General features: G+C 38.5%; 2 protein-coding genes across 4 annotated transcripts; both read left to right on the top strand.

Moving 5' to 3' along the window:
• The first annotated feature begins 62355 nt into the window (after nt 1–62355).
• LOC127084595 (zinc finger BED domain-containing protein RICESLEEPER 2) lies at nt 62356–67141 on the top strand. Of its 3 annotated transcripts, none has more exons than XM_051025079.1 (10): nt 62356–62890; nt 63041–63071; nt 63205–63274; nt 63679–65681; nt 65769–65909; nt 66000–66141; nt 66216–66301; nt 66431–66462; nt 66622–66721; nt 66886–67141. In XM_051025079.1, exons 4-5 carry the CDS (start codon nt 64475–64477, stop codon nt 65885–65887), a joined length of 1326 nt encoding a protein of 441 aa, XP_050881036.1. In that variant the 5' UTR covers nt 62356–62890; nt 63041–63071; nt 63205–63274; nt 63679–64474; the 3' UTR covers nt 65888–65909; nt 66000–66141; nt 66216–66301; nt 66431–66462; nt 66622–66721; nt 66886–67141. The 3 variants fall into 3 exon arrangements, with proteins under 3 accessions (XP_050881036.1, XP_050881034.1, XP_050881035.1); XM_051025077.1 differs by having other exon boundaries at nt 66431–66512; XM_051025078.1 differs by having other exon boundaries at nt 63041–63274; nt 66431–66512.
• On the top strand, nt 63205–64100 carry LOC127080619 (uncharacterized). Its single transcript, XM_051020933.1, has 2 exons — nt 63205–63274; nt 63679–64100. The coding sequence occupies exons 1-2, from the start codon at nt 63205–63207 to the stop codon at nt 64098–64100; spliced, it is 492 nt and encodes a 163-aa protein (XP_050876890.1).
• Nucleotides 67142–72089: the final 4948 nt, after the last annotated feature.

Raw genomic sequence — 72089 nt, 5'->3', positions numbered from 1 at the left:
ATCTCAAACAATTAGGAAATGCCACAAATAATTCCAAGAAAATTCACATGTAAACTAGACATACAAGAGTAGGTTCATGCAAAAAATCAGATCAATTGGAGGTCAAGAAGCATGGTAACGAAAATCATGAAGTTGGACATCAATGGTGTGACACAAATTGTCACACCCTAATTCAAAAAATCATAACTCACAAACCACAAATGATAAATTCACAAACTCTACACCAAAATCACCATGAGTGTGTCTAGTTTAAGCACAAAACATTTGGGAGCCATTGGATACATTCTCATCATTTCACAATTGATTTGGCAAGATGTACAAAAATTGGTCACATGTCACAAACCCTAGCAACATTTAAAAACCACTCATCCAAAAATTCTGGAAAAATAATGATAAAATACTAGAGATCATGGGGAAGGTAATGCAAAAAACCCCATTCAAATTGGATTAAAATTGGACAAGTTATGATTTTTGGAAGATTGGATATCAAAGTGAAATTAAAATGGAAAAGAAACAACTTAAATCAAATAGGACACATGCCCCGAGTGGCAAACTTGTAATTATTTGTGCCACTTATTGAAGCACAGTCGTTTTGGGCAAGCAAACGAAATAATTTCATTGGCCAGGCTTATGCAACGTGAAACAGAAGAAAAATCTGGAAAAATGCATTTTGAAAGCTAGGGTTTCACTGTAGCAGCATCTTCCCCAAATCGAATTTCACAAACTTTTCCAGAAATCAAGATTGAGTACACCCAAATGATCAGCAAGCAATGACAAACATGAATCCATCAAGTATTGACATCAAATCAAGCTCACGAAAGAGAAATCAATGAAAACATTTTCAAGCATCAAACTTCATTTCATCACATCTTCATAATAACTCAACCATTTTCAAAACTAAAGCCATCACTAAACTCAGCATTGAAAGATCTTTTGAAAGCATGTAATAGATTCAAGAATAATGGAACTTGAAAATTTACCAAACTGAACAGGGCAATGTTGAATGTGATGCTGGAGATGCTTTCAATGCTTGACAGGTATCCAAATAGCTTCAAAGGGTCCAAGGCAAGCTGTTTGACACCTTACTTGAACTTGAATCAAGCTGGTAATGAAGATGGCCACTGAACTGGTTTTGCTTGATTTTTGAGAATGGTGATGTTTTTGATTTTCAAACAGTGAGCAATGGAGGTTTGAGACGGCTTCAATATACCCTATGGACCATGACAAACTAATTTGCTAAGCTTGGAATGACCTGAGAGTAAAAGCAGCTTTGAAAATGCAAGTTTGACACAATGTGACAAGTTGAAAAGTGATTTTGAGTTCTTGATGTTTTCTGCAGGTTTTGAGGCTTTGGACATTTGCTATGTGATATTTGAGATGTGTTTGCAATGCTCTTTTGATCAACAAATGCTTAGAACAAAAGCTGTCATGTTTTGGCTATTTTGTGGCTTTGTAAAAACCAGTCCTGCTAGATGCTGTTACAGATGGTTTAGAACAATGGAAATGTGCTCATGATGTTGTTTTGGTGATGAATCAACAATGGCAAGGTTAGGTTATTTGGAGGTTTTGGACAAAAAATCATAAATGCACCAAAGAAGAAGTTTGAGGGAATGTGAAGTTCTTTTGGTTTGTGATGGCTTGTGGCTGCTATCTTAGGGTTGGTTTGACAGAAAGTGATGAATGAATGTTGAAATACAAATGCCAGGCTCAGTTCTCTTTTGAGTTCTTGGACAGATTTGGAAAAATGCAAAGTGTGTTTTTGAGAGAATGAAATGATGTGTGCAGTGTGTTTTTTTCTGTATGGTATGGCTGCAATTCTGGTTTACAAAATGAGGAATGGATAGTGAAACATCAATGCAAGGCTTAGGTCATTGAGAGTTCTTGACTGTTTTGGAACATGGCCAAAATGAGTTTTTTGAATGAGCAAGGTTCTGTTGGTTTGATGTGTTTGCAAGTAGTGACTGCTACTGGTTTCTCATCATAACATCTGCTGTTTTATGTTGCTCTTGGCAAGGCCAAGCTTGGTTTTTTTTGACAGAAAATTGGAATGGCCAAAAGTGAGGTTTTTACATGTGGGAGAATGAATCAGTTCTGTTTGTCATCTGATGGCTTGTGGCTTGTGTGGCTGCTCTTACTGGTATGACAGAAAAGGATGTTTGATTATTGTCTCAAGCCAGGCCAGGTTAGGTTGCTTGAGGTTTTTAGACTGGTTTTTGAAAGTGCTAAAAGATGAGGCTTGAGAGAGTGAAAGCACAAAGGTTGGTCTGCTGTCTTGTGGCTGTTAGCAAGGTTTGGCAATGATGAATGGATTGTCAAAATACAATGCAAGGCTTGGTAACTTTTGGAAGTTCTTGGACAGAAAATTAGAAATGCCAGTAAGATCATGTTTTTAGGGAATGAGTGAAGGTGGTTTTTGCTGGTTTGGAGGCTCTCATTCTTGTTCACAAATGATAGAAAATCTTCTGTTTTTGGTAGTACAAGGCATGGCCATGGAAATATGGATAGATATGGTGAAAGTGTCCTCTTGTTCCAATGTTCAAGCCAGTAAGTATGGCCTTTTTTCTGTTGTTTTGAGGCTGCTAAATGGTGTTCATAATGACAGCAAATGGTCTCTTAATTTTCTGTTTTTAGAGTACAAAGCATGGTATGGTGGATAGCATGGATAGACATGGTGAAAATGTCCTTTTGCCACATTTCAAGCAACTTGGCATGGCTTACATAATGGGTGTAAGTACTGCATAATTTGAGCTTGCAAACATACTTTAAATGACATTTCTGAGCTATTTCAATTGGCCCCAAGTGTTAAAAATGCATAATTCAAAAAGTCAACCATTGGTCAAACTTGCATTTAAATGAGATAAGTCAAAAAATGCCATTTTGATTGGTGAAGTTTTGGCTCATGAAATTTATATTTTTGGAAAGAGGGGATCAAATGTGACTTGTAGGAAAAAACCCCACCAAAATTGGCCAAATGGTTTGAGAGATATGGCCTTTTGAAGTTCAAGAATTTCTGAAATCGATTCGATCATAACTTGCCAACCACACATGGGAATTGAGAGTTCTTGGACTTTTTGGAAATGGGAGAACAAGATCTTCAACTTTCATGTTGGGCAAAAATTCATTTGAAGCTTGTATCATGATGTAATTTTGAGGATCAAGACTTTCCATTTTTGGTAAGTTTCAGTTACAGGTCCAGTTTCCATTTTTGGAAATTTCTGATCTGGCTTCAAATTCTTCCATGATGGTGTTTGACATGATATATGAGGACTATTTGGCCATGAATGAGCTCTCACAAACCAATTCCAATCATCAAATCACTGATTAAATGGACAATTGACCAACAGTTGACTTTTAGGGTTTCTGACTGATTGTGCATTGACTGATGAATTCTAAACCCTAATTCCTTGAGACCTTGACTTCAAATGATGTCCCAAGTTGTATGGACTCTTGATTATTGATCATGGTGCCCAAATTCCACAAGAATGGCCACCATCCACTGCTTTGACTGACTGTTGACTGTCTTTGACTTTCTAGGGTTTTTGACTGTCTGTGTATGAACTGATGACCTCTGAGCCTTCAACCCTTGACTTGAACACTTCAAATGGACCTCCAAGTCATGTGAACTTGTTGGACAAACCCTAGGGCCTTGGCTCCTTGAGAAATGCACTTGCTTGCTTGACTGACTGATCTCCTGACCAGTTTGACCTAATTCCTTGATTGGCTTGCACTTGAGGCAAAAGAGGCAATGCAATGCTATGCAATGGACCATGATATGCTATGACCTAATATGAAAATGTATGTACAATGATAGGTGCAAATTTGAGGTGCTACATTATCCTTTGGATGTAAAGGGGCATCGTAGGGTCATCGATTGGTCATCGAAGGCAACATTTGTAAGGATACCTTAGCATTCGAAGGGACGGTCATCATTTTAACCGTAGGCTACCACGAAGGGTCATCGAGGGACAAAGTCATGTGTTCGAAGGCAACATTCGAGGGACTATGATGATTTAACCGAAGGGTCTTTGCTAAGGGTATCCTTACATTCGCGGGACATGACTGTAATACCGTAAGGCAACAAAGAGAGGGTCAAGATCATATATTCAAAGGAAACATTTGTAATCAGTTAGGTAATTAGGATGAATATCCACAAGGGTATCCCACAAATAAAGTGGAATACCTAGCAAGCTACCTTCTTCGGGAGTGTGAGTCCTCACAAAATTCAGCAAACAGGTCAGAATACCAAATGGGGTGCGGTCAATAGTTGCACCGAACAAAGGAATCGCAGCCGTCATAATGTCAGGCAAATAATACACAGATATGATAGAACATGTCAGATAAACACAGAACAGAATAGGAAAAGAAAGGAAAATCAGCGACTGTCATGTTCGCTACTGCCTCGCCCAGCGAAGGCTTGGCGAACACTCGCTACATGTTCGCTTAGCGATGTACTAGCGAACGGCTGCGGGTTTTGAGTTTAATAACAGTACGATTTCAGTAAGCTCCAACCCCTATGGCATCCATTACAGAAATTACATGGTTAAACATTCAAGACATCCTTGCATACTTAAATCCACATGCAAAACCTAAGATATATTTATAAATTCAATCATAATATCACATGTAAATTGGGAGCATAAAGCGGTAGTGGTAGTGCAAACCTGTTTGCAATTGAATTGCAACGTTGAATTGGCAGATCACTCTTAGGGTTGGTGTCGGGTTGAGTTGGGCGGAGGTAACCTTTGTGCAGATGAGTTTCCTTCAGGGTTGCCTTTAGGGTTGCTTTGAATTTTCTTGGTTAGCCTCCAGGGTTTGCTCCGATTGCCTCTGTTAGGGTTTGCTTGCTAGAGTTTTTCCTCTTTTTCTTTTTTCTGAATGAGGTCTTGGTATTTATAATAGTTTTTGTGACCTAATGGGCTCAGAATGAAGCCCAAAATTTCTGGTATTCGCAAGCTTCGCTAGGCAAAGGATTTTGCTCACCTAGCGAGCAAACCATTTTAAGTCATTTTCTGGATTTGGCCACCTGTTTGCCGGGTCTTTGTTCCTTTAATATTAATGTCTTGAAAAATGAGTTGGAGTGCCTTGAAAAATGTCTTGCACGGTTAACGGGCAAATTTTGGGGTATGACAGCTGCCCCTGTTCAATATTCTTGGACCGAGAGAGTTAGAATGGTATGTACGCCATTCGTGGTCTGGAGGTGGAAGATTATTGAACACTTAGAATGCCCCAAAAATTTGCACTTGTTAATTAAAAGTTAGTCTTGATGGAGATGGGCTTAAAGATGCCATCCAGGAAGTTTGATGATGAGAGTTTCAGAGTGCGTCGTACATCAGACCAATTTGAAGACATGGGTGCCACACCGGGTCATACGCTAGACCGTATAGTGAGTCATCCATTAGGCTGTCGACTTCGCTGGGGATAAAGGATCAAAATGGATCATACGCCAGATCATATCTGAGTTGCAGAATGAGCCGTACGTTAGGCTGTATCTGACGAAGTAAGAATCAGAATGGATCGTACGCTAGATCGTATCCGGGTTGCAGAATGGGCCGTACGTTAGGCTGTATCTGACAAAAAGTAGTCGTACGCTAGACTAGACCTCGGAATGTACCGTACGCTAGGTAGTATCTGAGGAATGAAGATCAGAATGGATCGTACGCTAGATCGTATCTGAGTTGCAGAATGAGCCGTACGTTAGGCTGTATCTGACAAAAAAGTAGTCGTACGCTAGACTACACCTCAGAATGTACCGTACGCTAGGTAGTATCTGAGGAAAGAACATCCAAATGGGTCGTACGCTAGACCGTATTGGACTAGTTGAAGGAATCATATGTTGTATATGTTGTATTTGCAATAAATGTCTGAGATGGGCTTAAAGATGCCACCATTAGGAAGATATCAAAGCGCTTATCAGAATGAATGTATTTGAATCTTGAATGTAATCGATAAAGATGTCCGTCTGAATGGATCTTTATTTTGACTGTATCAGGAGGATAATTAACCTGAAAAATAAAGTTAGCTTCATGCCATATCATGATGCATGAGATGTTTTATGCTTTCGAAAATAAATGCGAACATTGTATGCATGCGTATGCTGTGAAATGATGTAGTGAATGAATTATGCGTCTGAAAAGTTTATCCAGGGGAAAATAAATCCCAACATTCTGGTTGGAGATATTTGTATTGATGACCCTTTCTTAGCCGGGGATACTTGATTTCTGTCTGATGGTAGAAATATTCAATAGAGCCTGGCTGGGGATGGAAGAGATGACCAGTCTGTCTAGTAATGCCAATTTCTTCTGGGAAATAACTGGTTTTGCTGGGGCATAGGATTAGCGACTGGATTCATCGGAAAGCATGGTTAGACTTTATCCTCGGCCCTAAAGTCTTTTAGTAACTGCTATTGCTATTTTATGCATGTATTTTCGGTAAATATCAATCATGTTCAAACGCATATATTGATTCGAATTAAATCAATGGACATTTATGCAAACAAAACAGAGAAAGTAAAACAAAAGCATCTTTTTGGAAATAAAATTGTATTGATTTTGAAAGAGGGCCTATAAACGGGCAATTTGTGTACAAGGAGACAGAAATCCTAGTAAGAGGAGATTGTCAAGAAAACAAAGAAAAAGCTATGAAGAAGAAGTCCTATTGATTTTAATTCCACTACTGTCATTATGTCTTCAAGCCTCTCATCTCCTGCTGACTGATAGAAGTGATTGGCTTGTTCAGTCCCTTTGACTTGGGTGAAGCTGACCGAGAACGGGACATAGTCATACGCTTAATCCCTAATTTTTGCCTGGACCGCCTTTTCAGGTTTTCAGTCCACCAGGATACCCTTTTTTGCCCAAGCCGCCTTTTCAGGTTTTCGACTTGTCGGGTGTACATTTTTATATGTTTATCCCTAATTTTTGCCCGAACCCTTTTGGTTCGCCGGGATGCCCTTACTTTTGCCTAGATACGTCGACCTAGCGGGTCTCTTTTATGCGTAGTATTTTTTAACTATGTCCGCGTTCACGGGATGCGGGAAATCCTCGCCATCCATTGTAGCAAGCATCATGGCTCCACCAGAGAATACTTTCTTAACTACAAATGGCCCTTCGTATGTGGGAGTCCATTTGCCTCTAGGATCACCTTGTGGTAGAATGATACGCTTCATCACCAAGTCGCCAATTTGATACACCCGTCTCTTGACTTTTTTATTGAATGCCTGGGTCATGCGCTTCTGATATATCTGTCCATGACAAACAGTCGCAAGTCTCTTTTCATCAATCAAATTTATCTGATCGAGTCGAGTCTGAATCCATTCATCTTCATCTAAGCCTGCATCTTTCATAATTCTTAGGGAGGGAATCTGAACTTCCACTGGTAAAATGGCTTCCATTCCGTAGACTAAAGAGAAAGGAGTTGCCCCTGTCGAAGTGCGTACTGAAGTGCGATAGCCATGAAGAGCAAAGGGTAACATCTCATGCCAGTCTTTGTATGTTACTGTCATCTTTTGTATGATCTTCTTAATATTCTTATTGGCAGCTTCTACGGCGCCATTCATCTTTGGCCGGTACGGAGAAGAGTTACGGTGTTTTATTTTGAACTGCGTGCAGAGTTCAGTAATCATCTTGTTGTTCAAATTAGTACCATTATCAATGATGACTCTTTCAGGGATGCCATACCGACAAATGAGACTATTCTTGATCAACTGTGCCACCACATTCTTGGTGACAGAAGCAAATGAGGTTGCCTCTACCCACTTCGTAAAATAATCAATAGCAACAAGAATGAAACGATGTCCATTAGAAGCAGTAGGTTTAATCTCTCCAATCATATCAATGCCCCACATTGCAAAGGGTCAAGGTGCTGTCAACACGTTCAATGGAGCAGGAGGTACGTGTACTTTGTCCGCATAGATCTGGCACTTGTGACAAGTTCTGGAGTGATGGTGGCAATCAGCTTCCATGGTAGACCAATAATACCCTGATCTCAGAATCTTCTTAGCCATCGTATGTCCACTAGAATGAGTCCCAAAAATACCGTCATGTATGTCTTCCATAATCTTTTCTGCTTCCGTTTTATCCACACAGCGCAGCAAAGTCGAATCATGATTACGTTTGTATAATACTCCATTACTAAAAAAAAAATTAGCGGAGAACCTCCTCAAATTTTTTTTGTCATTGATGGATGCCCCTTCAGGGTATTCCTGAGTTTTTAAATATCTTTTTACTTTGTGGAACCAAGGTTTCTCCTCTACTTCATCAGTATTGAGTTCATAACAATATGCTGGTTCATCTAATCGTTCCACGGTGATCATGGGAGCTTCATTGTCCCATCTGACTCTGAACATAGATGACATGGTAGCCAATGCGTCTGCCAATTGATTCTCTTCTCGTGGAATATGTTCGAATGTAATCTCTTCAAAGTATGGGATTAATGTCAACACCCGCTCTCGATAAGGGATGAGGTTCGGATGTTTAGTGTCCCATTCTCCTTTGATCTGACTGATTACTAAGGCTGAGTCTCCGTACACACTCAAAAACTTGATTCTTAGGTCTATAGCAGCTCTGAGTCCCAAAAGACATGCTTCATACTCAGCCATATTGTTGGTACAGTCAAAACATAGTCTAGCAGTGAAAGGCGTATGGTAACCCCTGGGAGAAATAATTACAACACCAACACCGTTGCCCAATGCATTAGAAGATCCGTCAAAAACCATAGTCCATCGGGATCCCAGTTCGGGTCCTTCATCCGGCCCAGGTTCTTCATAATCAGTAACAAGCATGACATCCTCATCTGGGAACTCAAAATACATAGATTGGTAATCCTCAACTGCTTGATGAGCCAAATGATCAGCTAACACGCTTCCTTTGATTGCTTTCTGAGTAGTATACTGGATATCGTACTCTGTTAAAATCATCTGACATCTTGCTATTCTTCCGGAGAGGGCAGGTTTCTCAAATATATATTTGATAGGATCCATCTTAGAAATCAATAAAGTGGTATGATTCAACATATACTGTCTTAGTCGGCGAGCAGCCCAAGCCAAAGCACAACAAGTTTTCTCGAGCAATGAGTATCTTGTTTCACAGTCGGTAAACTTTTTGCTAAGGTAGTATATGGCATGCTCTTTTCGACCAGACTCGTCATGTTGCCCCAACACACACCCCATTGAATTTTCTAACACGGTCAAATACATGATTAGAGGTCTTCCTTCAACTGGTGGCATCAGAATTGGAGGTTCTTGGAGATACTTCTTGATTTTGTCAAAAGCTTCTTGACATTTATCATTCCATATCATCTCTTGATTTTTCCTCAGTAATTTGAAGATGGGTTTGCAGGTAGCAGTCAAATGGGAGATAAATCGGGCAATGTAATTCAAGCGTCCTAAGAAACCTCTGACTTCTTTATCTGTACGGGGAACTGGAATTTCTTGAATAGCTCTCACCTTAGCCGGATCAACCTCAATTCCTTTACCACTGACAATAAAGCCCAAGAGTTTACCGGATCTTACTCCAAAGGTGCATTTGTTCGGGTTCAACCTCAACTTGTATTTCTTCAACCTCTCAAACAGTTTGTATAAATGATCGAGATGTTCTTCTTCAGTATGAGACCTGGCTATCATGTCATCCACATATACCTCTATTTCATGATGGATCATATCATGGAACAAAACCACCATGGCACGCTGGTATGTTGCCCCTGCATTTTTTAAACCAAATGGCATTACTTTGTAACAGAAAGTGCCCCATTGCGTCACAAACGTAGTTTTCTCCATGTCTTCAGGTGCCATCTTAATCTGGTTATAACCCGAGAATCCATCCATGAATGAGAATACTTTGTGTTGAGCGGTGTTATCTACCAGAACATCAATGTGCGGAAGTGGAAAGTCGTCTTTAGGACTCGCTTTATTCAAATCTCTGTAATCTACACACATTCGCACCTTACCATCCTTCTTTGGCACTGGTACCACATTAGCAACCCATTGAGGATAAGAAGTAAAAGCCAGAAAACCTGCATCAAATTGTTTCATAACCTCGGCTTTGATCTTCTCAGACATTTCAGGACGCATGCGACGAACCTTTTGCTTAACAGGATGACAATCCTCCTTCATTGGCAAACGATGCACTACTATATCAGTATCTAGTCCTGGCATGTCTTCATAAGACCAAGCAAAAATCTCCATATAGTCATGTAACATCCGAATCAATCTTTCTTTAACACTGTTTTCCAAGCCCGCTCCTATTTTGACTTCTTTCTTGTCTACTTCAGTACCCAGATTTACAGTTTCAATTGATTCCTCATGCGGCTGTATAGTCTTTTCTTCTTGCAGTAACAGTCTGGCAAGCTCTCCAAGTACTTCACAATCTTCCTCCCTTCCATCCTCGGCTTGGTAGATCGGATTTTCAAAGTCATAATGAACAGTAGCAGAATTATTATCAACAGGATCCCGGGTGAATATGGATCTGCAATTCGTTACGTGAGTGTGTGTAAGAGAGCATAGCTTGTTTAAAAGATGACAGGAAAGATAAAGAGCGCAATATTTGAGTGCAAAAAGTCCATTGATTTATTGAATATGGATATGCTTATGAAAATGACAAGACCCTTAACAAATTAGCCATTTGTGCCCCAGGCATAGACACAATGCTTTAAGAAGTTCAAAAAATTAAAAATTTGCAACACTAAAATAGGCAATAACAATTACTCCTGACTAAAGGAAATCGGGATAGTGTCTTCAGCCTTCCAATTATTGAGTCCGTCACCTATTGTTGGGAAAATCCAGCTATCCAAGTCGCAATCGCTATCAGCGTCTTCTACAACATTAATCTGATCTCTGACTATCTTTTCAGAGCTAAACCTCAGACCAAATTTATCAGACTTGTACGGTACATCGATCAGTTGACCCCAGCCAGTACGACCACCATCTTCAACCACGGCTTGAGCATCTTTCAGAGAAATCATAGCAGGAGGAGCACGAATAACCTTGGGCACACGGGAAGTTGGCTTAAGGACAGGACTGGTCGGAGGAACTACTTCAAATGACTGAGAAGGAGTCTCAAAGAATTCACCATCCATCTCAATGTATCTGAAGGTATACACACTACTGACAATATACTCTTCTTCTCCATACATAGTGACAACCTTACCCTCTATCGGATACCTCAGCTTTTGATGGAGAGACGAAGCTACAGCACCTGCCCCATGAATCCAAGGGCGTCCCAGCAAGCAGGAATAAGCAGGACGAATGTTCATTATGTAAAAGGTAGTGTTGAAGACTTGAGGTCCTATCTTGATAGGGAGAACCACTTCACCATGGACAACACTCTTCGCACCATCGTAAGCACGCACCACAACGTCACTAGGTTTCAGTTCAATGCTTTTACAGTCAAGCTTATCGAGCACAACTTTCGGTAGCACATTCAAAGAAGAGCCATTATCGATCAGCACATGAGACAAGGTGATCCCCTTACACTCAATGGAGATATGCAGAGCTTTATTGTGATTCTTTCCTGCTGGTGTCAGGTCAGCATCGGAAAAGCCTAGGCCATTGTCAACAACCAAGTTAGCAACATAATTTTCGAACTGATCGACAGATGTCTCCTGAGGTACATGAGCGGTCTTCAAGAATTTTAGCAATGCATTGGCATGAGATTCAGAAGATAACAACAAGGATAACATCGAAATTTTAGACGGAGTATGCCTCAGTTGTTCCACCACGTCAAAATCACTCTTGCGGATGATTTTCAGCATTTCTTCCATTTCTTGTTTGGCAACATCTTCGGTAGTAACTTCGACTGGTGCCCTTGATTGAGAAGGGTTGGTTACTGGTTCCTTTCCTCGAGTTTCAGGGATAGGAGGTGAGATGGGAGAGAAGATCCTTCCGCTTCGAGTAATTTTACTAGTCCCAACAATGTCAACGTCATTAGGATTAGCAGAATTATCATCTTGCTTTATGCCGTGGATGTAAACATCACCTCCATAATTCCACGGAATGGCTTTGCTTGAGGAATACGGTACTGGGCCAGGTGCAGTAATAATTAGGGGAGCTACCTTGGGCTCAGCAGTAATCTTCACAGGCACTCTAGTAGCGGTAATCTTCACTGGAACTTTGGACCTAGCAATCACAGATATTTCTTCAATAGGGTTTTCCACCTTAGGAATCTTTTCAAAGAGAATTGTACGATCATCCATCTGCCGTTGAATACCATTCCTCAACTTCAAGCAATCATTGGGTCGGAGTATACAGAGATCGCAATTTTCAGCACAACCTGGAAATAAACCAGCTTGCAATAAATTCTTCTTGATGATCAGGAGAGGAGATGCTAAGTCAGCTACATTAGAAATGCGAGAATCGTCATCCACAGCATTAACAGTCTTGTCATGATTAGGCATAGGAGCAGTGATGACATTAGGAGTCTCCGGAGGATCAAATTCAATTTCTCCAGCGTCGATCATGTCCTGAATCTTATTCTTCAACAACCAACAATCATTTGTATCATGCCCGGGGCTATCGAAGTGATATGCACACCTAGCATTGGGATTATAACGAGGGGAAGTAGTGTTGGGATTTGCAGGAGGATCTCTGAGGGTAATTAAATTTGCTTTTAGCATACCCTGCAGTGCTTGTGCTAAAGTCATATTGATCTTCGTAAACCGTCTTCTCGGCCTGTCTTGTCTGTGTTGGAAGTTTTGAGATGGCGGTGCTGCAATCGTAACTGCTCCAACAGCATGGTCACGATTTTTCTTGTTATGACCCCTTTGACTGTACACAACATTTGATTCATTCTTCCCCTGATAGGACTTTCTGGTGCTTGCAGATGTAGCCGCCTGTATCTTTCCACTTCGAATACCACTTTCAACACGTTCACCTGTCAATATAAGTTCAGTGAAACCCGATGAAGAACTTCCCAGTAGATGGCTGTAGAATGGGCCAGTCAGTGTACCCATGAACATGTCCACTAATTCTCGATCAGTCATAGGGGGTTTGACTCTGCCAGCCAAATCTCTCCATTTTTGAGCATATTCTTTGAAGCTTTCTTTAGATCCCATAGTCATATTCTGCAACTGTAGCCGAGTAGGCACCAATTCAGAATTATACTGGTAGTGCTTGTAGAAAGTTGTCGCTAAATCCGTCCAGGTGCGGATGTTAGAGCTCTCGAGCTGATAATACCACTCCAACTGGGTGCCAGACAGACTCTCTTGGAAGAAATGGATCCATAGCTTCCTATCAGTGGTATATGGCTGAATCTTTCTCACATAAGCTCTCAGATGCATCTGAGGACAAGACGCACCATCATACTTAGTGAAAGCGGGGACCTTGAATTTGCGGGGAATGACCACATCAGAGACCAGACCCAAACCTTCGAAATCCAGACCGGGCGCCTTCTGACCCTCCATAGCTAGCATGTGTTCTTCCAGCAACTTATACTTATCATCTTTTGGAGAGTACTGTTCCTTTTCATAATCTTCATCGTCGTCTTCAGGGTCGAAGGGATCAACATCCTCCTCTTCAGAATCATTTTCTGTCTTCTCTTCTTGATCCTTCGGAATTCTAATCTTGACTCCTGCGGCCTGTCCTTTAAGCCTTCTTCCCGGGTTAATGTAACTGACAGCTTTCTTGTCTTTCTTCTTCTCAAGTAAGAGAGCCTTCAGTTCCTCCTGCCCCTTGGATAAGTTCAAGATCATCTCCTGGAATTGAGCATTCTGAGCCTGGAGATCTTTGACAGTTTGTTCGAGAGCCATCTGTTTAGAAGGAAGACCGTGAGAACATTGATCCTTTAGAATACCTGTTATGCAATGTTATGTTATGTTGTGCAATGTATGAAATGTTTTCAAGGACTTTTGGAATTTAACTTTGCGTAAACCACCAAAAGAAGAATTTTTATTAATAATTTCTTTAATCAATGTTCATTACAAAAAATAATAAAAATACAATGAAATCTCAAGTCTCCCAGGGACGGCTTCTTTTTGGGCGAAGATATGCATTGAGTCTTCGTTCCTCATTAAGCTGGCTGGTGAGCTCTAATACTTTCTTCCTTTCTGCGCCGAACTGAGTTTCAAAAGTATCTCTTTCCTCTCTCAACTGGATCCAGGATTTCTTCAATTCTTCAACATTGGTAGGCATATCTGGATAAGGAATGATCTGAGGGGCACCTCCTTCAACTTCTGGTTCAACAATCAGCGGTCCGACTGCAAGATATGGCATGACAAGTTCACGAGCTCTTGCGCGTACCCATCTGAGATAAGGTTCCATGGGAATAGAGTTTTTCTGTCCTAAAGTGATTCTTCTCACCATGCCCCAAGCTCGTACAAATCTTTGACGGAGACCTTGGGAATCGTTGTCATAGTCAAACTCAATGCCTTGGATGATTATTTCATGTGGACCATCTCTTCGAGCATAACCAAACTGACGTAGGGCTAAAGCTGGGTTATAAGTAATACCTCCTCTTATCCCCAGGAGTGGTACGTTAGGGAACTCTCCACAACGGTCAATGATGATAACGTTTTCTTTGGGTTGGGGACACCAATGGATGTCTGAATGGGATAGCGACATTATCCTTTGAGACCATTTCAAATTTTGCTCATTCTTCAAGACTGATTGAGGAAGGTGCGAACTAAACCACCTAGATAATAAAGGTATGCAACACATGAGAGTCCCTTGCCTTCTCATAGTACGAGTGTGAAGGGAATGCAAAATGTCTCCAAGCAAGGTGGGCACAGGGTTGTGAGTGAGAAATATCTTAATAGCATTCATGTCTATGAATTGGTCTGGATTAGGAAATAACACCAAACCATAGATTAGTAATGCTAGGACATCTTCGAAAGCATGGACATCCATAACTTTTAGGAATTCTAGGGCCTTATTTATCAGAAATTTGGCAAGTAAACCCTTAACTCCACTTCTTGTTGCATAATTGGTTTCAATGTCGGACTTTGTCATGTGTAAAGCTGCGGCAACTTTTTCGGACTTCGGACTCTTTTCTAAACCACTGAAAGGTGTCTGATCAAGGATAGGCATCCCAAGCAGTCTGGAAAATTCTTCTAATATGGGTACCAACTGATAATCTGGGAAGGTGAAACAATGATGTTTAGGATCAAAGAACTGGAATAGAACTCTCATCATATCTTCTTTGAAACCTGTGGTAACTAAATTGAGAAGAGAACCATGTTTCTTGATGAACTGAGCATGATCAGGAAGCTCTGACACTAAATCCTTGAGTTGAGGAGAGGTCGCTACGAAATTGATCTGGATAGTCTTCTTAGAAGCCATAGCCTGTTTGCAATACAGAGCAAAGCTAAATCCCTAAGTCCTTGAAATAGTTAGTACAATGCCATGATGTCATGATGTTATGATGTCATGATGTTATGATGTTAAGTAAGTAATAAACACAAACAAGTCACACCGCAATCATTCCTAGGTTTTAAGGTTTGCATGAGTTCCATAGGTAAGTACCCTCCCCACTGAAGTTTGGTTGGTTCAACCTATCCTAGAATAGTAACCGGGTTCTAGAAGGATCTCAAATCATCGACCTTTCCTTAAGTCCACTTCAGTGCAACACCAAGCGGTTGACCGAAATTTCCCTAAAGTCCAATCTCAAAGAGTGTAGTATCGAGTATCAACCAACCCCAGTCGGAACCGAAGTCAGTTATCTCACTACTTTCTAATGGCTAGGATGAGTCAATTAGGGTTCTAAAGGTCTGGTTAATGCTTTGATGACACCACGCAGACGCCAAATTTTTCCTCAAGTAAACATGAGGAACATCAGGACATCCAAAGTGTCACATTAACCGTAGCCATCATTTTAACCATTCCAGTATATGCCAGACAGTCGCGATGATCTCTTGCTATTTACCTAAGGTACACTAGATCCGGGTGTAGAATCTTTCACTCAAGCATTGAATATCCAAACAATCCCTTAAAAGTAAAAGAAACAATTCGAAAACATAAGTGACCTTTTTTTTTTTTAAGGTAACCTCTCTTTTTAAGTCCCTAGCAAAGTCGCCAGTTCTGTTATACGGTGAACTGACTTTTGTGTTTTTGCTTTGGAAAGCAAATGTCGCGGATAGCAAGAGTCGCCACCGACTTTTCTTTTATCCAATAAGGAAAGGCGGAAAAGAACAGGAAAGACCTTGATTAGATTTTGGGTTCGGGAGGTACATTATACAAAGGGAAGGTGTTAGCACCCTTTGTATCCATGGTTATCCATGGGCTCTTAATTGCTTAATCACTTATGTTTTTCTTGTCTGAAAAAGTGTTTAAGAATTGTTTAGAAAATGTTTTGGAAAGAGAGTTTAACTTTGTAATGATTCTTGTACGAATGTATACAAAGTATTTATCTCATTTAATTTTGAAAGTTGTTTAGAAAAATATAACTTGGCAATGATTCTAGTACGAATGTATACCAAGTGGTGATTTTCTAATAGATGTTTTGCAAAGTGTGAGGTGTGAAAAGTATTTTAAGTTGTGAGTCAGCATTTAAGAGTTATACCTACCCAAGGTCTTTATTGGTATTTCCTGTCCTTGGGAGGGTAACACTGTCCTTACTATTGAGAAGTAAGTAGTCTTATCCTTTGGATGTAAAGGGGCATCGTAGGGTCATCGATTGGTCATCGAAGGCAACATTTGTAAGGATACCTTAGCATTCGAAGGACGATCATCATTTTAACCGTAGGCTACCATGAAGGGTCATTGAGGGACAAAGTCATGTGTTCGAAGGCAACATTCGAGGGACTATGATGATTTAACTGAAGGGTCTTTGCTAAGGGTATCCTTACATTCGCGGGACATGACCGTAATACCGTAAGGCAACAAAGAGAGGGTCAAGATCATATATTCAAAGGCAACATTTGTAATCAGTTAGGTAATTAGGATGAATCTCCACAAGGGTATCCCACAAATAAAGTGGAATACCTAGCAAGCTACCTTCTTCGAGAGTGTGAGTCCTCACAAAATTCAGCAAACAGGTCAGAATACCAAATGGGGTGCGGTCAATAGTTGCACCGAACAAAGGAATCGCAGCCGTCATAATGTCAGGCAAATAATACACAGATATGATAGAACATGTCAGATAAACACAGAACAGAATAGGAAAAGAAAGGAAAATCAGCGACTGTCATGTTCGCTACTGCCTCGCCCAGCGAAGGCTTGGCGAACACTCGCTACATGTTCGCTTAGAGATGTACTAGCGAACGGCTGCGGGTTTTGAGTTTAATAACAGTACGATTTCAGCAAGCTCCAACCCCTATGGCATCCATTACAGAAATTACATGGTTAAACATTCAAGACATCCTTGCATACTTAAATCCACATGCAAAACCTAAGATATATTTATAAATTCAATCATAATATCACATGTAAATTGGGAGCATAAAGCGGTAGTGGTAGTGCAAACCTGTTTGTAATTGATGAGTTGGGCGGAGGTAACCTTTGTGCAGATGAGTTTCCTTCAGGGTTGCCTTTAGGGTTGCTCTGAATTTTCTTGGTTAGCCTCCAGGGTTTGCTCCGATTGCCTCTGTTAGGGTTTGCTTGCTAGGGTTTTTCCTCTTTTTCTTTTTTCTGAATGAGGTCTTGGTATTTATAATAGTTTTTGTGACCTAATGGGCTCAGAATGAAGCCCAAAATTTCTGGTATTCACAAGCTTCGCTAGGCGAAGGATTTTGCTCGCCTAGCGAGCAAACCATTTTAAGTCATTTTCTGGATTTGGCCACCTGTTTGCTGGGTCTTTGTTCCTTTAATATTAATGTCTTGAAAAATGAGTTGGAGTGCCTTGAAAAATGTCTTGCACGGTTAACAGGCAAATTTTGGGGTATGACACAAAGCATACAAGGAATCGAGTCGCCACCGCACTTTTATTTATCCAGAGGAATGGCTAAAAAGCGAACAAAAGCCTAAGAAGTTTTACACATAGAAAACTAATGAAAGATCAGAGATCTGGGTAAGGGGTTAATTACGTAATGGGAAGGTGTTAGGCACCCAAAACGTCCTAGGTACTCCTAGGGAGCCCTTTACACAACTTGTTGTATGAAATGTTATTTGTTTATGAAATATTTATTGTGCAAACATGATTGAAGGGATGAGAAAAGAATATACAAGTTATTATTTTTGTGTTTGAACGGATGAACCCGTTGCCTACGTACCTTTCCATGGAAGGTAAGGATCAAAACGCCGTAGTTCGGCTAAAAGATTTCCAAAATATGAGTGAATCGATTTTAAAACAAAAGCCTTAAGGTCTTTCGTTATCCACGGGAGAAAACTCAACCTATACAACCACAAGTCCACCATGTGAGAAAAGCTTCAACTTGCTAGTGAGGGGTTAACCCTATAATAAGCAAGGAAGTCTTACAATTCAATCACTAAGGACAAAAGGTGAGATTAACATCAACCAACTAGGATAAATCAAACCTATAGCTAATGTATGAAAACTTATCAAGAATGGACAAAGCCACAAAACAATTGAATGAGTGAAATTAATTGATTATGAGTATTCACAAAAAGTATGGTCAAAGTATGATTAGGATTCAATTCAAAGGGAAGTATAATCAAAAGTGGAGTTTGGAAATCAAGGGCTTAAGGCCCAGGTTTCTAGTTTGAAAAACAGATGAAATGTTTGCACAATATTTTTCAAGTTTGAGTTAACATGCAAAAGGATGTTTAAAGCAACAAAAGGTGGGAGGGTCAGGAAATAAAACTTCTTAGATGTTCACCTCTTGAGATCATATGTAGATGATTCAAGTGATTCCTTTGGAAAAGGCAATAAGCAAATAAGAGATAAACAAAGTATCAGGCAAAGCCAACAAAGATGGATACCGGATGCCAATCAATGGACTTACACCAATCTCACAAACAAAGAAACAAAAGATGGATACCGGATGCCAATCAATGGACTTACACCAATCTCCCAAAACAAAGAGAACATGAAACCAGATACCAATCAATGGATTTATACTAGCCTCACAAAACAAAGATGGATACCAGATGCCAATAAATGGACTTATACCAGTCTCCAAGGAATGATCATAGGAAACAACTGCCAATAAATGGACTTACAATTGACTCCTCCCATACAACAAGCAAAACAAATGCAATAAGCAAGAGGAAACAAGTTGCCAATAAATGGTCTTACACTCGACTCCAAGGAAATGGGATGCCAATCAATGGTCTTAGTCCCAACTCCTCCCAAATCATAGGAAACAACTGCCAATAAATGGACTTACAATTGACTCCTCAACGGTCATAGGAAACAACTGCCAATAAATGGACTTACAATTGACTCCCCAATGGACAAAACAAAATGTCACAAAGCAAAGAACAATGATCATGAAATGATATACAATTAATGATGATAAATGCACAAAGGCACACATAAGCAAATATGCATAGATGAATCAAGTAAGCAAACAAACAAGTCAATTAGCACACACTATATACAATCAATTAGGCTCAAGCAAGGTTAGGCTTTACAGCCAACTGGAATGGGGTATTTTGAGCTCTTAACCCTAACACTGAGAGTTAGGGTGAAGCAGATGAAATGGAGATGAGGAGTGTGCCGCATAGCTCTTATCCCTGGTCAGGGAGAGCTTTGAATAATAGAAAGTGTGGGAGTTCAGAAAGTAGGAACTCTTCTCCACAAATGATTGACTCTATAAGATCTTGGGTTATTATTCACAATGCATCAACACATGGTGTGAGCAAGGTGAATGACACATTGAGTAGCAGGAGATGGATTACACATCTCTTTTATCTGCCAATTGCCTCAAAAGAGGATTTTCCCTGCTTGGCACAAAAATTAAACAAGCACAAACATTGCCTCTAAAGGAGGGCTTCAGACAGGTGCCTACCAATAACAGTAGGTCTTCTAGACTACATGAAGATTAGGGATTATACCTAAGTGGTTAAGCAACCAAGCAAAGCAAAGTTCAAATGAACTTAAAGCAACTTAAGTACCTGTAGAAACAACTAAACAAATCAGTACAATACTCAGACAAACAATCAACAGTTAATATCATACAGACAGACAAATCCAATCAGGCAACAATGGTGCAAGGCACAAGGCAAACACAAATGAATTGTCCTCAAAGCATATAAAGCAAACCAACATTAGCCAATAACAACACATGATCAAACTCATATGAAGGAGCCACTCCAATCATGGAGATGTATACATGAACCTGAAATTCACAATCCAAATGGTAAGTCCAAACCACTAGGTCAAAGCCTAGGGTCAAAAGAGGATCAAAAAGTCAAAACAGAAGCTCAAACTTAACATGAATCATGTTTAATCAATCAAGAACAAACCATAAAAATAACCAAATCATAATCCATAAGCAAGTCCATGTACCAAGCATGTGAAGTCAATAACCAATTTAAGGCATCCAAATGGTCAACATGAATGAAAATTCTCAATCAAAATAGAAATGATTCAATAAATTCTGGAAAAAATCAAGAACAAACAAGACATCCATAACATCCATCACACCAAAAATCAGAAGCACTGGACATCATTAGGCATGGCAATCACATTGTACAAGTTGAACAAGCAAAGGTGTGACACAAATTGTCACACCAAGTTAACTCAAACATAAAACAGAATTGGATCATGGAAAAAATATCAAATCAAATCCAAAATGTCCAGCAATGTGTCTAGATTCATCATGCAAAATTTCAAGTTCATTGGATAAGAAACAAGCATTTCACAAAGATATAAGCAAGGCAAGGTCAAAATTAGACATATGATCAATCATCCTAGCACCAAATAATATCCAGCCAAGCACAACTTGTAAAATCATGATCATTAAAAAATAGACATCTCAAGGATCACTATGCAAAAAACGAGGTATTTTTTGGATCAAATTTCAAATTGTTATGATTTTTACAAGTTGGGAAAAAAAAATAAAAAAACACATGAAGCACATAGCATGATTATGGAGGGAAAATGAGAAAAGTATGAAAACATTTGAAATAATGCCTCAGCCAAGGATCGAAGTCAGTATGCATTTGAAATGTTGGCACGCCAAGTATGAAACGCGTCGTTTCATTAAATCACGTGGCAAGTGAATCAGCAGTCAATGCTGAGTGGCATAGGTCAAAGCATCATGAGCCAATGGATCAGCCAACCGTGCATACACATGGACCAGTAAATGACAAACCCTAAGCTAGCGTGGATATGAACCAGAGAAAGTGTTGCCACTTCATGAAACCGTGGCCTAAACATGAACTTCATCTTCTTCACGAGGAAGAAGATGAACAGTACGCAACCTTCATACATGTTCCCAGAAAATTCTCCAGAAAATCAAATTAAGCACATCAACATGTAGCACGTTCAATGGAGATTAAAGATCACACAAGAACTAAACCTAATTCCACATATCCAGCAAGAATCGAACAAGATAAAATTCATGTATGAAACTTTAATCTACCCTAACTCAGTCAAAAAGGCACCAAATCACACGATTCAAAGCTCAGATTCATCAGGACAACAGGATCTACAACAACATAGCAATGGATTTTAAAATTAAGAGATTCGAATTGTAACCTCTTGAAGTGCAGAACCTTTGAAATGCCACGATCCACAGCTTATACTGCTTCAATTTCACTCTACAATGCTGGAAATGAAGTTTGATGAAGTGTTTGAAGCTTGAATGGCTCTAGATCTTGCTCAAAACAGAAACTCCATTGTCATCTTCATGAACATGAACTGCACTATTCTTGCACGAATCCAGCAAAACAGCACTTGATCTATTCCAAATCCAAGCTTGTGAACAAGAATATGAAGTTAAAATGCAATGTTATTTGAAAAAAAATTGAATTATGAATGAGAGAAAAAATTGAAGTGAGAGAGAAATTGAGATCTAGAAATGTGAAAAAATGATTAACCTCCTCAATTCTGTTAGGGTTTAAGTATTTATATGGTTTACTAATCACTTGGTTAATCCCTAATTAGTTTGGTTAAGTGAAATGAGGTAAATTGCCAAAATCCAAATTTTGCATGTGCATGAAGCAATGGCACGTGAACAGTACCAATTGCTTCATCATTCTCACTTAAAATCATTTTTTAAGACCAATGGCAATGGCAAAAAGTTCATACCATGCACCATTTTTGAATTTTGTAATTTCCCTCCAAAAAAACCATGGATTAACAAGTGATCATGTGATGACAATTTATGTAATGTGATGCATGATTTGGAAATTAGAGGTCAAGAGGAGAATGTAGCAAAAAGAACCACTCATTTTGGAGCTTTGGTTGAAAAGTTATGCTCATTTGAAGTCTCATGCACACTTTGCCATGATTGGATCATATCTCCTTAACCACACACATCATAAATCCATGATCTTGGACATTTTGGAAATGGGAGATAAAGATCTACAACTTTCATATTCAACAAAATTTCATTTGAAGCTTTCTTGATGATGTAAGATGAAGTTGAAGTTGATCCAAAATCTTTCCATTTTTGGAAAGTTTGAATTATGGGTAACTTTCTATTTTGGAAATTTTTGACTGGACCTCAAACTCTTCAATGTGAGTGTTTAAAATGTCAAATGAGACTTGTCTGAACATGAATGAAGTATTTCTAATCACTTCCCACCTCCAAATCCACAGTTGACTTTCTAGGTCTTCAGATGACCTGAAAATGTTCTGATGAAATTCAAGCCTCTACCAATTGGGATTTTGCTTCAAAATGGCATCATAATTCATATGAACCCTTGTGAATGATTATGGGGTCCAAATCTCAAGAATGACCACCATCTATTGCTCAATGAATTCCTTTGATTGCCTTGACCTATTATTACTTCATCTGCAAGACAAAGGTTAGATGACATATTTTTTGTACTTTTGGTTAGTGATAAAAAGAAGACAATGATATACAAATGCAAGCAAAGCTTGGTGATCAAGAATCACTCTAAAAAAGATCCCACCCCTAGGGAAGGAGGCAAGGTGCACAATGATCCTTGAGGCAATGCAATGATATGATATGATGCCATGAGGGATCTTAGGGATAAAATTGGGGTCTTACATATGTGCTTTGCAATCCTTGTATAAACGGTTAAATTCAACAGGTGATATCTATTAAATCATCTCAATTCTATTTTTAGAATTGAGGGCAGACGTATCCCGAAGCGAGGACGGCGGGGGAACTGCCTCATCAAATCTGTGTCTTCTTTAATTTTCGGCATAATTGATTTTCAGCTTAAAAATTAAGTGATTTTAGTATAAGAACTTTTATCAAACATTGATATTAATTGAGTAAGAGGTTAAAACTCTGTTTTTGAATCCAAAGTACAATAGGATATTGTACTAGATTAATTGGAATCACTTACTCAACACAAATATCACTTGGAGTGTTTTTGCACACCAAGTGTTTGATAATTCGCCTAAACCAAAATTCTCTTAAGTGTGTATCTAGTTTAATTTGGTATTTGGATCATTGGAACAAGGAATCCTAATAAGTGAAACAAATCATTGATTGTGCAAATAGTGTAGTGATTCGTGTTTCACATTATCTCTAATCCATAGGCTTGACGCATATCCGGTTTTCCAATAACGGTTCGTTTTAGACTATATTTTTCCTCGGTTGCTTCCGCACTTAAAACAAACTTTCAAAACCAATTTTAAAATTGGTAGCGCCGACTCAAGTTTTTAATTGGGATCTATTCAACCCCCCCCCCCCTTCTAGATCCGTGCCATAGTCTAACAGTCGTGATACATGTTTTAACAAAATTACTGCCAATCATAAAAGCACGAACCTAACAATCTCCCTATTTCGCAATTTTTGGCTAAAACAACCTTTGCATCATATAGCAAGAGAAAAGATAAAACAACAACAATAGTCATAAGCACAAAAACTAAAAAACCAAACACTTGGTATAACACCAAGACATGTCAGATACACACGCAATAAAAGTAAGTAGTAGAAACCCAACCTCAAAGAAAAGACATAGAGAGAAATAAACTCTCACACTCCAAGCCTCTTTCAGAAACAAAATAGACATTCTGTCTGACATCACAGCAAAAACATAATAACCTAAACACAAACAGAACTCTCTGAAACAAAATGTCAGGATATTTTGTCTGACATCACAGCAAGTGCGCAACAGCCTAAGCACAAAATAATTCTCTAAACAAAGTTTCAAAATATTATGTCTGACATCACAACAAATACACAACAGCCTAGGTAAAAACAAATTAAACAACCTTCACACAAAGAATCCCAAAAAAATCAAGAGCAGAACTAGCACAACTCTACATTATCTACTCCCCTTTTTATCCAAAATTTGACAAACCAAGTAGACATTCATCAATGGCAACAAAAAAAAAGAGCAAAACAGTAGCAGAACATGTGAGTTAGAGGTACATACCATGGCACACAGAGGGACAATATTCAGCGCAAAGGCCCACAAAAAACATACAAAATCAAACAGAAAAACAAACATCTCAGATGTCAGTAGAAGCATCTGACTCATTCCTTGCTGGCTCAATGTTTGACCCAATGTCTTCCACATTTTCTAAAGCATCCGTGTGATGAGATGATGTTCCAACATCTTTATCGACATCTGTCCCTTTTACAATAATTGAATCATCAACCACAACATTAATGGATTCAATCGTGCCCTTGGTTCTAGAGCTAAACCCTGTAAGCTCTACTATTTGTAGAGTAACCAAGAGATATCCCTTTGGGATTCAAATGTCCAAGCTTATGGTTCCACAACTTGACTTCATCCTCCTTGGATATTAGACATGTGGAAGAACAAGTAGCTTCATGTGGAACAACCTTATGTTTCCACTCCTTTCTAGTTTTAATCATTACATTATTAGCCCTAGGATATGTTGGATGTTTTGGATAGCCATACAATTTGTAGCACAAAGGCTTTATATGTCCATATTTACGAAAGTAATTACATTTCCAAGGAAAAAAACTTGACTTTAGTTTGAGTTTCCCGATGTCTGGCAGGATGTTGTATCATTTGGCCTGACATCATGGGCTCATACTTCCTTTCTGGAGGAGTAAATTTTGTCATAGGGGTTTTTCCTTATTTATTTTGATATTGGTAATTAAAACTTATACCTTTTAAGTTTCCATCCCTTTTTCCAACTTGAAGAATTTCATCTAGCATATCAGACCCATTGCTCAACATTCTTATAGAATTGGTCATATTTTCAAGTTTAGAAGACAATAGAGTTACCTCATTTTCAAGATCAGTGATAGTAGATAAAAGTTTCTCTTTTTCAGCCTGTAGTTAAACTATGATTCTCTTATGCTCTTCTCCTGTCTTACACACCTCTTCACTTCTGACATAAAGCTCTTTGTAGGAAGCGACTAATTCTTCATAAGAGACACCCTCATCATAAGTATCTTCATCATATTCATATCTACTAGTAAAAGTTGTAACATGCTTAGACGTTTCATCATCAGTTTCACCTTTAGAATCATCAGACAAGCCCTTCTTTTGTTTCTTGAGATACGTGGGACATTCTGATCTAATGTGACCAAAACCCTCACATTCATGACACCAGATACCTTTTCCTTGATTGGGATTTTCTTTTGTTCTTGCTTTTCTCTGAGAATCATTGTTCTTACTTATGTCAAATGTCATGTTCTTGACATCAGGTCTTGACTTCCTATCCATTTTCTTCAACACCTTATTGAATTGCCTCCCAATAAGCACAATGGCATTAGAAATTCCTTCATCAGTATCCAAGTTACATTGATCCTCTTCATCCTCAGTATTGGAGATAAAAGTTATGCTTTTGTTCTTCTTTTCAAATCTATCACTGATAGCCAATTCAAAAGTTTAAAGTGACCTGATAAGCTCATCCACTCTCATGTTGTAAATGTCTTGGGCTTCTTTAATAGTTGTGACCTTCATGTCAAATTCCTTAGTTAGGGACCTAAGAATTTTTTTAAGCAACTTTTGTTTTGACATCTTCTCTCCCAAGGCACTAGATGAATTTGCTATTTCAAGAACACTCATGTGAAAATCATGAATACTCTCATCATCTTTCATCTTTAGATTATAAAATCTGGTAGTGAGAAGCTGAAGTCTAGACATCTTCACTTTAGATATGCCTTCTTGGGTGGTTCTAAGAATTTCCCATGCATCTTTGGCCACAGTACAGGCGTTTATTAACCTGAATATGTTTTTGCCAACTCCATTGAATAGAGCATTCAAAGCTTTGGAGTTTCCAAGAGCCAATTCATTTTCTTCCTTAGACCAATCCTCTTTAGGCTTCAAGTCAGTAGTAGCCTTCCCATATTTGTCCTTCACAACAATATGTTCCCAATCCATGATGACAACTTTCCAAGTCTTGCTATCCATATATTTTAGGAATGCCACCATACGTGCCTTCCAATAGTCATAATTGGTGCCGTCTAAGATGGGTGGTCTGCTAACAAATCCTCCTTCCATGGTACAAGAAAGTACTTCCCAGAGCTCACCCAAAGTAGAACATGGTGCCTGCTCTGATGCCAATTGAAATTCTGGTACACAGATATTAGATGGCGTATGCGATGTTACAACACTAATATCAGGACTTCACACAATAATAATAGTAAGAAGATAACGGATGTCGTATACGATGTCACGACACCTAGATCAGTACATGTCACACCATAAACAATTACACAGATAACAGATGTCGTAAACGATGTCACGACACCAGGTTCAGGACATGTCACACCAAAACCAATTATAGTGTAAGAAGCAGGAAGTAAATAATATAGGCCAATTGTTAACCCAGTTCGGTGCAACGTCACCTACATATGGGGGTATCCAAGCCAAGAAGGAAATCCATTATAATAGTATTAGTTTGAAGTTCTAAACAACCTCTGGTTTTACAAACTTCTCACCTAATCACTACCCTTAGAATTTCTATCTAAGACTCTCCTAGATATGAGACCCCTCTCACTTCCCTTCAATCACACAGTAGTGATAACAACTGAAAATAGTCAAAGAACAAAATACACACTTCAAATGAAACAAAATACACTCTTGCTTAAAAGCTGATAAGTGATTCACAATTACAACTCAATAAACTCAGTCCAATTCAAGTATCAAGGAGATACTAGAATAGCTCACAAATAACAAAAACAACTAAAACCCTAATTTTCCAATGCTCAAGTGTAGTTCCCTCTTCTATCAATTAGGTTTAGTAAAGTCCTCTTTAAATAGCCTTTGGTAAGTATGGGCTTAGGCATAAAAATCAGCAGATCCAAAATAAATCAAATCAAATCAAATCATATCAAATCACGTATGACGTCTCCTTAAATGTTTTGACATATGTTATGCATAATATTTGATCAAATCAAAAATGATCTCTCCTTAAATGTTTTGACATCCATTATGCAGAATCAAATTTGATGTCTCCTTAAATATTTTGACATCCATTGTGTAGAATTTAATATGATGTCTCTTTAAATGTTTTGACATCCATTCTGCAGAATCAAATCTGATGTCTCCTTAAATGTTTTGACATCCATTATGCAGAATCAAATCTGATGTCTCCTTAAATGTTTTGAGATCCATTTTGCAGAATTAAATATGATGTCTCCTTAAATTTTTAGACATCCATTATGCAGAATTAAATATAATATTTTATTAAAATGTCTCAACATCCATTTTTATGAAACAAGTGTACAGCTGGAAATGAAACAAGAGTTCCTAAAAAAAGTTTTCTTGGACAGTCAGATATGATAACTGAATATTCAGAAAATCTTCAGATATCTCATAATAAAATAAATCTTCCAAGAAGTAAAATAAATCTTCCAAGAAGTAAAATAAAACCTGCAAAGATGAAAATCCGGACTCGGACTGTGGAAAAGATTCACACAGAACCTCCCTGCCGGGGAAAACTGCATATATTGGGGAAAACGCCAATACAGCAAAAGGGTAAAATCTCAACAGAAAAAACTTCGCCGGGGAATGTCTAACAAAAGACTCTCCTGGGGAAGCAACAAAGAATGAGGTGTTACCGGTTACTGGGTAACAAGCTCAGGAAGAATGAATATCTAAGACCGGTATAAGGGTGAGAGATATCAATCAACCAAACATCTGAGAAATACCTAAAAAAGGTACATAATCTCAGGAAAATCCGACTCCACAGGGGACCGAGGTCATAATAGGGAGTAGACAGGAAGGAACACCATGGATACCAGTTACTGGGTATATAATAGGTGACCGACCAAAGCGTGAATTGGTATATATGCCAAAACACTCATCATCCGAAAAGGAGGGCTTGAAAAAGCAAATCGACTTACAGGATGGACATTCGACTCCGCAACGGGAAAACGAATCTTACTCAGCTGGGGAAAAAACCCAAAGAGCGCATGAGATATAACATCCATTATCGTCAGAACGTGGATAGTATACTCGCATGAGATATATTATCTATTACCGTCAAAACGTAGATAATATACTCGCATGGAAGGAACACCAAGGATACCGGCTACTGGGCATATAATAGGTGACCGACCGAAAAGAGAGACAATCGTTACCAACACCAACAGGGCAAACGAAAGATAACTCACAAGGGATAAATTGCAAGCATCCGGCAATCATCCAAGAAACAATATCACCAATTACTGGGAGATACATTCAAAAAAGGAGAACAAATGAATATTCGATTCCACAAAGGAATTACGAATCTTACTCGACTGGGGAAACACATCAGGCTTCGACTGAAGAGTGCATGAGATATATTATCCATTACCGTCAGAACATGGATAACATACTCGCATGGAAGATTATCCACAACCGGTTACTAGGTTAATAAAGGATAAACCAACCGAACAGAAAGGCATCGGGATACCAAAAACTAGGTATATAAAGATGACCGATCAAAGGGAGCAACAACATTACCAACAAAAGGGTAAATGAAAGATGACTCACCAGGGATGCATTGATAAACATCAATGATCCGGGGAACAAATCACTGGCATACGGTGAAAGGACCCACTGAGGATAAAATTGCTAGCATACGGCAACTATCCACAAAAGACTTGCTGGGAAATACAAGTGCTTACTAAAGAGCAACTACCCAGAAGAGAGGTAATATCAACATCGAATACTGGATGAAGATAACCACAAAGAGTAACCATCATCGGTTAGGATGAACAACAAGGTTAACTCTGCAAAGGGGAGAAATTAGGATTTACAACTACCGAATACGGGGTAGAAGACCAGAAACCCTGGCCGAGGATAAAATTGCCAGCATACGGCAATTATCCTCAAGAAAGCACAGACTCTGCTAGGGATACCACAACAACATAGGATTTACAACTACCGAATACTGGGTAGAAGACCACAGAATCCACCATCAACCAGAAAGAACCACAACGGTTACCTCTGCTAGGGGATAGAAGCAGGGCTTATAACTACCGAATATTGGGTAGAAAACCAAAGACTCTGCGTGGAGAATAAGGAAATAGGGTTTACAACTACCGAATATTGGGTAGAAAACCACCAACTAAGCTGAGGAACAAAAGTTCACAACCGCAGATTCCGCAAAGAGGGAAAGGAACATAGGACTTACAACTACCGGTATAAGGGTAGAAGCCCAAAATCCACTGGGGATAAAAAGAATTATTGCCGGTTACTGGGCAATTCATTCATTTATTCCACAAGGAAGTACAAGAGATAGTCAAAAAAGGCCCATTCAGGAACAATCCAAAAAGGCAAACTGAATCAAGACTCGTCCTAATGAGGATAGAACTCAAAAGGAAAATCCATCCCAATATATGTGTTGGAAGGAGACGGAAACAACCGTCATCCACGAGGAAATATCTCAGTGGGGAATCGCAGAAGGAAAGACAGACACTTTCTGCTTATGGGGCTGACTCTATATTGAGAGATTAAACACCCGACATCTGCTTGGGGAGATCTATAAAGGAGATCCAAATCACCAATAGCAGGAGACAACGAACAAAAGATATATGGCAAAAAATGCAACATGAATATCTAAATGTTGAAAATATGCATGAATATGCGTGATTTATGTTTGATGAATGCTGACAAAACAGACATTTCTAACACAAACAGGCCCAAAAAACAAACGCCCGGTACTACACTTCCAGAGGAAAATCCAAGAAAACCAACTGGAAAGCCAATCTGCTGGAGATCTACATGCTAAAAAGCAAAGATCTACTGGGAAGCAAAAATCAGAGATATCAAAGAAAACACAAAATCTCTGAGTGATGGATCGTCAATCAACCCAACTAGGGAACAGAAGTTCACAACAGGCAGAAACTGCCACAAAGACAAATCTGTTGGGGAGATGGAGAAATCCCGAGATTTCTGCAGGGGAATTCTCAGTATCAACTGGGAAACAAGAGTTCACTGCACAAGCAAGAACCTGCTAAAGAGAACAGAACACACAAGTAGAATCTAGCCGCACAAGCAACTCTACTGGGGATACTGTCAGCCACTCCATTGGGGATAAACCCACTGAGGGGAAAATAGATCACACAAGTAGTTTCTGCCATAAGCCACTCTACTGGGGATCAAAAGCATCAGGAAATCAACCAAATCTATGGATGATAGATCACCAACCAGCCCAACTAGGGAACAGAAGTTCACAACAGGCAGAAACTGCCACAAAAGCAACTCTATTGAAGATATCAAATCTGTTGGGGATACTGCAGGGAAAACACGAAACTTCTGTAGAGAAACATCACAGACACAATCCGCCGTACCACAAATCTACTGGGGATTATCAGAGGAAGAGAAGGAGAACTGGGGATCAACCACCAAATACTGAACCTTCCAAGAGGAAGCCCAACAACTACTGAGGAGGAAATAATCACTGCTCTGCTGAAGGGAATAAGTGGTGAAAACCTCAACAAGCACTCTGATGAGGAGGGATAGCAAAGATGAAGCATATCATACCAACAACTCCGCTGGCGACTGCGCTGAGGAGAGTGACGAAGTACAGGGATGTCAACCCACTCACTACTGCATCTTCCAAAAGGAAAGCATCCATGCTGGGGAGAGAAAACCGTTGGAGAGGACTGTGAAGTCTTCAACAAACACTCTGCTTAGGGAACAAAATCTCAACAGAAGCTCTGCTTAGGGAACAATCCCACCAACAATCTGGAGAAAGAGGATACAACCATGCCAGGAATATGAACAAATGTCTTACCCTGTTGGAAATCATGCCACCCTTGGGAGAGCACTGGGAATTTCTTAAGTATCCTTTCATCATTATGAATATTCACCTTGTTTAAAACAACAATTTGAAAAAAATTTCTTTGTTTAGAACAATGACATTTTATCAATTAAAACATGCTAAACATTTATTGAATTGAAACAAATAAGAGTGCAAATAATTGGATAAAAGCTCAAATTTATTTGATGGAATGGTAGCCTGCAAATGGCAAGATTCCATAGATCTGTACAAATTTGAAATCGGTGATATATATTGGAAGAGGGCTACATTGAACATAATGACCATTTCTCGACCAATTTGAATCCGATGTATTCGAAACTTTAGTTGACGACGAATCAAGAAATCTCTGACGAACAGACGGTTACGGAACAGAAAGTCTTGTCAGGATGCAGTTACTTGCCAAATCCCTAATTTTTGCCTAGATTGCCCCAGGGTGAAGTACTCAATCTAGCGGGATGCGCATATTCTTTTTTATGTCTCTAACTTTTGCCTGGATCGCCCTTTCGGGTTTTCCACCGAGATGCTCATTTTTGCCTAAGCCGCCCTTTTGGGTTTTCAACTATTCTGTTTTTCCTTTATATTCTTTTTTTTAGGCAAAGTATTTCTTGACTGCATCTGAATTCACAGGACGAGTGAAATCCTCCCCATCCATTGTTGTAAGCATCAAAGCACCACCTGAAAAGGCTCTCTTGACAACATATGGACCTTCATAGTTTGGAGTCTACTTGCCCCTGGAATCGGGCGCGAAAGACAAGACTTTCTTGAGCACGAGGTCACCTTCTCGGAACACACGAGGCTTGACCTTTATCGAATGCTTTCTTCATCCTCTGTTGATATAACTGACCGTGACACATGGCAATTAATCTCTTCTCTTCAATCAAATTCAACTGGTCGTAACGACCCTGGATCCATTCAGCATCAGTCAACTTGGCTTCCATCAAGACTCGCATTGACGGGATCTCCACCTCTACTGGGAGAACAACCTCCATGTCGTAAACAAGATAGAAAGGGGTTACCCCTGTTGAAGCGCGGACAGATGTACGATATCCATGCAAAGCAAATGGAAGCATCTCATGTCAATCTTTGTACGTAACTGTCATCTTCTGGATAATCTTCTTGATATTCTTATTAGCAGCTTCAACAGCCCCATTCATCTTTGGTCTGTAAGGAGAGGAATTATGGTGTGCGATCTTGAACTCAGCGCACAACTGTTCCATCATGTTATTATTCAGATTAGATCCATTATCAGTAATGATCTTATCTGGCACACCATAACGGCAAATCAGCTGGTTCTTGATAAACTTCACGACCACCTGCCTGGTCACATTCGCATACGAAGCGGCTTCAACCCATTTGGTGAAGTAATCAATTGCTACGAGAATAAACCTGTGCCCATTGGATGCCTTCGGTTCAATCATGCCAATCATGTCGATTCCCCACATGGAGAAAGGCCATGGTGATGAAATCACATTCAGAAGTGTCAGAGGAATATGAATCTTATCTGCATAAATCTAACACTTGTGGCATTTCTTCACATATTTGCAGCAGTCAGACTCCATTGTCAGCCAATAGTAGCCTGCTCTCAACATCTTTCTAGCCATGGCAGGTCCATTGGAATGAGTACCAAATGAACCCTCATGGACCTCAATCATCAACAGGTCTGCTTCGTGTCTATCCACGCATATGAGCAAAACCATGTCAAAATTTCTCTTGTACAACACTTCACCAGTGAGGTAGAAACTACCTGACAACCTTCTTAAAGTTTTCCTATCTTTCACAGATGCCCCGGGCGGGTAGATCTGGTTCTGAAGGAAATTCTTGATATCAAAATACCAAGGCTTGTCATCATTCACTTCTTCTACTGCAAACACGTGAGCTGGTCTATCCAAGCGCATCACAGCAATATTGGGAACTTCATTCCAATACTTGACTACAATCATTGAAGCAAGCGTAGCAAGAGCATCTGCCATCCTATTATCCTCTCGAGGAATATGATGAAAGTCAACTTCTGTAAAGAACGTTGAAATCCTCCTCGCATGATCTCTATACGGAATAAGACCAGGCTGATTCGTCTCCCACTCTCCCTTTATCTGAGTGACAACTAGGGCCGAATCACCATACACATCAAGATGCTTGATTCTCAAATCAATGCACTCTTCTAATCCCATAATGCAGGCTTCGTACTCAGCCATATTATTCGTGCATTTGAAAGTTAGCCTTGCTGTAAATGGAATATGCGTGCCATGAGGAGTAATGATTACTGCCCCAATTCCATTTCCATACTGATTTACAGCGCCATCAAACACCATCGTCCATCTAGAACCAGGTTCTGGACCTTCATCAAGTGTAGGCTCATCACAATCTTTCATTTTCAAATACAGAATCTCCTCGTCTGGGAAGTCGTACTGAACAGACTGATGATCTTCAATCGGCTGGTGCGCTAAATGGTCTGCCAAGATACTACCTTTAATAGCTTTCTGAGCTCGATACTCGATATCATACTCAGACAACAACATCTGCCAACGGGCAATCCTCCCAATTAAAGCAGGCTTCTCAAAGATATACTTGATTGGATCCATTCTGGATATCAACCAAGTTGTTTGATTTATCATGTACTGGCGCAAACGCTTAGCAGCCCAAGCCAAAGCACAACACGTCTTCTCGAGCATAGAGTATCGAGACTCACAATCAGTAAACTTCTTACTCAAGTAGTAGATAGCAAATTCTTTCTTCCCTGATTCATCTTGTTGACCGAGTACATAACCCATCGAGTCTTCAAGAATAGTCAGGTACATGATCAGAGGTCTTCCTTCTACAGGTGGAGACAAGATCGGAGGTTCAGACAGATACTCTTTGATACTGTCGAAAGCTTTCTGGCAATCCTCGGTCCAATCATGAGACTGATCTTTCTGGAGGAGCTTGAATATCGGCGCACATGTGGCAGTCATGTGGGATATAAATCTGGAAATGTAGTTCAATCGGCCAAGAAAACCTCGGACTTGCTTCTCAGTTTTGGGCGCAGGCATCTCTTGTATTGCTTTGACCTTTACAGGATCAACCTCAATACCTCTTTTGTAACACCCCAAATAAAGAAAAAGAATTATTTAATTAAGTTGATAATATATTTATTAATTTAATTAAATAAATATGAATTATTGGATTATTATTATTATTAATAATAATTATTGGAAAAATATATAAGTTGGAATAAGGAAAGGGTTTCATTTTTTGGAAAAGGTTTCACGTGAGAAACAGAGAAGCTGCAGAGAAGAGGAAGAAGGGCAAAGAGCCGAAAAGCACGGTTGAGGAACGGAGAAGCTAAAGCTTAGAGAATTTCCGGATTATATCAGGTAAGGGGGGTTTATCGTCGTTTAACGGGTATTATCGATTAACATGTAATGGGTAGTGATAAACTGTTAATTTGACCCTAATTGAGATTATGGATGCTGAAATATTATAATGAATAAGTTGAATTTAAGCTGAGATCGGACCGGTAGTTGCGTGAGTTGTGAGATTCTGAACGTACCGCTTTTTACGGAAGTTGAATCGGAGGTCCGGAAGTCCTCCAACGGCGGAAAATGCGGAAACTCTGCATTCTGCCTTGTGTTAGCGCAGGAACTGCTGTTTCGCCTGCGTTAACCGGTTAACCCAGGGTGTTAACCGGTTAACCCTGTTATAAATTGTGAAAAATGTTGAGTTTTGCCTGCGTTAACCGGTTAACCTATAGCGTTAACCGGTTAACACTGTTGCGTTTTGCCTGGAAGTGTAAATTTTCCTGCGTTAACCGGTTAACCTATGGCGTTAACCGGTTAACACTGTTGCAGTATGTAAAAATGGTTGATTTTTATGATGTAAGCATAATTGGTGATTGGCCTATTGTATCCAATTGTGATAAATAAATTCGTGGAGTCTATGTTGCGAAATGTTGATGCAGATATGTTGATAAATTGTTCTTGTGAAATTATCGAGTTGTAGGCTGATGAGCCAAAGTTGAATATAAGTTGTTTTGTTGAAAATGCTGAGTTGTAGGCTGATGAGCCAAAGTTGATTTTTAAGTTGTTGTTGCTGAAAAGCTGTTGTGTTATCGTTGTTATTATGTTGTTGAACTTTCAAGTCGTACATGACATATACATTCATATGCATTAAGTCGGGGCTTTTGCTCACACCACGTTGGCCTGGATTGGCAAAAAAAATTATGGGGCTTTTGCTCACACCACGTTGGCCTGGATTGGCAAAATTTTAAGTTGAAAGTTGAAGGCTTATGCCTTGATGCCCACTAAACTGGCAATGATTTTAAGTTGGGAGTTTTACTCCAAATGGTACCACATGCATAAAGAGTCGAGTCTCATTGAGTTGCATTTTATGTTGTTATTGAGTTGTATTTACGTTGTATTTGCGTATGATAATTGAGTTGAATGTGCCGTTACCGCATGCATGATATGATTTGGGTGATTAACGTGTAGAATTACTTAACATAACATGATGATTTATAATATTTGTTATATCGATTGAGAAACTCACCCTTACAATATTTTTCAGGTAACGAGCAGTGAGTTGAGTAGGAGCTAGTGCTTGAAGTCTAGTGTGGTTAGAGGGTCATGCTCTGATAGATGTAACATCGGGACGGGATGTTTGAATTGTCGAATAAATGTTAATTTTGATGAATTACAGATGTTGAAATATTTATCCGCTGCGTATTGTTAAAGAAGTTTTTTGTTGGATTAAATAATGAGCATGACTGATTTTTACGGTGAATTATGTGAAGAAGTTGTTATGTGACACCCTTGGTGCATGATTACTCTGATATTGATTTATATGCTGTTGTTTTAATTAAATAATTGGGGTATTTAGAAGGGTGTTACATTAGTGGTATCAGAGCAGGTCGGTCTGTCCGGCCAGTTGTCGTGTCGTTACTGTCTAACAATTGTGTAATTGTTACTAGTCTAACTTTTAAGTTGTGTTGTGTTGATAAGTTGAAATGGCTGGAAGGAATGACGCTGCAATGGCTGCCGCAATGCAAGCAATGGCACAAGCTGTGCAGAACTTGCCAAATGCTGGTGGAGATGCTGGATCACGTAGCTTGGCGACTTTTCAAAGAGAGAATCCGCCGGTGTTTAAAGGGAAGCATGATCCAGATGCAGCCTTGGGATGGTTGAAAGAGATTGAAAGAATCTTCCGTGTTATGGATTGCACTCCAGCTCAGAAGGTTCGGTATGGTACTCACATGCTAGCAGTCGAAGCTGATGACTGGTGGCTAGAGACTCACGAGAGGTTGACCGTGGCAGGTGAAGACATTACTTGGGATGTATTCCGTAGGGAATTTCTGAGGAAGTATTATCCGGAAGATGTCCGTGGTAAGAAGGAAATTGAATTCCTTGAGCTGAAGCAAGGAAACATGTCTGTCACTGATTATGCTGCGAAATTTGTGGAGTTGTCCAAATTTTATCCTCATTACACTGGTGCTGGTGCTGAATTTTCAAAGTGCATCAAGTTTGAAAATGGATTGCGCTCTGAAATTAAGAAGGCTGTTGGGTATCAGAAGATACGCATTTTCACTGAATTGGTTGATAGCTGCAGGATATTTGAAGAGGACAATAATGCTCATTACAAGATTGTCAGTGATCGCAGAGGCAAGCAACATCAAAACCGTGGCAAGCCGTATGATGTTCCAGCTGGAAAGGGGAAGCAAAGAGCTGCTCCGGCTCAGAGAGCTAGTGGGGGAGGTGCTCCTACTGGTATAGTTTGCTTCAAGTGTGGTCAGGCTGGTCATAAGAGTAATGTATGCACTGCTGAAGTAAAGAGGTGTTTTCGCTGTGGTAAGATTGGCCATGCAATAGCTGATTGCAAGCACAAGGAAGTGATTTGTTTTAATTGCGGAGAAGAAGGGCATATTGGAAGTCAGTGTCAGAAGCCGAAGAAAGGGAATCAGTCAGGAGGCAAGGTCTTTGCTTTATCGGGTTCTGAGACTTCTGCAGATGATCGTTTGATCCGAGGTACGTGTTATATTAATGGCTTTCCTCTTGTAGCTATTATTGACACAGGTGCGACTCATTCCTTTATATCTTTGGATTGTGCTGTGAAACTTAAGTTAGGGATATCTGAGATGTTTGGTAGTATGGTAATTGATACTCCTGCGAAGGGTTCAGTGACTACTACTTCGGTTTGTTTAAACTGTCCTTTGAGTATTTTTGGTAGAGACTTTGGGATGGACCTAGTGTGTCTTCCACTAGTGCAGATTGATGTTATTCTGGGTATGAACTGGTTGGTGTTTAATCGAGTTTCTATCAATTGTTTTGATAAGACTGTGGTCTTTCCGGAGATTGAGGAAGGAAAGAGTTTGTTTCTATCAGCAAGACAGGTGAATGAAGAAGTAGTGGATGGGGCAGAGTTGTTTATGCTGTTAGCGACTTTGGAGGCTAAAGATAAACTGGTGATTGGCGATCTAGCCGTGGTGAGTGATTTTCCTGATGTGTTTCCTGAAGAGGTGAATGAATTGCCGCCAAAGCGTGAAGTGGAGTTCTCTATTGACTTGGTACCTGGTACTAGGCCGATATCGATGGCTCCGTACCGTATGTCTGCTGTTGAGCTAACTGAATTGAAGAGTCAGTTGGAAGATCTATTGGATAAGAAATTTATTCGTCCGAGTGTGTCACCGTGGGGTGCACCAGTGCTATTGGTTAAGAAGAAAGAAGGTACTATGAGGTTGTGTGTGGACTACAGGCAACTGAATAAAGTGACGATCAAGAATCGGTATCCTTTGCCGAGGATTGATGATTTGATGGATCAGTTGGTTGGTGCAAGTGTGTTCAGCAAAATAGATTTGAGATCTGGGTACCATCAGATACGTGTGAAAACTGAAGATATTCAGAAGACTGCTTTCAGGACAAGGTATGGACATTATGAGTATTCTGTAATGCCTTTTGGTGTGACTAATGCGCCTGGAGTATTTATGGAGTATATGAATAGGATTTTCCATCGGTATCTAGACAAGTTTGTTGTGGTGTTTATTGATGACATTTTGGTGTATTCGAAATCTGGAGAAGAGCATGCTGAGCATTTGAAAGTGGTTTTAGAAGTTCTACGAGAAAAGAAGTTATTTGCTAAACTCTCTAAATGTGAATTTTGGTTAGAAGAGGTTAGTTTTCTTGGTCATGTGATTTCAAGAGGTGGTGTTGCTGTTGATCCTTCTAAGATAGAAGCGGTATCTAAGTGGGAAGCTCCGAAGTCTGTTGCTGAGATTCGAAGTTTCCTTGGTTTGGCTGGTTATTATAGGAAGTTCATTGAAGGATTTTCTAAGTTGGCGTTACCGTTGACGATGTTGACTAGAAAGGGGCAAACGTTTGTTTGGGACTCAAAATGTGAAGAAGGTTTCCAAGAGCTAAAGAGAAGGTTGACTACTGCTCCTATTCTGATATTACCGAGTTCGTCGGAATCATTTGAAGTTTATTGCGATGCTTCATTGTTGGGTTTGGGTGGCGTGTTGATGCAGAATAAGCAGGTTATAGCTTATGCTTCAAGACAGCTGAGGGTTCATGAGAGGAACTATCCGACGCACGATTTAGAGTTGGCGGCTGTAGTGTTTGTTCTGAAGTTGTGGAGGCATTATTTGTACGGGTCAAGATTTGAGGTTTTCAGTGACCATAAAAGTTTAAAGTATTTGTTTGATCAGAAAGAGCTGAATATGAGACAGAGAAGGTGGTTAGAGTTTCTGAAGGATTATGACTTTGGGTTGAATTACCATCCGGGTAAAGCAAACGTAGTGGCTGATGCATTGAGTCGGAAATCATTACATATGTCTATGCTAATGGTTAAGGAATTGGATTTAATTGAGCAGTTTAGAGACTTGAGTTTGGTGTGTGAGAGTACTCACAATAGTGTTAAATTGGGAATGTTGAAGTTAACAAGTGGTATTCTGGATGAGATCAGAGAGGGTCAGAAATCTGATATGCTTTTGGTTGATAAGTTGACTCTAGTGAATCAAGGTCAAGGTGGCGAATTCAGAATTGATGAGAATGGTATTTTGAAATTTGGTAGTCGGGTGTGTGTTCCGGATGTTACTGAACTTAAGAAGAGTATTCTTGAAGAAGGACATCGTAGTGGGTTGAGTATTCATCCTGGAGCTACGAAGATGTATCATGATTTAAAGAAGTTATTTTGGTGGCCGGGAATGAAAAGAGATATCGCGAGTTTCGTTTATTCTTGTTTGACTTGTCAGAAGTCAAAGATTGAGCATCAGAAGCCGTCTGGGCTAATGCAACCGTTGGCTATTCCAGAGTGGAAGTGGGATAGTATCAGTATGGATTTTGTTTCTGGTTTACCGAGGACAAGTAAGAATTTTGAAGCTATTTGGGTGATTGTTGACAGATTGACGAAGTCGGCTCATTTCATTCCGATTAGAATGGATTATCCGTTAGAGAAATTAGCTGAGTTGTATATTGAGAAAATTGTAAGTTTGCATGGTATTCCGTCGAGTATTGTTTCGGACAGAGATCCTAGATTTACATCGAAGTTCTGGGAAGGTTTGCAGAAGGATTTGGGAACTAAGCTGAGATTGAGTTCTGCATATCATCCGCAGACTGATGGTCAGACTGAGAGGACGATTCAGTCATTGGAGGATCTTTTGAGAGCTTGTGTTTTGGAGAAGGGAGGTACTTGGGATTGTTATTTACCTTTGATTGAGTTTACCTACAACAATAGTTTTCATTCGAGCATTGGTATGGCGCCGTTTGAAGCTTTGTATGGTAGGAGATGTCGGACACCGTTATGTTGGTATGAGTCCGGTGAGAGTGCTGTGGTTGGACCGGAGATTGTTCAACAAACTACAGAAAGGATTAAGATGATTCAGGAGAAGATGAGAATTGCTCAGAGTCGTCAGAAGAGTTATCATGATAAGAGGAGGAAATCACTTGAGTTTCAAGAGGGAGATCACGTGTTTCTTCGTGTTACTCCGATAACTGGGGTTGGTCGAGCTTTGAAGTCAAAGAAGTTGACACCGCGATTTATTGGTCCTTATCAGATTTTGGAGAGGATATGAGAAGTAGCCTATCGTATCGCTTTACCGCCGTCACTTGCGAATTTGCATGAAGTTTTTCATGTGTCTCAGTTGAGGAGGTACGTTCATGATCCGTCGCATGTGGTCCAAGTAGATGATGTACAGGTGAGAGATAACCTGACTGTTGAAACATCACCTATGAGGATCGAGGATCGAGAGTTGAAGCAGTTGCGGGGTAAAGAGATTGCCTTAGTGAAGGTAGCTTGGGGAGGACCAGCAGGTGGCAGTGTGACTTGGGAACTTGAGAGTCAGATGAAGGAGTCTTATCCGGAGTTGTTCGCTTGAGGTAAGTTTTCGAGGACGAAAACTCTTTTAGTGGGGGAGAGTTGTAACACCCCAAATAAAGAAAAAGAATTATTTAATTAAGTTGATAATATATTTATTAATTTAATTAAATAAAATTGAATTATTGGATTATTATTATTATTAATAATAATTATTGGAAAAATATATAAGTTGGAATAAGGAAAGGGTTTCATTTTTTGGAAAAGGTTTCACGTGAGAAACAGAGAAGCTGCAGAGAAGAGGAAGAAGGGCAAAGAGCCGAAAAGCACGGTTGAGGAACGGAGAAGCTAAAGCTTAGAGAATTGTCGGATTATATCAGGTAAGGGGGGTTTATCGTCGTTTAACGGGTATTATCGATTAACATGTAATGGGTAGTGATAAACTGTTAATTTGACCCTAATTGAGATTATGGATGCTGAAATATTATAATGAATAAGTTGAATTTAAGCTGAGATCGGACCGGTAGTTGCGTGAGTTGTGAGATTCTGAACGTACCGCTTTTTACGGAAGTTGAATCGGAGGTCCGGAAGTCCTCCAACGGCGGAAAATGCGGAAACTCTGCATTCTGCCTTGTGTTAGCGCAGGAACTGCTGTTTCGCCTGCGTTAACCGGTTAACCCAGGGTGTTAACCGGTTAACCCTGTTATAAATTGTGAAAAATGTTGAGTTTTGCCTGCGTTAACCGGTTAACCTATAGCGTTAACCGGTTAACACTGTTGCGTTTTGCCTGGAAGTGTAAATTTTCCTGCGTTAACCGGTTAACCTATGGCGTTAACCGGTTAACACTGTTGCAGTATGTAAAAATGGTTGATTTTTATGATGTAAGCGTAATTGGTGATTGGCCTATTGTATCCAATTGTGATAAATAAATTCGTGGAGTCTATGTTGCGAAATGTTGATGCAGATATGTTGATAAATTGTTCTTGTGAAATTATCGAGTTGTAGGCTGATGAGCCAAAGTTGAATATAAGTTGTTTTGTTGAAAATGCTGAGTTGTAGGCTGATGAGCCAAAGTTGATTTTTAAGTTGTTGTTGCTGAAAAGCTGTTGTGTTATCGTTGTTATTATGTTGTTGAACTTTCAAGTCGTACATGACATATACATTCATATGCATTAAGTCGGGGCTTTTGCTCACACCACGTTGGCCTGGATTGGCAAAAAAAATTATGGGGCTTTTGCTCACACCACGTTGGCCTGGATTGGCAAAATTTTAAGTTGAAAGTTGAAGGCTTATGCCTTGATGCCCACTAAACTGGCAATGATTTTAAGTTGGGAGTTTTACTCCAAATGGTACCACATGCATAAAGAGTCGAGTCTCATTGAGTTGCATTTTATGTTGTTATTGAGTTGTATTTACGTTGTATTTGCGTATGATAATTGAGTTGAATGTGCCGTTACCGCATGCATGATATGATTTGGGTGATTAACGTGTAGAATTACTTAACATAACATGATGATTTATAATATTTGTTATATCGATTGAGAAACTCACCCTTACAATATTTTTCAGGTAACGAGCAGTGAGTTGAGTAGGAGCTAGTGCTTGAAGTCTAGTGTGGTTATAGGGTCATGCTCTGATAGATGTAACATCGGGACGGGATGTTTGAATTGTCGAATAAATGTTAATTTTGATGAATTACAGATGTTGAAATATTTATCCGCTGCGTATTGTTAAAGAAGTTTTTTGTTGGATTAAATAATGAGCATGACTGATTTTTACGGTGAATTATGTGAAGAAGTTGTTATGTGACACCCTTGGTGCATGATTACTCTGATATTGATTTATATGCTGTTGTTTTAATTAAATAATTGGGGTATTTAGAAGGGTGTTACATCTTTCACTGACGATAAAGCCCAATAACTTGCCAGAACAGACTCCAAATGTACATTTGTTCGGATTCAGACGAAGCTTGTACTTCCTCAAGCGCTGAAAAAGCTTCAACAAATGTTCAACATGCTCAACTTCCGTTCGGGACTTAGCAATCATATCATCAACATATACCTCTATCTCCTTGTGCATCATATCATGAAACAAGGTAGTCATAGCTCGTTGATATGTGGCTCCGGCGTTCTTCAAACCGAAGGGCATCACTCGATAACAGAATGTTCCCCAAGGTGTGATGAATGTTGTCTTCTCCATATCTTTGGGTGCCATCTTGATTTGATTATATCCGGAAAAGTCGTCCATAAACGAAAAGACTTTGAATTTAGTTGTATTGTCTACCAACATATCAATGTGTGGTAGAGGGAAATCATCTTTAGGACTAGCCTTATTCAAATCTCTGTAATCAACATACATACGGACTTTTCCGTCCTTCTTAGGCACATGCACAATATTGGCCACCCATTGAGGATATGTAGAAGTCACCAGAAACCCCACATCAATTTGCTTATGAACTTCCTCTTTGATCTTCACTTCCATATCTGGATGAGTTCTTCTGAGCTTCTGCTTCACAGGCACGCACTCAGGCTTCAAAGGCAGGAAATGTTGCACAATATCTGTATCTAGACCTGGCATGTCTTCATATGACCAGGCAAAGATATCGGAATATTCTCGTAGCAGACTAATCAACCCCTTCTTGACAGACTCTTCGAGGAGTGCCCCAATCTTCACCATACGAACACAATCTTCAGACCCCAAGTTGACTGTTTCCAGATCTTCGAGATGCGGCTGAATGATCTTCTTCTCGTGCTCAAGAAGACGGGTAATCTCATTAGGAATTCCTTCAACATCATCTTCCTCTGCCTCGAATACAGGGAAATCAAAATTGGGAGATGGCGTTGGATCATTATGTTCAATGGGTTTTAGAATCAACCTGCATAATGATTTTGGATAATAAAAAACTTTAGAATTTAAACAAGCAAACCATTATGCAGATGAAAAAGATTGCTTTTATTCTTGTTTTTTAGGGTTTTTTGGTGATCACCGATTTCATGCAAAAGCAAAAAGTGAAAACAAATGGAAAAACAAATGTTTAACAATGCATTAATTGAATGAAATATTATTGTATAAATGCCGCCAACAATGTCATCACTTCTCCTTTTGGCATGGGAGAAGGGTTTTGAACAAAGTGAACATATTACGCTGACTTATGGATGACCGTAGGAACATCCACAGCGACCCAATTATGGCAGACACCACCAGGGATGACAAAGTTGCCCAAGTTCTCTGTATCCTCTTCCAGAATAGCAGCAGCTTCCTCAGCTCGATCAGCATGGATGAAACCTCCACTCTTGAACAACCCTTTCTCATTGAAGACCCCAGAAGAATAGCCAATGCCAGCCCGGGATTTGTTGTCTTCAAGCTCAATCATTTTTCCTAACCCAGCAACTGCACCACATTCAATGGCCAGTTTCGCATCACGATAGGAAGCAAATGAAGGAGACTTCTTCTCAATCGGCTCAGCAATAGACAAAGCTTGGAACGGCGTTCCAACTTCATCCTCAACATCAATATATGAGAAAGAAGACAGGTGGCTAACCAGGAGAGCCTTTTCTCCCCCTACCACAACCAGTTTCTTATTCTTAACGAATTTCAGCTTCTGGTGTAGGGTGGATGTCACGGCGCCAGCCTCGTGAATCCATGGTCTACCAAGGAGACAACTATAAGATGGGTGGATATCCATAACCTGGAAGGTAACTTGGAAATCACTTGGTCCAATCTTGATTGGGAGATCAACTTCCCCAATCACAGTCTTACGTGACCCATCAAAAGCTTTCACAACAACACCACTCTGCCTCATGGGAGGCCCTTGATATGACAATCTCGAAAGAGTGGTCTTTGGCAATACATTCAAATATGACCCAGTGTCCACTAGCACATTGGACATGGCGTCGGTCTTGCAATTCATGGATATATGTAAATCCATGTTGTGGTCTCTTCCCTCCTCAGGGAGATCGGCGTCACAGAAACTCAAAGTGTTGCAAGCGGTAATGTTTGCAACTATACTGTCAAACTGTTCAATCGTGACGTCGTGATCAACATAGGCCAGGTCCAATACTTTCTGCAGAGCCTCCCTATGGGGTTCTGAATTCAGAAGCAAAGATAGCACGGAGATCTTGGACGGCGTTTGTAGAAGCTGGTCTACAACGTTGTACTCACTCTTCTTGATGAGCCTTAGCATCTCATCACAGTCTTCATTCACAGTGCCACTCGGGCCAACAGAAGAAGCAGGAGTCTTTTGTACAAAGGAGGGTTTGGCAACAGGTGCCGGATTCGGAACATTCACTGCAGTCCCAACTGGACGCTCAGCACAATCAGAAACAACATGAGGTTTCGGGGGTGCAGAAAACACGCGACCACTACGGGTCAACCCGCTCACATCAGCAATATTTACCACAGAGGTTGAAGGCAACGACACTTCCTTCCCATCTTCAACAGCAACTGGATTGTAACGAAAGGGAATCGCTCGATCTGAAGCATAAGGCACAGGGCCTGCAGGCTTGATTACCAATGAAGGAGAGACCTTTGGCTTGCTACCATCATAACGGATGACAACAGGCTCAGGTAGTTTGAATACAGGAGAAATCACATTTACTTCTGGTTCATCTTCATCAACATTTATGTTTTGAAGAATCTCAATAGTCCCTTCATCCAATAACTCTTGCAACTCTCGTCGTACCTGGCGACAACCCAATCTATTGACGGAGCAGATACAGCATTTGTCATGGTCATGCTCCATATAACTGCACTCACACAGCAGACGATGCAACTCAACCAATGAATGTCAAATATCGCTTACATATTTGACTTTATATTTACCAGGGCACCCCTGAACCATGTTAACCGACTTCCCATGCTCGGGCAATGGGTTCTTCGTAACATTGGGGCCTGAGTCCTCAAAGCTCAGAATGTCGCATCTCATAAGGTCTTGAATCTTAGTCTTCAATGGATAGCAATTCTCTATATTGTGACCCAGAGCACCGGAATGATAAACACAATGTTGGTCGGGCTTGTACCACCACTGCAGGTTAGCAGGTACAACCGGAGGATCCCTCGGGGTAATCAGTTTCCGCTCTATTAAAGAGGGATATAGCTCAGCGTATGACATAGGAATAGGATCGAAAGCGATCTTCTTCCTCTCATAATTCAAATTAGCCTGATTACTGTTGCCACGAGGCTGGTAAGCCTGTTGCTGTGGGCGATGTTGCTGTTGATACTGAGGTTGTTGATGACTATGCTGATTGTTGTCTCTGAAGACAGGTGCTATGTGAGCCACCTGATGCTGACTGCTGGCATGACGCACAGGCTTCCTCATAGCAGAGGGTCTTCTGGGTTTAGCATGGGATTGCACAACATGTGCCTCCCCATCTTTCTTCTTAAATGCCCCATATCGTTTAGAAGAGCTTTCATCCTTAGATAACCGTCCTTCCCGGACTCCTTCCTCCAATCGCATCCCCATGTTCACCATCTCGGTGAAATCAGAGGGAGCACTAGCGACCATCTGCTCATAATAAAATGAACTAAGAGTTTTCAGAAAGATCTTAGTCATCTCCTTCTCTTCCAGCGGAGGAGTAATCTGAGCTGCCAGCTCTCGCCACCTCTGGACGTATTCCTTGAACGTCTCTTTGTCCTTCTGAGACATGGCTCTGAGTTGATCACGGTCAGGAGCCATATCAATATTATATTTGTATTGCTTGACGAAGGCTTCGCCAAGATCGTTGAAGGAATGGATGTTTGCACTATCAAGGCTCATATACCAACGAAGAGCTGCACCAGACAAACTATCCTGAAAATAATGAATCAGCAGTTGATCATTATCAGTCTGAGTAGACATTTTCCTGGCATACATGACCAGGTGACTGAGAGGGCAGGTGTTCCCCTTATACTTCTCAAAGTCAGGGACTTTGAATTTGACAGGTATCTTAACACCGGGAACCAAACATAATTCAGCAGCAGACTTGCCGAACAAATCTTTTCCTCTGAGGGTCTTCAATTCCTTGCGGAGCTCAAGGAATTGGTCATTCATCGCATCCATCTTTTCATTAACATCTGGGCCCTCAGACGGCTCAGAATGATAGATGGTGTCGTCTACCCTAGGAATGGTATGCACGACAGGAGGAGGCATCGCAAGGACCGGGCTAGATGTCGGCATGGAAGCGAAAGTAGGAGCTGGAATATCAGGCATAAAACCAGGAGGCATACCCCACGGAAACCCGGCTGGCATGGCTGGCATGAAATGAGCACTGGCAGCTGGCACAGTTGACGCAACTACTTCAGATATAATAGTCCTCTAGGGAGGAGTTGCAGGAGGTGGAGATGGTTGATTCTGTGCAGCTAAAAATTGCTCCATCAGAGCGCTCAGTCTGGCGACCTCTTCCTTCAGCTCACGGTTCTCTTGTTCGAGTTGATCCATCACTCTTGCAGAATTAGCTCGGGTGTAGTACCGATTAGTCAGCTTGTCTTCAAAATAAATGAAGAGCACAGAGTTAGGCCACAAACAAGAAGACCAGAACAACACCTGCTTATGCAGAATGATGTATGCAATGCTCGTGCATATGCTTTGTTTTTATTTCAAGGAACTTTTAGAGTATTATTTGCAAAAAAAAAAATTTTATAGTAAGCATTTAATTGCATATGGAAAATATCTCATCAAATATATTTGAACAAAGAAGTACAGCATTGTCAATTATTACAAGAGAGAAGGAAAATAAACATCCTATGGATCCCTAGAAGCTCGAGATGCTGGAAGACGAGATGCACAGAGCTTCTTGATCTCTCTCTCGTATGCTGCTTCCATATCCGCCTTCTCCTTAGCAAGTCGATCATACTTCCTCTTCCAGAACTTGGAAGACTGAGGAAGCAGAGAAGTCCATGCATCATTCGGATCATCTATCACCTGGTGCTCGAGAAATTCGATCAGAGCGTCCTTCTCCTTAAGCTGTTGAAGCAACTATTCTCTTTCACGGATCCAGGCACGTGAAAGGTCTTCTTCTCTCAACTCCTCTACGCCTTGGTTAGGGAGGGTTGAAGGCCCAGCCACATCCAAAGGTGTAGGTCTCGGATAATCATATGGCATAAGATACTCTGATGCTCTTTGTCTGACCCAAGAAGTATATGGCTCCAAAGCAATTCAATTCTTCGGACCCAACTCATTTCTACCCTTCTTATGAATCTTGCGCCAAGCGCGGACTATCCTGGCTTTCAGGCCTTAGGGATCTTTACCCTCCTGAAAGAACACACCTTCTAACAGAATGTTATGAGGTTTATCCTTTAGGGGGAACCCAAGCTGACGACGTGCTAAGATAGGGTTGTAGCTGATCCCACCACATGTACCAAGAAGAGGCACATTAGGGAATTCACCACAATAATCAATGATCTGAACTGTATCATACACGCGATCATACCAAGAGATATCATCATTAGTGAGAGACATAAGTCTCGTAGACCACCGTAGACATCCCTTGTTCTCCCTGAAAGCGACCGTCTGAGGTAAGTGAGAAATAAACCACTTATACAACAGAGGCAAACAACACACAATAACTCCTCCACCCTTTGCATTCCTCAGATGCAAAGAAAAATAGGCATCACCCAACAGAGTAGGAACGAGATTAATAACAGAAAAGATCCTAATGGTGTTCACATCCACAAATTTGTCGATGTTGAGGAACAATACCAAACCATAGATGAGCAGCACAAATAAAGCCTCGAAGGCATCCTCACTCATAGCCTTCCCATAAATGGTAGCTTGAGCGATGAGGAAATCAGAAGGAAGACCCTGAATTCCACCTTTGGTGGTCATATGCGCTTCAATCAGAGATTCATCTATGTGCAACAAGTTTGCGATTTCTCGAGAAGTCGGAATAGTCTCTAAGCCACTGAACGACACCTGATCCAGAATAGGAATACCCACAAGATGTGCATACTCCTCAAGCGTAGGCAACAGCTGAAAGTCTGGGAAAGAGAAGCAGTGATACAGAGGATCATAGAACTGTGCCAAAGTACTCATCAACCCTTCATCAACCTGAGTAGTCAACAGAGGCAGAAGCTTCCCATAAAGAGCTTTGAAACCCAAGGGATCTAATACATAAGATGTCAGATTCCTTAACTCTTTCACATCGGGTTGTCTGAAGCTGTACTTCTTTGTATGCCTTTTTGGTCTTTCCATATCTGAAATTTTTGCAAATAAACCCTTTAAGTTCCTTGAAAATTTTCTTTTTCTGATGACATGAATGCAGTTGAATGCATGAATGTATGGATGCAGCAATCACACTCAAGGATCAATCAAAACACACCAGACAAAGGTCACGGGAAAGCTCATAGCATCCTTAATATCAATCATCCATTTTGGTGGATTAGGGTTTTCACCTTATCGACACCCAAGTTCCATTGATATTAACGATACATGAACCGCCTCAATCATCCTTAATATCAATCATCCATTTTGGTGGATTAGGGTTTTCACCTTATCGACACCCAAGTTCCATTGATATTAACGATGTCTGAACGACTCAACCATGAATCACAGGTTTGTTGAGAGTCACGAGCATGGAGTCTCGGGTAAGAACCACCCAAAGGGAGTGTACTAGGGTTTAAACCTGCCGAACATGTTCTACCGGAGGTTCCCATAGTCATCGTCCCATCTTTCGAATATTATCGGAGGAACGAATACTCGTATTCCAAAAATATTCTCAAGAGAGACTCTTATGAGTGTAGTATCGCGTAATAATCACATCAGATCTTACATCTGAACGACTTCCGCACTACGTCCTAAAAAATAGGCCAAGATGGGTTTGGTAAACTAAGGTCCTTGGCTTCTAAGGCACATGATTGAAAGAATAATGCCTAACCACAAATAACTTGTGTGACATTATTAATCCAACATGACCTCCACCAAGTGAATGGACTCGCAAGTCAACTTGCTAAGGAATACTCCACACAAGTCGACGAGACTATGCCATTCTCCTATCCTAAGGTGCACTCGAGTTCGGGTATAGAACTCATCTCACAGAGATCACCAAGCAAACAACAATTGTATATCAAGCAATTCAAGCATTACAATCAATACAGTAATCCCAAATTGTACAAAAATATGTCATATAACAAGTAAACAATATCACACAACAAGGGTGAAAAGTAGGCAATACCACCAAGGATTTCCTTCTTTCCCCAGCAGAGTCGCCACTTTTCTGTAGCGGTGTATTCGTCACTTTATGATTTATTAATTAAACCAAAAGCAAAGCATACAAGGAATCGAGTCGCCACCGCACTTTTATTTATCCAAAGGAATGGCTAAAAAGCGAACAAAAGCCTAAGAAGTTTTACACATAGAAAACTAATGAAAGATCAGAGATCTGGGTAAGGGGTTAATTACGCAATGGGAAGGTGTTAGGCACCCAAAACGTCCTAGGTACTCCTAGGGAGCCCTTTTCACAACTTGTTGTATGAAATGTTATTTGTTTATGAAATATTTATTGTGCAAACATGATTGAAGGGATGAGAAAAGAATATACAAGTTATTATTTTTGTGTTTGAACGGATGAACCCATTGCCTACGTACCTTTCCATGGAAGGTAAGGATCAAAACACCATAGTTCGGCTAAAAGATTTCCAAAATATGAGTGAATCGATTTTAAAACAAAAGCCTTAAGGTCTTTCGTTATCCACGGGAGAAAACTCAACCTATACAACCACAAGTCCACCATGTGAGAAAAGCTTCAACTTGCTAGTGAGGGGTTAACCCTATAATAAGCAAGGAAGTCTTACAATTCAATCACTAAGGACAAAAGGTGAGATTAACATCAACCAACTAGGATAAATCAAACCTATAGCTAATGTATGAAAACTTATCAAGAATGGACAAAGCCACAAAACAATTGAATGAGTGAAATTAATTGATTATGAGTATTCACAAAAAGTATGGTCAAAGTATGATTAGGATTCAATTCAAAGGGAAGTATAATCAAAAGTGGAGTTTGGAAATCAAGGGCTTGAGGCCCAGGTTTCTAGTTTGAAAAACAGATGAAATGTTTGCACAATATTTTTCAAGTTTGAGTTAACATGCAAAAGGATGTTTAAAGCAACAAAAGGTGGGAGGGTCAGGAAATAAAACTTCTTAGATGTTCACCTCTTGAGATCATATGTAGATGATTCAAGTGATTCCTTTGGAAAAGGCAATAAGCAAATAACAGATAAACAAAGTATCAGGCAAAGCCAACAAAGATGGATACCGGATGCCAATCAATGGACTTACACCAATCTCACAAACAAAGAAACAAAAGATGGATACCGGATGCCAATTAATGGACTTACACCAATCTCCCAAAACAAAGAGAACATGAAACCAGATACCAATCAATGGATTTATACTAGCCTCACAAAACAAAGATGGATACCAGATGCCAATAAATGGACTTATACCAGTCTCCAAGGAATGATCATAGGAAACAACTGCCAATAAATGGACTTACAATTGACTCCTCCCATACAACAAGCAAAACAAATGCAATAAGCAAGAGGAAACAAGTTGCCAATAAATGGTCTTACACTCGACTCCGAGGAAATGGGATGCCAATCAATGGTCTTAGTCCCAACTCCTCCCAAATCATAGGAAACAACTGCCAATAAATGGACTTACAATTGACTCCTCAACGGTCATAGGAAACAACTGCCAATAAATGGACTTACAATTGACTCCCCAATGGACAAAACAAAATGTCACAAAGCAAAGAACAATGATCATGAAATGATATACAATTAATGATGATAAATGCACAAAGGCACACATAAGCAAATATGCACAGATGAATCAAGTAAGCAAACAAACAAGTCAATTAGCACACACTATATGCAATCAATTAGGCTCAAGCAAGGTTAGGCTTTACAGCCAACTGGAATGGGGTATTTTGAGCTCTTAACCCTAACACTGAGAGTTAGGGTGAAGCAGATGAAATGGAGATGAGGAGTGTGCCTCATAGCTCTTATCCCTGGTCAGGGAGAGCTTTGAATAATAGAAAGTGTGGGAGTTCAGAAAGTAGGAACTCTTCTCCACAAATGATTGACTCTATAAGATCTTGGGTTATTATTCACAATGCATCAACACATGGTGTGAGCAAGGTGAATGACACACTGAGTAGCAGGAGATGGATTACACATCTCTTTTATCTGCCAATTGCCTCATAAGAGGACTTTCCCTGCTTGGCACAAAAATTAAACAAGCACAAACATTGCCTCTTAAGGAGGGCTTCAGACAGGTGCCTACCAATAATAGTAGGTCTTCCAGACTACATGAAGATTAGGGATTATACCTAAGTGGTTAAGCAACCAAGCAAAGCAAAGTTCAAATGAACTTAAAGCAACTTAAGTACCTATAGAAACAACTAAACAAATCAGTACAATACTCAGACAAACAATCAACAGTTAATATCATACAGACAGACAAATCCAATCAGGCAACAATGGTGCAAGGCACAAGGCAAACATAAATGAATTGTCCTCAAAGCCTACAAAACAAACCAACATTAGCCAATAACAACACATGATCAAACTCAAATGAAGGAGCCACTCCAATCATGGAGATGTATACATGAACCTGAAATTCACATTCCAAATGGTAAGTCCAAACCACTAGGTCAAAGCCTAGGGTCAAAAGAGGATGAAAAAGTCAAAACAGAATCTCAAACTTAACATGAATCATGTTTAATCAATCAAGAACAAACCATAAAAAGAACCAAATCATAATCCATAAGAAAGTCCATGTAGCAAGCATGTGAAGTCAATAACCAATTTAAGGCATCCAAATGGTCAACATGAATGAAAATTCTCAATCAAAACAGAAATGATTCAATAAGTTCTGGAAAAAATCAAGAACAAACAAGACATCCATAACATCCATCACACCAAAAATCAGAAGCATTGGACATCATTAGGCATGGCAATCACATTATACAAGTTGAACAAGCAAAGGTGTGACACAAATTGTCACACCAAGTTAACTCAAACATAAAACAGAATTGGATCATGGAAAAAATATCAAATCAAAGCCAAAATGTCTAGCAATGTGTCTAGATTCATCATGCAAAATTTCAAGTTCATTGGATAAGAAACAAGCATTTCACAAAGATATAAGCAAGGCAAGGTCAAAATTAGACATATGATCAATCATCCTAGCACCAAATAATATCCAGCCAAGCACAACTTGTAAAATCATGATCATTAAAAAATAGACATCTCAAGGATCACTATGCAAAAAACGAGGTATTTTTTGGATCAAATTTCAAATTGTTATGATTTTTACAAGTTGGGAAAAAAAATAAAAAAACACATGAAGCACATAGCATGATTATGGAGGGAAAATGAGAAAAGTATGAAAACATTTGAAATAATGCCTCAGCCAAGGATCGAAGTCAGTATGGATTTGAAATGTTGGCGCGCCAAGTATGAAACGCGTCGTTTCATTAAATCACATGGCAAGTGAATCAGCAGTCAATGCTGAGTGGCATAGGTCAAAGCATCATGAGCCAATGGATCAGCCAACCGTGCATACACATGGACCAGTAAATGACAAACCCTAAGCTAGCATGGATATGAACCAGAGAAAGCGTTGCCACTTCATGAAACCGTGGCGTAAACATGAACTTCATCTTCTTCATGAGGAAGAAGATGAACAGTATGCAACCTTCATACACGTTCCCAGAAAATTCTCCAGAAAATCAAATTAAGCACATCAACATGTAGCACGTTCAATGGAGATTAAAGATCACACAAGAACTAAACCTAATTCCACATATCCAGCAAGAATCGAACAAGATAAAATTCATGTATGAAACTTTAATCTACCCTAACTCAGTCAAAAAGGCACCAAATCACACGATTCAAAGCTCAGATTCATCAGGACAACAGGATCTACAACAACATAGCAATGGATTTTAAAATTAAGAGATTCGAATTGTAACCTCTTGAAGTGCAGAACCTTTGAAATGCCACGATCCACAGCTTATACTGCTTCAATTTCACTCTACAATGCTGGAAATGAAGTTTGATGAAGTGTTTGAAGCTTGAATGGCTCTAGATCTTGCTCAAAACAGAAACTCCATTGTCATCTTCATGAACATGAACTGCACTATTCTTGCACGAATCCAGCAAAACAGCACTTGATCTATACCAAATCCAAGCTTGTGAACAAGAATATGAAGTTAAAATGCAATGTTATTTGAAAAAAAATTGAAATATGAATGAGAGAAAAATTTGAAGTGAGAGAGAAATTGAGATCTAGAAATGTGAAAAAATGATTAACCTCCTCAATTCTGTTAGGGTTTAAGTATTTATATGGTTTACTAATCACTTGGTTAATCCCTAATTAGTTTGGTTAAGTGAAATGAGGTAAATTGCCAAAATCCAAATTTTGCATGTGCATGAAGCAATGGCACGTGAACAGTACCAATTGCTTCATCATTCTCACTTAAAATCATTTTTTAAGACCAATGGAAATGGCAAAAAGTTCATACCATGCACCATTTTTGAATTTTGTAATTTCCCTCCAAAAAAACCATGGATTAACAAGTGATCATGTGATGACAATTTATGTAATGTGATGCATGATTTGGAAATTAGAGGTCAAGAGGAGAATGTAGCAAAAAGAACCACTCATTTTGGAGCTTTGGTTGAAAAGTTATGCTCATTTGAAGTCTCATGCACACTTTGCCATGATTGGATCATATCTCCTTAACCACACATCATAAATCCATGATCTTGGACATTTTGGAAATGGGTGAGAAAGATCTACAACTTTCATGTTCAACAAAATTTCATTTGAAGCTTTCTTGATAATGTAATATGAAGTTGAAGTTGATCCAAAATCTTTCCATTTTTGGAAAGTTTGAATTATGGGTCACTTTCTATTTTGGGAAATTTTTGACTGGACCTCAAACTCTTCAATGTGAGTGTTTGAAATGTCAAATGAGACTTGTCTGAACATGAATGAAGTATTTCTAATCACTTCCCACCTCCAAATCCACAGTTGACTTTGCAGTTGACTTTCTAGGTCTTCAGATGACCTGAAAATGTTCTGATGAAATTCAAGCCTCTACCAATTGGGATTTTGCTTCAAAATGGCATCATAATTCATATGAACCCTTGTGAATGATTATGGGGTCCAAATCTCAAGAATGACCACCATCTATTGCTCAATGAATTCCTTTGATTGCCTTGACCTGTTATTGCTTCATCTGCAAGACAAAGGTTAGATGACATATTTTTTGTACTTTTGGTTAGTGATAAAAAGAAGACAATAATATACAAATGCAAGCAAAGCTTGGTGATCAAGAATCACTCTCAAAAAGATCCCACCCCTAGGGAAGGAGGCAAGGTGCACAATGATCCTTGAGGCAATGCAATGATATGATATGATGCCATGAGGGATCTTAGGGACAAAATTGGGGTCTTACATATGTGCTTTGCAATCCTTGTATAAACGGTTAAATTCAACAGGTGATATCTATTAAATCATCTCAATTCTATTTTTAGAATTGAGGGCAGACGTACCCCGAAGCGAGGACGGCGGGGGAACTGCCTCATCAAATCTGTGTCTTCTTTAATTTTCTGCATAATTGATTTTCAGCTTAAAAATTAAGTGATTTTAGTATAAGCACTTTTATCAAACATTGATATTAATTGAGTAAGAGGTTAAAACTCTGTTTTTGAATCCAAAGTACAATAGGATATTGTACTAGATTAATTGGAATCACTTACTCAACACAAATATCACTTGGAGTGTTTTTGCACACCAAGTGTTTGATAATTCGCCTAAACCAAAATTCTCTTAAGTGTGTATCTAGTTTAATTTGGTATTTGGATCATTGGAACTAGGAATCCTAATAAGTGAAACAAATCATTGATTGTGCAAATAGTGTAGTGATTCGTATTTCACATTATCTCTAATCCATAGGCTTGACGCATATCCGGTTTTCCAATAACGGTTCGTTTTAGACTATATTTTTCCTCGGCTGCTTCCGCACTTAAAACAAACTTTCAAAACCAATTTTAAAACTGGTAGCGCCGACTCAAGTTTTTAATTGGGATCTATTCAACCCCCCCCCCTTCTAGATCCGTGCCATAGTCTAACAGTCGTGATACATGTTTTAACAAAATTACTGCCAATCATAAAAGCACGAACCTAACAATCTCCCTATTTCGCAATTTTTGGATAAAACAACCTTTGCATCATATAGCAAGAGAAAAGATAAAACAACAACAATAATCATAAGCACAAAAACTAAAAAACCAAACACTTGGTATAACACCAAGACATGTCAGATACACACGCAATAAAAGTAAGTAGTAGAAACCCAACCTCAAAGAAAAGACATAGAGAGAAATAAACTCTCACACTCCAAGCCTCTTTCAGAAACAAAATAGACATTCTGTCTGACATCACAGCAAAAACATAATAACCTAAACACAAACAGAACTCTCTGAAACAAAATGTCAGGATATTTTGTCTGACATCACAGCAAGTGCGCAACAGCCTAAGCACAAAATAATTCTCTAAACAAAGTTTCAAAATATTATGTCTGACATCACAACAAATACACAACAACCTAGGTAAAAACAAATTAAACAACCTTCACACAAAGAATCCCAAAAAAATCAAGAGCAGAACTAGCACAACTCTACATTATCTACTCCCCTTTTTATCCAAAATATGACAAACCAAGTAGACATTCATCAATGGCAACAAAATAAAAAAGCAAAGCAGTAGCAGAACATGTGAGTTAGAGGTACATACCATGGCACACAGAGGGACAATATTCAGCGCAAATGCCCACACAAAACATACAAAATCAAACAGAAAAACAAACATCTCAGATGTCAGTAGAAGCATCTGACTCATTCCTTGCTGGCTCAATGTTTGACCCAATGTCTTCCACATTTTCTAAAGCATCAGTGTGATGAGATGATGTTCCAACATCTTTATCGACAGCTGTCCCTTTTACAATAATTGAATCATCAACCACAACATTAATGGATTCCATCGTGCCCTTGGTTCTAGAGCTAAATACCCTGTAAGCTCTACTATTTGTAGAGTAACCAAGAGATATCCCTTTGGGATTCAAATGTCCAAGCTTATGGTTCTACAACTTGACTTCATCCTCCTTGGATATTAGACATGTGGAAGAACAAGTAGCTTCATGTGGAACAACCTTATGTTTCCACTCCTTTCTAGTTTTAATCATTACATTATTAGCCCTAGGATATGTTGGATGTTTTGGATAGCCATACAATTTGTAGCACAAAGGCTTTATATGTCCATATTTACGAAAGTAATTACATTTCCAAGGAAAAAACTTGACTTTAGTTTGAGTTTCCCGATGTCTGGAAGGATGTTGTATCATTTGGCCGGACATCATGGGCTCATACTTCCTTTCTGGAGGAGTAAATTTTGTCATAGGGGTTTTTCCTTATTTATTTTGATATTGGTAATTAAAACTTATACCTTTTAAGTTTCCATCCCTTTTTCCAACTTGAAGAATTTCATCTAGCATATCAGACCCATTGCTCAACATTCTTATAGAATTGGTCATATTTTCAAGTTTAGAAGATAATAGAGTTACCTCATTTTCAAGATCAGTGATAGTAGATAAAACTTTCTCTTTTTCAGCCTGTAGTGAAACTATGATTCTCTTATGCTCTTCTCCTGTCTTACACACCTCTTCACTTCTGACATAAAGCTCTTTGTAGGAAGCGACTAATTCTTCATAAGAGACATCCTCATCATAAGTATCTTCATCATATTCATATCTACCAGTAAAAGTTGTAACGTGCTTAGAAGTTTCATCATCAGTTTCACCTTTAGAATCATCAGACAAGCCCTTCTTTTGTTTCTTGAGATACGTGGGACATTCTGATCTAATGTGAACAAAACCCTCACATTCATGACACCGGATACCTTTTCCTTGATTGGGATTTTCTTTTGTTCTTGCTTTTCTCTGAGAATCATTGTTCTTACTTATGTCAAATGTAATGTTCTTGACATCAGGTCTTGACTTCCTATCCATTTTCTTCAACACCTTATTGAATTGCCTCCCAATAAGCACAATGGCATTAGAAGTTCCTTCATCAGTATCCAAGTTACATTGATCCTCTTCATCCTCAGTATTGGAGATAAAAGTTATGCTTTTGTTCTTCTTTTCAAATCTATCACTGATAGCCAATTCAAAAGTTTAAAGTGACCCGATAAGCTCATCCACTCTCATGTTGTAAATGTCTTGGGCTTCTTTAATAGTTGTGACCTTCATGTCAAATTCCTTAGTTAGGGACCTAAGAATTTTTTTAAGCAACTTTTGTTTTGACATCTTCTCTCCCAAAGCACTAGATGAATTTGCTATTTCAAGAACACTCCTGTGAAAATCATGAATACTCTCATCATCTTTCATCTTTAGATTATAAAATCTGGTAGTGAGAAGCTGAAGTCTAGACATCTTCACTTTAGATATGCCTTCTTGGGTGGTTCTGAGAATTTCCCATGCATCTTTGGCCACAGTACAGGCGTTTATTAACCTGAATATGTTTTTGCCAACTCCATTGAATATAGCATTCAAAGCTTTGGAGTTTCCAAGAGCCAATTCATTTTCTTCCTTAGACCAATCCTCTTTAGGCTTCAAGTCAGTAGTAGCCTTCCCATATTTGTCCTTCACAACAATATGTTCCCAATCCATGATGACAACTTTCCAAGTCTTGCTATCCATAGATTTTAGGAATGCCACCATACGTGCCTTCCAATAGTCATAATTGGTGCCGTCTAAGATGGGTGGTCTGCTAACAAATCCTCCTTCCATGGTACAAGAAAGTACTTCCCAGAGCTCACCCAAAGTAGAACATGGTGCCTGCTCTGATGCCAATTGAAATTCTGGTACACAGATATTAGATGGCGTATGCGATGTTACAACACTAATATCAGGACTTCACACAATAATAATAGTAAGAAGATAACGGATGTCGTATACGATGTCACGACACCTAGATCAGTACATGTCACACCATAAACAATTACACAGATAACAGATGTCGTAAACGATGTCACGACACCAGGTTCAGGACATGTCACACCAAAACCAATTATAGTGTAAGAAGCAGGAAGTAAATAATATAGGCCAATTGTTAACCCAGTTCGGTGCAACGTCACCTACATATGGGGGTATCCAAGCCAAGAAGGAAATCCATTATAATAGTATTAGTTTGAAGTTCTAAACAACCTATGGTTTTACAAACTTCTCACCTAATCACTACCCTTAGAATTTCTATCTAAGACTCTCCTAGATATGAGACCCCTCTCACTTCCCTTCAATCACACAGTAGTGATAACAACTGAAAATAGTCAAAGAACAAAATACACACTTCAAATGAAACAAAATACACTCTTGCTTAAAAGCTGATAAGTGATTCACAATTACAACTCAATAAACTCAGTCCAATTCAAGTATCAAGGAGATACTAGAATATCTCACAAATAACAAAAACAACTAAAACCCTAATTTTCCAATGCTCAAGTGTAGTTCCCTCTTCTGTCAATTAGGTTTAGTAAAGTCCTCTTTAAATAGCCTTTGGTAAGTATGGGCTTAGGCATAAAAATCAGCAGATCCAAAATAAATCAAATCATATCAAATCACGTATGACGTCTCCTTAAATGTTTTGACATATGTTATGCATAATATTTGATCAAATCAAAAATGATCTCTCCTTAAATGTTTTGACATCCATTATGCAGAATCAAATTTGATGTCTCCTTAAATATTTTGACATCCATTGTGTAGAATTTAATATGATGTCTCTTTAAATGTTTTGACATCCATTCTGCAGAATCAAATCTGATGTCTCCTTAAATGTTTTGACATCCATTATGCAGAATCAAATCTGATGTCTCCTTAAATGTTTTGAGATCCATTTTGCAGAATCAAATATGATGTCTCCTTAAATTTTTAGACATCCATTATGCAGAATTAAATCTAATATTTTATTAAAATGTCTCAACATCCATTTTTATGAAACAAGTGTACAACTGGAAATGAAACAAGAGTTCCTAAAAAAAGTTTTCTTGGACAGTCAGATATGATAACTGAATATTCAGAAAATCTTCAGATATCTCATAATAAAATAAATCTTCCAAGAAGTAAAATAAAACCTGCAAAGATGTATGATCAATATGTCATGACATCTTGCTGTGATACATGTTTTAAAAAAAATTCTGCCAATCATAAAAGCACAGACCTAACAGAAAGGAATCATATTTGGGAACTAACAACTTGGCCTAAAGGTCTTAAAACTTTTGATGTAAAATGGATATACAAAACAAAATACAATGAGAAAGGGGAAATAGATAAGTACTAAGCCGAATTGGTAGCAAAATAATATTCACAAAGACATGGTTTTGATTTTAATGAAATGTTTGCACCAGTGGCTAGGTGGGACGCCATTAGAACAATACTAGTAGTGGCAGCAATTCAAACAGATGCGTGTTTTAAATAGATGTAAAGAGTGTCTTCCTACATGGTGAGTTCTCTGAAGATGTTTACATCATCCAACCTGTAGGATATCAAAAGGAAAATATGAAATGGTGTATAAATTGAGAAAAACACTTTATGGCCTAAGGCAAGCTCCAAGGGTCTAGTATAGTAAGATAGACTCATACTTCTGCATTGACAAGTTTGTAAAATGTTTATATGATCATACTCTATGAGAGTACTTCTGAAGGGAAGATACTCATTATTAGCTTGTATATAGAAGATCTTATCTACAAAGGCAACGATCTTTAGATAATGGATGAGTTCAAGAAATCAATGAAGGGAAAGTTTGCCATGACAAACTTGGGAAGATGAAGTATTTTTTGGGAATTGAAGTGAAGCAAAGTAATGAAGGCATCTTCATGCATCAACAAAAGTATGCAGCAAAAATCCTATTAAGATATGGAATGGAGAAATGCAATAAGGTGTGCATTTCCATTGTTCCAGGCTAAATTTGGTGAAAGATGAAGATGGTAAAGCTGTAGATGCCACCACCTTTAAGAAAATGGTAGGAAGTTTGATGCACCTCTTGGAAACAAGACCTAACATGACATTCTTTGTGTGCTCAGTGGCCAGATACATGGAAAGACCCACAAAGTTGCATGTTGTTTTAGACAAGAGAATCATGAGGTATCTGCACGACACCTTGGATCTTGGAACTTTGTTCAAATGTGAAGAAAATAACAACTTGCATTTGTTGGGATGGACAAAGTTTGATTTTGTAGAAGATAGAGATGAAATAAAAGTACCTCAGGGCATGTGTTCAAGATAGGCTCAGGGTCATTCTCATCGTCATCAAAGAAGAAGCAACTGATAGTCATATTATCAACAATCGAAACAGAGCTTGTAGTTGTTACTTCATGTGATTTCCAGGGAATATGGTTGAGAAAGATACTAGCTCACTTAAATGTACCTCAAAAGTATGGAGGATCAATCATCTTTTGAGATAACAATTCATCTATCAATGTATACAAAAATTCTATCATGCAAGGAATGTGCAAACACATAGATGTAAGGTTTTATTTCCTAAGGGATCTAACCAAGGATGAAGTCATTGAGTTGAAGTATTGCATCTGTCAAGATCAACTAGTTGATATTCTTAGTAAGACATTGAAGCTTGAATTGTTTGTTTAATTAAGGGAGGACTTAGGAATGATGACTCTAGATAGTGTTACTTGACTTCCTTTTAGAGAAGTCAAAGTAATAGAGGATTTGTTGTGTAGTCTCAAGTAATTAGTTGTAATGTTGTTTGGTTAAGTAACTTAATTAATTATATAATTACAGTGTTACTTGTTCAGCAAGTAACTCTTGAATTCCTAGTATAAGTACTAATTAGTACTTAGTAAGTGAATAATTATTGACTCTTTGATCTAACATGTTTGTTAAAAGAAAATTTGAATTTAAACAAACATTTCATTTGTCAAATTTAAATAGTTAATAAAATAAATTTAATGTACATCAACTACGGAAATGTAAAAAGTTGTAAAATTATTATTTAATTATAACTGTTAGATCATTAAATATATTTAACTTTTATTTTAATTTTCTCTAAAACTATCTACCTATAAATAATTGTCATTTGGTGACCCTTTAAAGGTTTTTGTACTAACAATAACAATAGATAATTATAAAACTACATAATCATTTACATTTCTTCTTAAAAGCATATGTGATAGGTGCGTTAGGTTTTGGAAAAATGGTTTTGCAATATATGTTATATGTGATGATGAATCACGAAAGTCTTTATGAGACCATATTTTTCAAAACATTGGTTATATTATCCATGTTCGGTGTTGAGGAATAGCAAAGAACACTAAGAGAGCAGGACGAGTGAGATAATACGATTAAACAAAAACAAACACAGCTTCCAAAATAAAAACGACAATATAAATTATGTAAGGTCATTCAATAGTATAGAGAAGAAAAAACAAATAATGAAACTTTTATGACACAAACAAACAAGCATATACTTCTTTAATGTAGCAATGCAAAAGGACCAATTATTTACCAGTAGAAACTATAAAAAGTAAGTTTTTCAGAGTCTCACGTAATTTAGAGTCGACAAATATTTGAAATCTATGGAAGAAACGTGAGGAATCACATTTCATTTTGTAGCTGTTAAAAGCAAATGTTGAGCAACGTCACGTGTTCTTTTACAACACCTGTCGAATGCTGCTATAATTTTGGATCGGTTGTTACTGTCCTAGGCAAACGTGGTTGGACACTTGAACTTGTTATGTTTCACATTGTCACCATTGCTTAGAAAAAGTTACTAACTGTGAAGTATTCATTAATATCAACCACCTATCATTGTACTAGGAATTTAAAGGGAGATGAACAGGTAGATCCCTTGAATATCCTCCATGATTCCGTTGAGACTATGAACGTGATGTTAAGAATAAGCTCAGATGTGTCATGCGGTCCCAAAATAACTTTTTGAAAGATCATTGGCACATCCACTGTTTTGTCCTTTTCTATCCATGTCTTAGGGCTGGACAAACGGTCCAAGCCCGATCCGGAACCGGCATAACCGGAAAAAAAAATGAAAAGGGATTGGGCTGGGTCGGTTAAACGGTTTAATCGGTTGGTCCAAACAGTTTAATATGGGTAGCATTGGACCGGTTCGGACCTATATATATGAACCATTTAAAACCGAACCGAACCGGTTTAATTCACAATTTTACATGCTGGCAATTTCACAAAGGCCCTAGCCTTTTTCCATTCAGACTCAGCAAAACACACATTTCCTCACTTTTCTCATCTCACGCTCTCTCACTTTCTCTTCAAGAACTGTTCATCTTCTCAAACCCTAATCCACCGTCGCCGCTGCAAAAACCTTAATATGGCATAGATCCTTCTTCTAAACCGTGTATATTGTTCACTGAACTCTTCTTCATCATCTTCTTTAAGGTATTTTCGTTTTCTTCTTCTATTTTTTCAGTCTTTTGTTTCTTCTATATATTTAGGGTTTTACTTTGTTCATGAGTTTTCATATGAATATTTGAGTTTTAATGTTTCAAAGTTATAAACTAACATTATTTATTTGTTTTGACATGTTAGATCTCTGATTCTTCTAAAAAACTCTAATCAGGTAATGTTACTTTTCTGTTTGATTCTTGATTTAATAGCTAATGTTATCTCTCTGATTCTTGATTTATTTGTATTAATTATTTTGTTGGATTTTGTTTTGACATGTTTTATTATATGGACTGGAAATTGGAAAGATGGAGCAAGGAGATAGTAGTAGAGAAGTACCACCAGTTGGGTTGGAAATTATGGAGCAAGAACAAGAGAGTAAGTGTTAATTAACTCTATTTTTTGCCTATGTTGTTTGAATGTGAAATATTGGTTAGGCTATTAGAAGTTTTCAAATGTTAATTTTATTTTGTGTTTTGAAAAACCTGATATGAATTAACAAATATATAATACAGTATTCCTTTTAATAATCTAATACAATATTTTAAAACTACTAGTATTCCTTTTAACCTGATTTTGTGTTTGTACAGTATGTGAACAAACAAATATATAACTAGTATTCCTTTTAATAATCTAATACTACTTATTACTAGTGTTTCTTTCATACTCATTAGTAGATACAGTATGTGAAAAATAAATAATTTATTAACTAGTGTTCTTTTTTATGTAAATGTTTTTGTTTTACTAAGTGTATTTTTGTATGCTTTATTAATCGTTTGCAGCTGCAACTGAGGCTCTTATCCCTCCTATTGACCATAGTAGAAAGAGAAGGAGGCCTAATGCGGATGGTCCCAAGAAAAAATCTTCATGTTGGGACCATTTTATCGAATTAACTGATGTTGTGGAACGAACTGCTGCCTGTAAGCATTGCCATAAACGATATAGATGTGATCCTAAATCACACGGAACGTCTAACATGCTCGCCCACTCCAAAATTTGTTACAAAAATCCTTACCTAGAAAATGACCTGAAACAAACCAACCTTGCTTTTGGTAGTGGTGGCTTGATTTCTGTTAGCCCAAAGTTTGATAAAGAAGCTTGTAGAAAGGCAATAACTCTGTTTGTTATCCTTGATGAACACCCATTTAGAGTAGTTGATGGTGAGGGTTTTATATTCTTATGTAATCAATTAGAACCACTTTGACTATCCCATCTAGGAGGACAGTTGCTAGGGATTGTTTTCAGTTGTATCTAGATGAGAAGTTGCGATTGAAAGCTTATTTTAGGTCTGATTGCAGCAGGGTAGCACTTACTACAGATTGTTGGACTTCCATTCAAAACCTTAGCTATATAACAGTTACAGCTCACTTTGTTGACAATGATTGGAACTACCAAAAAAGAATCATTAGCTTTAGTTTAGTTCCTAATCACAAAGGGGAGACCATTGGTAGAAAACTTGAGGATGTATTGAGGGAATGGGGTCTTAGAAATGTGTCTACAATCACTGTTGACAACGCATCGTCCAACGATGTAGCTGTAGCATATTTAAAGAAAAGGGTTCATATCAAGAATGGATTAATGGGTGAAGCTGATTTTTTTCATATGCGCTGCTGCGCACATATTTTGAATTTAATTGTTAATGATGGATTGAAAGAACAAGATTCATCTGTGTCAAGCATTCGTAATGCTGTGAGATTTGTGAGATCTTCACCACAAAGGGCATTGAAATTCAAAGAGTGTGTTGAATTTTCTAGGATTACTTGTAGGAAACATCTATGTCTCGATGTTTCCACGAGGTGGAACTCGACATACATGATGTTGGATGCTGCTGAGAAGTTCCAAACAGCATTTGAAAAATTAGAAGGAGAAGATGTAGGGTATGTGGAATGGTTTGGACGTCATGGTCCTCCTTGCTATACTGATTGGGAAAAGGCTAGGGCCTTTGTGAAATTTTTGAAAATTTTCTATGAAGCCACCAAGGTATTTTCTTCATCTCAACAAGTGTCATTGCACACTGCTTACCACCAATTATCATCTATTTTTGGTGAGCTTCAAGAAGCATCTATGAACTTGAACTCTGATTTAGCCTCAGTAGGACATGAGATGAAGCGTAAGTACGATAAATATTGGGGAGAGGAAAAGAACATCAATCAATTTCTTTATTTTGGAGTGATTTTTGACCCTCATTATAAGTTTAGATATATTGAGTGGTCTTTTGATCAAGTTCACGGGGAAGGGACCGAAAAATCTATGAAAATGGCCAAAAATGTCAAGGATAATTTGTTTAAATTGTACACCTGGTACAAATCTGCCCATGACCAAACTAATGTGACCATTCGGTCATCCGGTCCATCAGATAATCAATCTGTTGTTGATGCTCAACCTAGAAATTCTTCACATTTTCTAAGGGCTGATGCATTTAAGCAACATTTGAAGGATAAAGATACCATTGATAAAAAAAATGAACTTGAGAGGTACTTGAATGATCCTTGTACAAATGATAATGACAAATCATCCATTCTAACTTGGTGGAAACAAAATAAACCTCGTTACCCAATCCTAGCAGCAATGGTGAAAGAAATTTTGGCCACCCCTGTATCAACCGTAGCTTCGGAGAGTGCATTTAGCACCGGGGGGAGAGTTTTAGAATGTTATAGGAGCTCTTTGAGTCCAGCAGTGGCTGAAGGGCTGATATGTACTCAGAACTGGTTGAAGCCAGCTCGTACATATTTCAAAGACATCAATTACATAGAAGAGTTTGGGATAACTGAGGAAATCATATCAGGTACCAAAATTCTTGCTCAATATTTATTTATTTATTTATTTTTGTTGGTTTCCATTAACGATAACATTTTCATTTTTATTGTTTCAGAATTTCAACAATGCTTCATAACCGCAAATATTGGGGCTGCTGGAGCTGGAGCAGCAGTTGGAGGTGCTACTGGTGCTGCTGTAGGTTCTACTCAAACACAACCAATAGGTTGTGATTGAGAAATATGATGCTTCTAATTTTGTAAGATAATGACTATTTTGCATAATTATTTCTACTTTTTTATACTTAATTTATATTATACTAATTCTGCTTTTATTTATTTTTCCACAGTTTGAAATCATTTTGATATTTTGGAGTCATATATGACTTGTACATCTTGGCACAACACATAATTATATTTTGTAAGCCTTTTTTGGGAGGTCAAATTTTCTGTGATGAATCTTGGCACTCACTCAAGCTTCAATGAAATTAGGTAATGTTTAATTACTATATATCAGTTTTAATTTAACATTCATTATACTTATAATCTATTCAAATTCATTTCAGATTAAGATGTTTTGCTTGTTGGAATTTGGCATTTTGTTTTCAAATGTTTGGCTTGCTTACTATGAGACTGCTCATTTGTCAAAGAGGTACTTTATTTTATAACAAAACTGATTTGTCCATGTGGTTGTGAATAGATGATTTATCAAAACTGACTTAATTCATTTAATACATTTTCCTGTAGTTTTAAAATATTGTTTCATTTAATTTCCATGTAGTTGTGAATTGAAAGCCACAAAACTCTATAACAGTAAGTAACGGTTCCAAGCAACATTAAATTTCCTTGTAGTTGTGATTGAGGTACTTGTTATAATTAAATATTGTTTCATTTAATTTTCATGTAATTGTTAAATGATGATTTATCAAGAATGGAACCTTATAATTTTCCCATGCTCTTTCCTCTTTATAGGGTCAAGCTCTAGAATAGGCATTGCTGAGTTGAACCATGGGAAAGTGAATGCTCAATAGATTTAATTGGTGTACAAACAATAGGTTCCGTTGATATCAAGGTATTTATTTCCTCTATTAAACAATCAATTGAAATAAGAATTAAAAGAATGTTATGTCAAAAACCACTGCATCAATATTTTGGCTGTTCCTTTATTTTTGGTTGTACTTTGCAACAATCAGTGTTAATGTTATTCATGTTTCCCTTATTGTATTAAATTGTTAGGTTCAGCATATGCAGATTCAACATACCCCAATTCAACAAATATGCCAATTCAACAATGCATAATGGTTTATCTATATCTTTATCTCAAGAACTACAATCACAATATTTGTCCTTCTTGTTGGATGAATTATTGATCATGTTGCTTGTTGGATGGTTTTAAACTTCTTTGATACTCACTATGGATGATTGTAATTATAACTTTAGATGTGTTGTGTCTATATTAATAGTGTTGTTATAATGCTAAATGTTAAGATAATTAGACATGTGATTGATAATATATTTATTAATAGCCTTGAGCTTGATATATGGATTTGATTTTATATAATGATATCCTATATTCAATGACTTTGTGATGAATGATGTTATAGATATAGAAAAATCTGACTAGTCAATTTTATGTGAAAATAAATTATTTTAAAATATTAAAAGAAAAGTTAACTTTCTTGTAGTTGGGCTGCAATTTTAAATAGGCACAACCCGTATAAATCCAACCGAGATACCCGTCAAACCGTCAAACCGAAACCGAATTTAACCGATATTAAATTAACCAAAATTGGGTCTATTTTCTTCATCCACGGTTTATCTTGGTTTGGGTTTTTGGACCCGAAACCGACCGGACCCGACCGTTTGTCCACCCCTACCATGTCTAACTTAGGAGGAGAGTGTCTATTATTGATAGGGTGGTAAAACGGGTCTGATCTATTGGACATGTCTCTTTTGTCCGTACTATAGTGAGGTGCAATTCAATGATTTAGACTCTCATCCTCTAATTTGTATGTCCGATCCCATTTCATTTTTTTGGACTTTTACGGATTTGTGCATTAACATAATTTTATGTATTTTTAAGTCCAAATATTATGATGTCCATGGACCCGCATCATCTGCACTTCCGTGCGAGTTAATGTTTTAGACTTATACTCTCAAATATGTTCGTCCCACCCACCTCAACCATTTTTTGTGAATTTTTGCAGGGAGAGCCTAAATAAGGCGAACATGTCCATTTGTCACCTATAATTATGGACTTATTACTCTTACGTGGATTTGGATTTACTCCAAAAGATAGTTCAAGGGTAAGGATTGTTCTGATTATTAATTAATGAAAAGATTAATTAGATACATAGTGTCATATCCCAAAAAATTTCCTACCTTTTTTCCTAACTTACGGCTTTATTCATATCGTTCATCATGCATGTGTAGGTTTCATTCATTTCATCATTCCATCTTCATTTGCAACAATTGGGACTTAGGCTCTTTAATGATGATGTTTTGCTTAGAAGATTGATTGAATGGAAGAAAAAGGGAAAAATTGGAAATTCATATAATATTTCATTTATTCATGATACATGGTTTAAGACATAAGTGAAAATAAGGAATTACAAGGAAAAAAATAAAAAAACAACATCATTTTGGTATGGTTAACTTTTTGGTTAATAGTTGACTTTTGGTCAGTTATAGATTTTTGGTTAACTTTTGACTTTTGGTCAACTTTTGACCATTGACTCAATTTTGACTCCTAAATATTCATAGACTTATCTCACTTTCATTTGATTACAAAAATTTACAATTTTCATTAAAAATTCAATTATGTCATGAACTTCTTTCATGAAAGGATTTTCAACACTTTTCATCCTTCAAGCTCTCTTTCCATCATTTTTTCTCCTTCCTCCCTTGGTGTTTCAAGATACCTCTTCCACAACTTTGTTCACCTAGCTACAAGAAAGAGAATAAAATGAATCAATCACCAAGTTCATTAATCAAGATCATCCAAAAGCTATGGAAAAGTCACAATTTGCATCATTCAAAAGTGTTTATTTCCAACAACAAATCAATTCCCAAAAGCACTTGAAGATGGAGGACGATTCACAAAAAAATTCAATTCCAAAATCATTAAAAATCAAAGCTTAAATTTATTATTTTTACATTACCCCTAAACTTGATACTTATTCTAAAATCAAACATGTCTTGCTCTTAACTACCCCTAACTACCTATTATAACACAAAATCATGCATTTACTCATTTACCCTTAACCTCCCTAACTAACTCAAATTTCCTTAAATTTCACAAACTAACATAAAATTAAGCAAGTTTTCGTCAAACCTCAACCATGATAACAATTGATTCAACTGCTAAGTTTAGTGATCCGCAACTAAATTTCGATTAATCTTTAAGCGTTGATAAAGTAGTGAGTTGAATCATAATCCAATGAATCATAGTTAACCAAAAAATCTATGTAAACCCTTTTTTTTTTCTTTCCAATTTTAGAGGTTAATGACTATAACCATTTTTTCACCATTTTTTGCTTCTAACCTCTAAATTTTCTCTCAACCTTTTCACAATTTCCATAACTTTTACAAAAGTTCATCACCAATATCATATAGACTTTAACACTAAAATTCAAGTTTTGGTAGAACTCAACCACAAGCACTCAATAGTCATCATTCAACAACTCAAGATTCATCGTTCAACAATTCAAGATTTACCATAATTCAACAATTCAAATGTTCATCAATTTTCAACAATTTCATAAGGATTCAAGCATGGATCACTTTGCTACCATCTCCTAATTTTCATCTTCTAATTATTAGATTTTATTAGATTTAATTCATATTTAAATTGTATTATTTTCTTAGCCCCTAAGTTTGTTAGAGGGTATTTTAGTATTTTATCCTATTATAGTAACCCTAGTTTTAGCTTATAAATAGGGTGTCAATCATTGTAACTTTTAATCATGTTTGTAGCCGTCATTCTCTGAATAGAATATTCATCTTTCATTCTACCTTTGCACCAACAATTGGTATCTAGAGCTCCGGTTCAGATTCATTGGGAAACACGGGAAACACGAGTGAACGTGAGGTCTTGTGTGTTTGATTTTGATTCTTAGATTCGTGTTGAATCTTGAACAAAATCTGATCAGAATTCTAATTCTGTGGGTTGGGAAACACTGTGTGAGAAATCTGAGTGTACTGTGCAAGGTAGAAAGATGAACGGAAACGGCAACATGAACACCAAACTTCCAGTATTTGACGGTAAAAACTGGAATCGTTGGATGATCCAAATGCGTGTACTGTTCGGTGCTCAAGATGTTCTAGATCTTGTCACTGATGGTTATGTTCCGGTAGCAGCAGATGCGATGGATGAACAGAAAAACGCGCAGAAGGAAGTAAGGAAGAAGGATCAGAAAGCATTGTTCTTCATTCATCAATGTGTTGATGTAAATGTGTTTGAGAAGATTGCAGATTCAACGACAGCAAAGGCTGCGTGGGACACACTGGTTAGATGTTATGGTGGTGACGCATCAGTAAAGAAGGTGAAGCTTCAGTCCTTGAGAAAGCAATATGAGAACCTCAACATGAAGAATAATGAGAAAGTTTCTGAATACATCTCCAGAGTGATTCTGATCACTAATGAGATGAAAGCGTGTGGAGAAACTCTTTCTGAAGAAACAATCATGGAGAAGGTATTGAGATCCCTTACCTCTCAATTTGATTACATTGTGGTAGCAATAGAACATTCCAAAGATCTGAGCACCATGAGAATTGAAGAGCTGCAGAGCAGTCTAGAAGCGCAAGAGTTGCGTTTGACTGAGAGAACTTCTGAAAGGGAAATAGAGCAGCAGGCTCTGAAAGCAACTTCTGATAGGAGGTATCAGAAGCAGTCAGAAGGCAGGAGAAGATCTGATGGTGGTCAGAAGTCAGAAAGCTCAACCTCTGACAGACAAAAGAATGTTCAGAAGGGAAAAGAGAAGTATGACAAGAAGAAAATCCAATGTTACTGCTGTAAGAAGTTTGGTCACTTTGCTAGAGACTGTTGGTCAAACAAGAAGAGAAAATCAGAAGAAGCAAATATAGCCAGAAGTTCTGATGACGAATCTGTGCTATTGATGGCCTCTGAATCTGGTGATATGGATCTGATAGACTGGTGGTATATGGACACTGGCTGTTCAAATCATCTTACTGGAAACAAGAAATGGCTGGTTGACTTTGACTCTGAAAAGAGGACAAAGATCAGATGTGCTGATGACAAATATCTTAATGCAGAAGGTATGGGAAATGTCAGAGTGACTCTGAACAATGGGAAAACAGCATTGATTCAGAACGTGTGGTATGTACCTGGCATCAGAAGCAATCTGATGAGTGTGGGACAATTAATTGAGAAAGGTTTTTCAGTTACCATGAAGGACAATCTTCTGAAGCTGTATGACTGCAATCAGAAGTTGATTATGGAGTCAGAACAGGGAAGGAATAGAACATTCAAGGTGAATGTCAGAACTGCAGACTCAGAATGTCTTAGTGCAACAAGTGCTGAGAAGGAGAGTGAGCTGTGGCACAGAAGATTTGGTCATTTGAATTTCAGAAGCTTAAAACATTTGAATTCAAAGAAGTTGGTACATGGAATTCCTGCAATTAAGAAGCCTGAAAAGTCATGCAAAGTTTGCATGGAAGGAAAACAACCACGATTGCCATTTGCGTCAGAAACTGCTCCAAGAGCAAAACATGCCTTGGGAGTTGTACATTCTGATGTGTGTGGTCCATTTCCAGTAGCATCGATTGGAGGGAATAAATACTTTGTGTTATTTGTTGATGAATTCACAAGAATGACATGGGTATCCCTTATTAAGTTTAAACACGAGGTGTTTGATGAATTCAAGAAGTTCAGAATGAAGGCTGAGAATCAGAGTGGTCAGAAGTTGAAGATTCTTAGAACTGACGGTGGAGGTGAGTATAACTCCAAAGAGTTCCAGAAGTTCTGTGAGGAGAATGGAATTGAGCATGAGGTTACTGCTCCTTATACCCCTCAACACAATGGTCTTGCTGAAAGAAGAAACCGCACTTTGCTTGATATGGTGAGAAGCATGCTAAAGGAGAAGAAGCTTCCTCAGAAGCTCTGGGGAGAAGCTGTTGCCACTGCAACGTATGTACTCAACCGATGTCCTACGAAGAAGTTGAAGGAAATAGTTCCAATAGAGAAGTGGACTGGAGATAAGCAAAGTGTTAGTCATCTGAAGGTGTTTGGTTCTGTTTGCTATAAACATGTTCCAGAAGCCAGAAGACAGAAGCTGGATGATAGAAGCAAAGTGATGATTCTGATAGGGTACCACAGTACAGGTGCATACAAACTCTATTGTCCAGAAACCAATAAAATTGAATTCAGCAGAGATGTGATTGTGAAGGAATCAGAAGTTTGGAATTGGGATAAGTCTCAA

This window comes from Lathyrus oleraceus, chromosome 5, assembly GCF_024323335.1.
Source record: "Lathyrus oleraceus cultivar Zhongwan6 chromosome 5, CAAS_Psat_ZW6_1.0, whole genome shotgun sequence".
NCBI lineage: Eukaryota > Viridiplantae > Streptophyta > Magnoliopsida > Fabales > Fabaceae > Lathyrus > Lathyrus oleraceus.
The sequence above is the reverse complement of the archived record's forward strand: the minus strand, read 5'-3'. Positions and strand labels throughout refer to the sequence as shown.

Bases quoted from the DNA above. Each gene is read 5' to 3' on its own strand.
- LOC127080619 (XM_051020933.1), top strand. From the start codon at position 63,205: ATGGAGCAAGGAGATAGTAGTAGAGAAGTACCACCAGTTGGGTTGGAA. The intron at 63,275-63,678 runs GTAAGTGTTAAT...AATCGTTTGCAG, and splicing joins TATGGAGCAAGAACAAGAGA to CTGCAACTGAGGCTCTTATC.
- LOC127084595 (XM_051025079.1), top strand. From the start codon at position 64,475: ATGGGTGAAGCTGATTTTTTTCATATGCGCTGCTGCGCACATATTTTG. The intron at 65,682-65,768 runs GTACCAAAATTC...TTATTGTTTCAG, and splicing joins AACTGAGGAAATCATATCAG to AATTTCAACAATGCTTCATA.